Genomic DNA, 72,089 nt, shown 5'->3' with positions numbered 1-72,089 from the left:
AGGATTTGTGAATGTGAGTTCAGGTGCTCTGTGATGGCCCCATCTTTCCTTGTGCCTTTTTCCATCGTCTAAAGCCACTCTTTACAAATGCATCGTCTACATTGCCATAAGAAGGTGATGCTAAGTGCCTACAAGCAAAACAGAACATTGCATCACGTTCTTGAGAGTACTCAGCCCAATTTTGTGTGACTAGTTACTGACTATTGTTATATTCAATAATGATTAATTTTATATATCATATTTCATTAAAAAAGTGGGGGCCAAACCAGGGGCATGGCCAAAATCTGGGAGGGCAGCTGCCCCCCAGCCACCCCCCTAGAATCGCCACTGTTTGTGAATGTTTGTATGTGTTAAATTTTATCTTTTTTCCAGTTAGTTTATATTAGAAATATTACAATTAGCTTTAAAACTATCAAAGAGGCCATCATTACAACTTCTAAGACCTAACATAGTACCAACATTTCATTTAGAATCACTTTACAAGAGATTAGAAAATATAATGTTTTGCTATAGATGTTGCCACGTTCTGAAGTTGAACTATAAAGTGTTGAATTAAAGATAGCTTTAACTTCAGTCTTATAAATGACGCTATAGGAACCTGAGGTGTATCACGTGATGAGAACCACTACTAACTTTTGGTGTCTCCGGAACTGCTGCTAGGGCGTTGCAAGGACATGTGACAACTTCAATATATTAAAAAACAAAAAATCGTGTTCTTTTTTGTTATTCGTCTATATAAAAACAGGAACCACTTGGAGTACCGTCTTTGAAAAAGGGTAGAATTACCAAAATAGGCCTAAGCTGGTCTGGTTAAAAGTAGATTCCAGGAACCTTGATGTCGGATGTGGCTCCGAACGCCGGGTTGATAATCCATTTATCACAATTTATCTGATAACTTGTTTGTTTACTTCCTGGAGTAGTTGGGCCACTATATGTCTAAAATCATTAGTTAGTGACCAAATAAGTTTTTAAAAATGTTACAGGAACTTCAAGTGGAACATTTAAACAATTGTACGTCTAAGAACATGAGTTAGTGACCAAAGTTTACAGAACTTCTTGTGGAACATTTGAAACTATTTAAAATAAACCTTATCTCCACTTGGAACATGTTCCATTCATGTTTTATGGCTATGGTGCCATATTTCTCCATTTTATTTCATCCGTTTTGCTCTCATTTGCTCACATACTTGTTTCATAGACGAATAATCACAGTTTAGTTCAATACTTTACCCCATACAAGTCAGTTTGTAGCTTTCGTTCCATACTCGTTCTGAACACGACCGTTTCTAGACTCATTTTTGTATGAATTTATTCGAGCACAAATCAACGCACCTTGAATAACCAGCATTGCAAAAATGGACAAAAAAAGTCGAGGACATTTTGTTGACATTTAAACCATGCAAAAATGATTTGCAATCGTGTCTAAGTTTAAGAAACTGACTTGTACAGCATGTTCCAAGCATAAAATATGGAGGCGCCTTGCGCAAGATTTCTAAACAAGACTAGAAAATTATTCTGCCAGTTGTCTGCAGCAAAGATAAAACGAGGAACTATGTGAATGAGAGAGAGAGAGAGAGAGAGAGAGAGAGAGAGAGAGAGAGAGAGAGAGAGAGAGAGAGAGAGGGCAAACGATCTTGATAGCAACACAGGAAGTAATGACTGCACCAACGGGAATAGATTTCAAGTTATCAAGACCTGAATCGGTCATTTTTGGAGCAATTTGTACTATCAGGGTACAAACAGGAACACGGAGATAAGTAGGTGAGGAAGACGAAATGAACGAAATATGTAAATCTTGCGTGACAAGAAAAACAAAAGCATCGCTCTTCCTTTAGACCCATAAGTGAAGAAGGGCTTGATTATGTATTTTATAGCAGAATTCCTCCACTCTACCTGCCTGTATAGATCAGCGACTCACATCTCCTATAAATCAGGTCAGCAGTAATCATCACAGGGAGTGTAAAGATGGCGACAAGGATTTGTCTTGTTATGTGCAAGGACTGGGAAGTGACCAATCTATTTAGAGACAGTATATCATTTACTCAAGATAGGAAACTGATTCCCTCCTTCAGAAAGACATATGAAGAGAGAGAGAGAGAGAGAGAAAGAGAGAGAGAGAGAGAGAGAGAGAGAGAGAGAGAGAGAGAGAGAAGACAATGTCTTCTAGGCAAAGAAAAGGACAGGGCGAGACAGAGAAGGTGTTTGGTCGTACTTTTAATAAATATGAGAGATATACTTAGTCTTTGAGATGACCCAGTATATCGGACCTTTTTTAGACACGGCTAAATATTTTTAAAATGTTAAAATCAACCTCAGCATTGTCAGAGATAGCCAGTAACATTTTTTAATATTTCCTTCACAGAAACCTAAGGCATAAACGAATATAAAAAATTAAAATATACAAACCTGAAAATTTGTCATGCGATTAATACCAAAATATGCAAATGACTTCATGATTCCTTTGTGACACATTCATGATTAGATAAAAGGAAACAGACTATTTCATTTTCCGCTCGAATGACTCATTTCTCTTGGAAGCAAGGGAGGAAATGACGTCATCAACCCATAATCTCCTTAATGAGCTAATTATGAATGACCTCACTTAGGTGTTTTTATGTGGAAAGATTAATGAGAGTTTAGTATACTAATACTTTTCTTAATTTTGTTATGATGTTAGCATGAGTCTCCCTCACATATGTGACCTCAGGAAGAGGTCACAGTGACCATAGGTCAAGTATGCACGAGGCTCTTGGATTCCTTGACCTCAGGTCACATTCTGGATCGGTGACCCTCCTCCGGTGTCATGACCCCAGAGAACTTTTTAAAGTTAATCAGTCGACCTCGTTGACACGATGCCCAGATATGCTTTACCTTGGTCAAGGGGGATCATGATACCAGGTCATTCTCTAAGATTGGTATTTCTGTAAATGATTGGTGTAAGTGATTGGCATCATTATCATAATGATCTATCATTATTGCTCGTCATGAGAACAGGTTTTTCTTAACATTGTCTGTAATTGGTCTGCTTTGGAAAGTTCGTTACGTCCTAGATCCTTTTATTTTCGCAAAAATTCCTCTCCTTCGTCTTCCATCCTTTGTCCAAAAGGATTTTTAGAATCCTGAATAGGACTGTGTAACGAAGATCAATTATCTGGAGGTATGTAAAAACTCTTTGTCTTATTGACTTAAAGTATGTGGAAACTGTTCTCAATTCTTAGATACATGTATGAAACCCGTTTTCATACATGTATATCTACAAGTATTCAGCATCTTTTCGTTCATGATATCATCAAGAAATATTTAGAAGTCGTTAGTTAAGAATATCTGTAGGCATTTAATATTTGGTCACATTATCCTGAAGTATCTGGCAACTTTTGGTCAATGCTTCCCAGAGATATCCAGTAACTTATAAATTACCTGTAGACATCATTCAACTTTTTATTCATATGATCTAGAGAGGCACTTGATAGCCATCTAATTATATCATGAGATCACTAGGCACCTAAATGATTCTTGGGGTATCAAGTCACTTATAATCATTATGTCTTGAGGCGTCTTGCAACTTTTTATTCTATCTGGAGGTGCCATTCGCGATTAAAACGGGTTAGTGTGTGAGATAGTGACGTCATTAGATTATTATTCATTTGTATGTGCTGCTGTTATTATTGCTGTTGTTGTTTATGTTATTGTGGTTCTTTTGTTAAAGTTTAGAATAATCGTGATGTTTTTCATAACAAAGTTATAATCACAGTATCATCATTTTTGCTCAGTGCTTCTGATTCTACCTATAACAATATAATAGTAATAATTCTTATTATCACAAACAAATAAAACTAGTAATCACATCCTTGCAAAACCATTTCCTCTCCCCATCCTTAACTTCTCACAAACCTTGGCTTATCTCCTGCCAATTTTTCTTGTTTGACTTTTTTTTGTGACCTCTTTGTTCCCACACCAAGGAAATATAATCAGTGTGGTCCTGTCAAGGTTATAATTTCCTCTCACAGGATTTAGAATGTTTAATGCAGCAGATTCACGATATCGAGCCCCTGGGTAGGTGGGTTGCTCATTTTTGGGAAATGTTTCGTACCACTGTTGGCTTAAGCCGTCAGATGTACCTGGAAGTTAGTGGAACGTTGTGGGGTTTTGTCACTCTAGAGCGTATCAAAGCAACTGTTTATTGACCAAAGGAGCTAATTATGTACCTGGTGTCTAGTCAACTGTGGTAGGATACTTTCAGGGTAGAGGAGGGTATGGGACGAGCACCTTCATCCCAAAATGCATGTGACAACCGTATAGGTACTTAATCAGTGATTAAGTACCTGACGTACATGGTAGTAAGTCAAGTGAGGTGGTCGCAGCAAGTGATAAAATAGGGTATGGGGCTAACAACTGCATCCCATAGACTTTGAGAGAGCTTTCTGGTATTACAGTGCTAAAGGAAAAAGTCAAGTGGTATTATATATATAGTTTGAGAGAGAGAGAGAGAGAGAGAGAATTAAAGGAAGTGAATAATGCCTTAAGAAGGTCATTTAGTTTTACCTGAATTTGCCTCTCTCTCTCTCTCTCTCTCTCTCTCTCTCTCTCTCTCTCTCTCTCTCTCTCTCTCTCATCACCAAAGAACGAAGGTAACTCAAGGAAGGAAAAAAATATTCCAAAAATAAATTTCAGAAAACTTAGTGTAATCTGTTTTCATCTTTTATTGCAAAAGCATGAGACTAAAAAAATAAAAATACACACACAAAGAAAAGGAGAATTGAAGAAGTGGGAGAAAAAATAACGGGGGAACGAGATAAAGTGGAAAATATTTGCCATAACAAACACGCCTTCGCGTAAATCTTCTAAGGATTTCTCGTTGCAAACATGCAATGGCTACATTACCCCATGAAATATGACGTATTTTTTCTCTCTCTGCGTTCGATAAAAGGTATTATTTTTTTTTCAACTCTCAGGGGAAACTTGCGTATTTTATTTTTGGAAATCGGTAGAGGGTTATTTTAAAATTTATTTATCGTAAAGGGAGTTTATTTTTCATATTTATTTACCATAAAGTTAGCTTACTTTTCCTTGCGTTTTGCTCGAAACGAATTTTCAACCTGTTTCTCAAAACTGCCAAGTTCAAAGTTCGTCTTTTTTTTTATTTCAGTCATTGCAAAATTCGCAGGAAAAAAAACTAAGATACGATGTACAAAATATCTTCATTTATAAACCTATCTGAACACCCTGTTTCCCGATTGTATTTTACTATGTTCTTATCAGTTTCATAATGGTTTTCTTATATGAAATTTAGTAGAATATAATTTTTGAAGGTAACTCACAAATTACCTCCAACATCCATTCTCGGATATACCTCCATAATAATATTAATATTCTAATGTCTTCCTGTCATCTGCCAACGGCCCCACTGGGTTTCTAACGCATGAATGTTCTCACATCTTGAATAATTTAAAAAGAAAAAAAAGCAGAAACATTACAGTTTTTGCACAAGAAGGCTCAACTACACGGTGACGGCTTCACGCTTCGTTTAGCAGTGTTAGAGAGCTGAAAAAGTTGTTAACATTAACAATGAGAAGGAGTTCTTCAAAGCATAAAATCTCGAACGTTTGATTGCACAGTCGTAGCGTGGGATTGCGTGTGTTGTGTGAGAGTGCGCTTGCGAAAAACATACGCAACGAATGTGTGTGTGTGTGTGTGTGTAAAAAGAGAGAAACCCAAGGTTCATGGCATATGGCTGATAATATGATTTATCTGTGGGCCTTTTATATATATATATGTATCAACAAGTAAGTCATTTTCTGAATTAAGCTGTAAAAAAATAATCCTGGTTCTTATTCAAAGAGACTAGTTTTAGTTTATTATTATTATTTACGCTCTCAGAAGCTTCCCTCTCCATTCATCATCACCATCTTCTTCTTCTTCTTCTTCTTCTACTCAAATGGTATAAGTCGGAGCCTTCTGCGGAGAGAGAAGGAAGGAGACGGAGGAAGAACATCTCCCAACCCATCCTGAAAGTCATCCCAGCCGAGTCTTCAACTCTGACCTATAGCAGTGGCCTTCTGCTGCTTCCCGTTGGCAATGGTTTTCTTCTTTTTCTGAAGCATCTGGGTGCGGGGAAGGACGGGAGATGGAGGGAGGGAAGACTCTGGGGCGGGGTTGGGGTGGAGGGGAGGGTAGGAATTGGAAGTCCCCGATTTAGCAAGACAATACTGATTATTACAACCGACCGAAGGATGAGTGTTTTTGTGGTGCGTTCTCTACGACTAGAATTTACTACAGCAGCTAACTGCAGCTTCTTTTTTTTTTGTTTTCTGGGCGCGTTCCTTCTGACTAGAAACGACGACGACAGTCCTTCGTTTCGACATCGACGACGGGACCGTTTCTTTCGTCCGAGCGTCGACTAAGCATCACAGGAATGCGTCCACTTTCACTGGGAGTCCTTCCACTTGCTGCTTTTCGCTCCTGGATATCCTGCAGTCCTAGAATAGTTGGTTCCTTGAAGGAAGTGTGCTGCTACCAGATGGCTACTATCAAGGTCTCTAAAAATCCTGGCTACTATATAATAGCCAAGTAGAAGTTGCCGAAAAGGTTCCCTAAGCCTAGGCCTCGAACTCCTATTCAAATTCAGAGATCGTAAACTGCTGGAAAGGACCTCTGCAACCGCCCAGAGGGCTTCTATAGTACCTCGGGACCCACCGAAGAAGGCGCTGAAGGAACTTCTCTTCCTTCAGATGGCTAATGTTACCATGAAGAAGTTGCCGAAAAGGTTCCCTGAGCCTAGGCCTAGAACTCCTTTTCAAATTCAGAGATCGTAAACCCCTGGAAAGGACCTCTGCAACAGCCCCTCAGGACCCGCCGAAGAAGGCGCTGAAGGAACTTCTCCTCCTTCAGATGGTTAATGTTACCAAGAAGTAGTTGCTGAAAAGATCTCCTGGGTATAGGCCTATGACTATCCACTGCGGTTTCTGGAGAGCAGCTATACCCCTCAGGACCTCTGGAGAGCTGGTATAGCCCTCAGGACCCACCGAAGAAGACGCTGCTGAAGATGCAGCGGGTCGTGGACTTTTAGGAAAAGGTTTGACGAATGTCAAGGGTAAAGATGTTCCTCCGCTAAAGATCAAACGACTACAGACGAAAGAAGGAAAAAAATGAGATGAATTTAATGTCAGCTTGGGGACGTGCAAAAGGTTTTAGGGCAAAGGATGTTAACCTCTCTCTCTCTCTCTCTCTCTCTCTCTCTCTCTCTCTCTCTCTCTCTCTCTCTCTCTCAACCTTTACCCTATCCCCTGGTTCCAACCGACCTAAGACATTAAAAGACGATCATCATTTTTTTTTTTTTTTTTTTTTTCATAAAAAATGTTTCATCTTTAGGCAACGAACATCTTCAACCTTGACGTGCATACTCGACCTTTTTACCTTTAAATATTCGTTAAGGCTATTCTCATTAGTTTTGTTATGTTTATTTGTTGTTTTTTGTTTGTTTTATTTGTTAGAATGTTACGTCCCAGTGGAAAGTTTTTTTACAGATATTTTATAAATGTTCCGTAAAACCTGTCATGGTCCAACCGCAAACGTCTTATCATGGTACCCCGTGCCTCTCTCTTCTCTCTCTCTCTCTCTCTCTCTCTCTCTCTCTCTCTCTCTCGTTATAGTATCACCATGAAAAAAAGTTTATTGATGCTTGTAGATATGGTCTAACATGCAAATATGATATCAGTTTTCACAATAATGCCTGAGTCTCTCTCTCTCTCTCTCTCTCTCTCTCTCTCTCTCTCTCTCTCTCTCTCTCTCTCTCTCTCTCTTTCTTGATTCTTGTGGGACACTGCCAAGCATCAGTGTTTTTCAGAAGTTTTTATCAGTAACAATAAATGTTTATTCCTACAATGCTACACCCCTAACAATAGATATTTTTTCACAATTTTGTACCAATAACAAAAGAATTTTACTATTTTGTGTCCCTGAGAAAAGGTATTCCTTTTGTTTTGTAATTTCATGCCTTTTTGTACTTTGTACCTTTAACAAGAGTTATATGCCTTTATGATTGTAACTCTAACAACAGCTTTATTCCTATATTTTGTAATTCTAATAAAAGATGTTATTAATATATTTTGTAACCAACAAAAGCTATATTCCTTTATATTGTAAACAACAAAATCGCATTTCTCTGCAATATTTCACCTCTTACAAAAAACAACTGTTCCATTCCTAAAGGATTTTGACCAGTCAAAAGTTCCCTTTTTTTTTATTTTATGGAACTGGTCATTCAAGAAAATCCTTGTGAAGATTTCACAAGGAACACTGAGGATAAATTACTCATTAACCTAACAATTTACTTTGCAATTTTGTAGCCATTCTGACCCTTATTAATCTTGATCTACAGCCAAATCTTAAATCATTTCCCGCAAGTCTTTTCGTCATCGTTGCTTCAAATACTTCCACTTTCTCTCCTTCTTCTTCTTCTCCTTCTTCTTCTTCTTCTTCTTCATGACTCGATACTGTCCCGAGGTCCTGCTCAACCGGTTCCACTTCAATGGAGTCGAAATTCGATAATGATAGTAGTTTACTCCACTTGTCCTGACAGGAGAGCCGATATGGCCTCAAGAATACGTGGGTACTGCATCGATAAAGCCACCTTCTTTGTCTTTAAAACGCCCTATATGATAAAGGAAGGCGGTTTTAGAGCCTTATTCAATGGCAGTATCTGTTGCGTTAGTGAGAATCTTGTATTATACACTTGTTGGCCGAGTCGATAAAGTCACTGAAGTCGTGATTTCTCCTCTGTCCGCTGGGCGCTTGTTCGAACCCAAGGGAGGACGAAGTTACCGACTAACAAATTTTCATTCGGTTAACATATGAAAATATATTAATTCCGAGGCAGAGCGAATTGGATATTAAACTACATTTGTAGCTTAATGCATGTATATGAATTACGGACATGTGATTAAAATTCATACATAAAATAATGTATGTATATATATGTATGTATTTAAATGTATATGTATGTATGTTATGTAAAACCTATATGTGTATATATATATATATATATATATATATATATATATATATATAATATATATATATATATATATATCGTCAACCTCATATAATTCCTGTTTGGTTCAAGGCAGAAGGATAGAATAAAACCCGTGTCATTCTCTACCTGCTTCTATTTTCCATTACTTATAACCTTACTTCAGCACTGTCTTATAAAGATATTTGGCTGTGTTTGTAGAAATCAGTATTGAAGTATTTATCAATATTTATCTAAATTAGATTTTTTTGTGAAAAATAATCATAATAATTATAAAAGGCTGCGATATTTTATAAACATTTGAGTGCTGTCAAAATTGTAGCTAATTTACACAAATACTCTGCAATAGCATAGAAATTATACCAGAGGTCAACCACTCCAGTGATTTGTTCACAGAAATCTAACACTGGTCTCACCCGTCTAGTCCCTACTCATATCTATGATAATGCAAAACAAATTTCCTGCTACAAGTGTCCACACCTTCCTGGCAATGTTTTAATGTCAATGTTAATGTATTAATTCGATTCGACAGTTAAATGTCAGGCACAGGAAGTGTGTTTTTTCATGTGTTTTTTATACAGTTGTTTAACATTATAACTTGCGTGACAAGAATGCTAAATGTATTGGAGTTCAGATATCTCACTCGTCTGTATCTTCGAGGCCGTTCACCTAGATTTCTCCAGCGGAGCTGAGCAGGTATTCAGAAGTTCGGTTTGAGTTAATCTGCTGGATTGCTTCGAAAGAGAAAGGCTTTTAGATGTGTCAGTACCTTACTCCGAAAAAAAAGTTATTAGTTAAGGTAACTTCTGTCAGAAACCAATCAGCATAAACTTGGAACAAATTCCTCGGACCAAATTCCAATTGCCATACGCAGCAACTGAGGCAGAACTAATGTTCCCAGACATTCTCAATTAAGGCTCTAGAAAGGAAAATTCCTCCTCCGGCACCGCCCCCCTCCCCCGGCAAAGGTTAACTACATTCTGTCATCTGGTAATCCTTTAGGGCGAAACAATGACTGACTATGTATCTAGGTGCTTTTTCCGGAGAGGAAACACGGCTATTATCTCAAGGTTGATCCAGAGAGCCCGTGCCTCTGAAAGTCGCTGGATTTCGATTGAGGTTCCCAGTCACTGGAGTTCTTGACGTTTTCCAGTTTCCAGTTGCTGGATCTTGGATGATAAAGTGTTTAGTCACTGGATCCAGAAGCTTCCAGTCACTGGAGCTGATTACTAGATCCAGAAGTTTCCAGTCACTGGATTATGGCTGAATAAGTGTCTGGTCACTAGATCCAGAAATCAGTTTCCAGTTGCTGGATCTGAGATGATAAAGTGTCTAGTCACTGGATCCAGAAGCTTCCAGTCACTGGAACTGGTTACTAGATCCAGAAGCAGTCACTGCGGTTCTTGACGTTTTCCAGTTTCCAGTTGCTGGATCTTGGATGCTAAAGTGTCTAGTCACTGGATCCAGAAGCTTCCAGTCACCGGAAGTGGTTACTGGATCCAGAAGTTTCCAGTATCTGGGATTGGTTACTAGATCCAGAAGTTTCCAGTCACTGGATTATGGCTGAATAAGTATCTGGTTACTGAAGACTTTTCCAGTCACTGGATTTTGACTGAAACTTCCAGTTACTGGGTCTTGACCTCCAGTTTCAGTTTTATTCTATGAAACTTCTAGTTACTTTATCCTTGCTAGAAAATGTTTCCAGTCACTGGGTCCAGTCAGCTTCCAGTTGCTGGAGCATGAAAGAGGTCCCTGGAACTTGTTAATGCTATGACCTAAACCAAATATTTTCCAAAATTACCTGTGAAGGGAACTCATCTTTTTAAGTAATTATCATTGAGCAAGTTTTTAAAATAAATCAGAATTATTCTTTTTGACTGATTATTCTTTTTTCGAATAATTAAGTTTCCCAAAAGAAACAACCTAAAATTGATTATTTCAAAATAATAATTCTTCAAAAACAATATCTTTTAACACTAAAAATTCAAATTTGTTAAACAATTTTCTTCAAAACAATTTTCACAAAAATAACCCAAAAATGACCTTTGTAACAAGAAAAAGCAAGAAGAGATTTTTTCATAGAATATATTTATATGTCTGTATGTATGTATAGTATATCTCTATATATATATATATATAAAATATATATCTATCTATATTATGATTATATATATTATATTATAATAAATTATATATATATTATATCTATCTATATATAATATATGCCATTATATATCATTATATATTCTAAATACTAATTTATATTATATTTAATTATAATGTATATATATATATTATATATATATATATATATATATATATATATATATATATATATATATATATATATATATATATATATATATATATATACACACTTACCAATGAGAGGAATCTCACAAGGAAGTTGACTCATTTAGGACATAATTGAAAATCTTGTTAGAACTCTCGACCCCGTGCCAAGGAATCTAAGCCACTTTTTTTGTACCCTTTTGTACAAATTCAGAAGAGTTAGTTTAGTTCCAAGTTTCGGCAATTTCAAGTTTATTGGGGATTTTTGCAGTTATGATAATAATAATAATAATAATAAGTGAGCTGTGTAGATTTGACTTTAAATTCAACAGGGAAAGTCAATTGCACTTTTAAATGAAAACTTTTATTGCTAATTCTCTATTATGTGTGTGGGTGTAGGAAGAATCTCTCACGCCCTCATAAATCAAGAGTGAAACCTTATCGACAAACGAAGGCTTAAAGATATCACAAGCAAAAAAATATAATGGTCTTGGATCCTACCTTAATAACATGTTTAGTATAACGGATGATACAAAAGGCCACTTGTACATTACCACACGAGGTACCAGGGTGTACCAGACGGTACCTGGTGGTACCCAGGTGGTAGCAGCCTCAATAGGGCGTCAATTATCCACGTTATAGAGAAGCTCTAGCAAGAAACTAGACCAATAACGAAAAGGCCAACCAGTTCCGTCGTTCGAGACTGAAGGCCGAAGTTTACGGAGTCAAGTGTGAGTGTGTGTCATCCTCTTACTGAAAGCACAAAGGGACCATTTGCTGCAGTTTCTCTTTCTTCTTCTTCTGATTCTGGTATTCGTTTTCTTCAGTTATTTTTTATTTGTTATTATCATTATTTTAGGAGTTTCTCTTTCTGTGGCTTTTTCTTCTTCTTCTTCTTTTGCTTCTGGTATTCGTTTTCTTCGGGTTTTTTATTATTATTATTATTATTGGAGTTTCTCTTTCTTCTTCTTCTTCTTCTTCTTCTGCTTTTGGTATTCGTTTTCTTCAGTTTTTTATCATTATTATTATTATTGGAGTTTCTCTTTCTGCTCCTCCTCCTCCTCCTCCTCCTCCTCCTCCTCCTTCTTCTTCTTCTACTTCTTCTTCTTCTTCTGATTTTTCTGCTTCTGGTATTCGTTTTCTTCAGTTTATTTTTATTATTACTATTATTATTATTATTGGAGTTTCTCTCAGTTTTTTCATCATTATTATTATTTTTGGAGTTTCTCTTTCTTTTACTTCTCCTTCTTCTTCTTCTGCTTTTTCTGCTTCTTCTTCTTCTTCTTCTTCTTCTGCTTTTTCTGCTTCTTCTTCTTCTGCTTTTTCTGCTTCTGTTATTCGTTTTCTTCAGTTTTTTTTATCATCATTTTTCGCGTTTTTAGTTTTTTGAGAATTTTTTGGTGGGTTTTTTATTTTTGGGTTTTTAGGATATTTTTAGCTTTATTTTTTTAGTTTTTCCAACTATTAGTGATTTTTGTGTGTTTTTTTTACTGTTTTGAATGTTTCTCATTTTTTTTTTAAAGTTATCGCTTTTTTGTGAATTTTTGTCTTTGAGTTTTTTTTTTCTTTTTTTTATTTACAGTTTGTCGCCTATTTAGTGAATTTTTTCAGTCCAAAACCACAAATTTAAATCTCAGTTATCACTTGAAATAAGAATTACTGATTAATAAACTTTAAAAACTAATATATATACTATACATATAATATATATATACTAAGAAGGTCCCTTTATCATACTAATACTTCCCCAAAATCAAGCCATCTGCTGGCAACAACGAGGGACCTCCGGGTCAAAATTTCGTCCAGAATGCTAAAATCCTTCCGAATAAAACAAACAAAAAAACGGGAAAAGGCAAGAACTTAAGAATATGTAAGAATGTATATAAATGAGCAGGAACAAATGGATAGCTTGCCAGCACGTACCAAGCGCATAATTTGACACGCCTTGTGACGACGTGCCTGCATGCGCCCGCGCGCAAGCAAGCAAGCAATGCTGGTTGAAATGTGGATATCTTGTTGCCTGTCTCAGTTACGTTGTGGGGTTTGGTTGGCGTGTGTGTGTCTTGAGGGAGAGAAAGAGAAAGAGAGAGAGAGAGGATGAGGGAAGGGAAAGGAAATTATATAAAATTATAAAATGAGAGAGAGAGAGGAAGAGAGAGAGGTGATACTGATGAAAACGAACAATGAAAGAGAGAGAGAGAAAAAGAGACAGACAGAGAGAGAGAGAGAGAGAGATCCAGAAAGGGACAGTAACGCGCTGCTCTTAACAGCGGCAAACGACAGCCAGTTGATGACAGAGGAAAGAATGAAGCAAGCAAGCAAGCAAGCAAAACAGTCAAAGGGAGAGAGAGAGAGAGACAGACAGAGAGAAGTAAGCAAGCAAGCAAGCAAGCAAAACAGTCAGAGAGAGAGAGAGAGAGAGAGAGAAATACCTCAGCGTTTTTGTCGCGCTGAACGGGTCTAGCCGAGGTCACCCGGCTATGTACAAGAGTGATCGGGCGTTGGGCAAGATCACCCCAGCGGAAACGACGCTTTCCTGCCCATCTTTGTGGGCATCGGAAGCCCGGCCCAGCGTCGTGCCCTGGTCAGTCTCTGCTATTTTGTGTCCGTCTAACGTGTTTGTTTAGTCGTTTATATTTTAATTCTTCATTATCTTTGCTCTAGACGGTTTCCCCAAGACGTGTTAGTGGGCGTAAGTGGGATTTACTGATGTCATCAACATATGTGGATTTAAATCCGGTAAATCTGGCCAGATTTTAGTATGGTAAGTCTAGCCAGATTTTGGGATAAATCTGGATTTAAATCCGGTAAATCTGGCCAGATTTTAGTATGGTAAATCTGGATTTAAATCCGGTAAATCTGGCCAGATTTTAGTATGGTAAATCTGGCCAGATTTTAGTATGGTAAATCTGGCCAGATTTTGGGATAAATCTGGATTTAAATCCGGTAAATATGGCCAGATTTTGGGATAAATCTGAATCTAAATTTGATAAATTTGTATTTAAATCCGGTAAATCTGGCCAGGTTTTGGGATAAATCTGAATCTAAATCCTGAAATCTGACCAGATTTTTTATAAATCTGGATTTAAATCCGGTAAATCTGTTCAGATTTTGGGATAAATCTGGATGTAAAGTCGTCAAATCTGCTCAGATTTTGGGTTAAATCTGGATTTAAATCCGGTAAATCTGTTCAGTTTTTTTTATAAATCTAAATCCAGAAAATCTGGCCAGATTTTTTTTATAAATCTGGATTTAAAGTCGTCAAATCTAGCCAGATTTTGGAATAAATCTGAATCTAAATCCGGGAAATCTGGCCAGATTTTGGGATAAATCTGAATCTAAATCCGGAAAATCTGGCCAGATTTTTGGATAAATATAAATCTAAATCCAGAAAATCTGGCCATATTTTGGGATAAACCTGGATTTACGAGTAAATTCATCAAATCTGGCCAGATTTTTTATAAATCTGGATTTAAATCCGGTAAATCTGGTTAGATTTCTTTTTATAAATCTGGACTTAAATCCGGTAAATCTGGCCAGATTTTGGGATAAATCTAAATCCAGAAAATCTGGCCAGATTTCGGGATAAATCTAAGTCCAGAAAATCTGTCCAGATTTTTTTTATAAATCTGGACTTAAATCCGGTTGATCTGGTCAGATATTTTTATAAATCTGGGCTTAAATTCGGTTAATCTGGCCAGATTTTTGGATAGATCTGGTTTTAAATCTGTAAGATATCACCCGTTTTTTTATAAATCTGGATTTAAATCCGGAAAATATGGTCAGATTATAGGATAAATCCAGTGCCCTGATCAGGTAAGTCCTACTTACCTGGATTTAAGCCATGTATGTTTAGTGACAAAATCCAGGCACTTCAATAAGTCCTACTTACCTGGATTTAAGCCATGTATATTTAGTGACAATTCCAGGAATTTTAATAAGTCCTATTTACCTGGATCTATATCGTATATTTAGTGACAAAATCCAGGTCTTGCATTATTTCAGCCTAGGAAATAATATTATGTTGAAATTCGCATGGATTGGTAGAAAAAAAAATCGATTTTGGTATTGGTGGACGAACTGGTTTAACTTAACTCATTACTTATTGTATTGTTTCTCGTGACTGAGGAACAAGTATTTATTTGTACTATTTCTGTGGATCTAATAAGTTCAATCTTTCATTAGAATGAGATGGTTTTAAATTTAACGTTCATTATCCTACGATATCGTGAAAAATAAAACTGAAGCAAAGTTCAACTTTTGAACTCAAACTGAACTTTAAACTACATTATTTACTCTTTAGAACATCATGGAAGTTGCTTACATGAAAACAATTACCTTTCTGACATCATGGAAGTTGCTTACATGAAAACAATTACCTTTCTGAGACAATATTAAAAATCGCCGAGGAATATCGTGAACATTAATTCAGTCTAAAAAAAAATTAACAGAATTATTTTGTGAAATAATATTGATTAGCGTCAAAAATTTAGCGTCCAACATTAACGACAACGCTTTGGAGACGTCGCGTAAATTAAAATCGGCAAAAAATATACACACATATATATATTAAATTTTGTAAATATATAGATTTTAGAGCGTAAATTATCCTCTCCACTTATGGCCATTGAAGGCTATCGCCAAAATAAAATCCAGTAAAAGATAAAATATTAATATTCTCAGTCCATTATTGAAGGCCCATTATCGCCTTCCTCCGTTGTCAGACAAGGCTAGAGAGGGTGGGGCGGGTTGGGGGGGTGGTAGGGAGGCCGTCCGAGGGGGTGGACGATGACCCCTCCCTCCCCTTACCACACGCCCTTTTAGCTCGGAACCTCCGGAAAGGATTGCCGCTAATTTGCAACACTGCTGTTGCAATGGATTAGGATGATTCAGCGTTAAGCAGCAAGGTATAGGATTGCTGCGTATCCTACGATAGGATTGGGTGGTGATGCTGCGTATATTTGCGTCGCAAGGATACTCATTTATTGAAGTGTGTGAATATAGTATAGAGAGACAGACAGAGATAATAATATATACATAAACACAAATAATTCGTTACTTTGCTCTGAACAAATGAATATACGAGTTATAAATAGCAATATGCTTTATTAAAACCAATTTTTAGAGATCTTACTTAAGACTTGTTTCAAAAACATACATTAAAATCATTGAAAGCCCCAAAAAACTATTCGTGCTCAAAAACAAAGGACATAGGATTATTAATTCTACTAATTCCTTATAAATCTCGGAGTCTGGTTAAAGAAAATAAAGCTATTTCATTTCCTCCGTCGTGTCTGAGACTCTTGAGTGTCTGATTTGACAATAAAACCGCAGATTTCGGCGTCGGACGAAAAACAAAAACTAATCGCGGGGGCGAGTTCGTGATCCAGCAGTTTAAGCCCCGCTCGTTAAAATGACACGGTCAGTTCTATAATTGGGGAGCGTTCCGTCCAGTTTTACCGTCTCGCTCTCTCTTTCTCTCACTCTGTTTCTCCGAAACGAGAGAGAAATCCTCTCTCTTTTTCTCTTTTTAATCACGATTTTAACAGCTGCATTTCTTTCCATTTACAAGTGACGGCGCCTAACAGGGAAATAAGAATTTAATCGAGAACTTTCTAGAGCGAACAAGCCCACAAAAACAAAAAGAGGAGGTTCACCTTCGTCCGCCGATGTCGTATGATCTGTTATTGCGCCTTCCCCGATGACGGTCTTAGAAATCGTTTATGCGAATTTGAAGTTTTCCAGTGACTATTCCATTCTATATTGGAGTTGCTTACTAGTTTAGTGATGGATCTTCCAGTTCCAGGTTTGGGAATCTAAATACAGCTCGTTTTTTTTTTCCTTTCTAAAAGCTTCAAAACCATTGGCCAATGTCGAAGAAACGGAAATGTACAATGATTTCATTCTTGGCACTTTTACCCTTCCCGTTGAGGATTGAGTTCTCAAATGACCAATTCAGAAATGAAATCTCTTCTAAGATGACGTTTTCGATAATGGCGAGACGTGAAAGACCACAGGCCTTAACCTCCTCTTCCCCCCCAAAAAAGAAGTAGAAATCACACGATTTAATCAAACAATTTAATGATGGAATCTCGAACGACGTGTTACCCGCGTCAACGCCTGACTTCATACCTTCGAGGGTATAAATTATCGTTCATAAAATGAAAAAAGATAATGAGTTTCGGACTTCAAGGGTAATTGCCTCGCTCAAAAATGGAAACTTGTATCGTAATGTAATGTTCGTTTTCTCCGTGACCCGTACCATTCTCGTCCAGAACTGGAATTTCTGATTTAAGAGCAAAATTCGTCCATTTTCGTGAGTTATTGGTCAACTTCAACTGGGCTGGGTGTGGCGTTGTTAACATATAAGTCTAGTTGTCCTGCGAGGTGGAACCGTGAATGAAATTATTTCGAGTCTCTCTCTCTCTCTCTCTCTCTCTCTCTCTCTCTCTCTCTCTCATAGCAGAAGGCCAGGTATCTCGTGAAAAGTTCAGAAAAATCAGAAAATACAGTTCATGGAATGCGGAATACGTCTAAAGATTTGACGAATGGTTCTGACAACATTAAAAAGATCAAAAGTCTTTAAAGAAGTCCACAGGTATTAAATTAGACTTAGAAATCATTGAAAAAAAAAAAGTCTAGTGATTTTATTTAGTGGTCAGGCAGTTGGGAAGTCCAAAGAAATAAAAACAGAAACGTAACGGAAATTTAGAATTAGTCACATTCTTGTCATACTCAACAAAAAGATGGAAAACCAGACCGAATCAACTTCATAATCTCCTTACTGAATGTCGTAACGTTACCAAAAGCGCCCAGAAATCCTCGCAGGATACAGACACTGCAGCAATGCCATGCCAGTCACAGGATGGAACGCACCCTGGGGCAAAACAGCTCCCTGGGATATTTTAGTAGACTCAATTCTAATCCCTCTGATCGAGCGACCTTGAGCGTAACCTTATGTCACCTGGTGTGGGATGCCCACCCTGGGTTGGGAGGCTTCCCCCTGGGGTGGTAGACTTCACCCTACCCTTGATGGACCTCCCAAAGGGGCGCCCACCCACCCACATCCCCCCCCCCCCCCAAAAAAAACTTAATTCGTACTAAAAAAAGAAAAAATTAAAAAAAAACTACATCCTCTTATACTCTTCGCTTCTTAGATGTATCTCTTTGGGAAACTCAGCGTTAGAATCGGTACATTTAAGAAAAAAGTATGAAAATGGCCCATTGTGATTTTTTTCTAATTCAAAAATAAAAAATATAAAAAAAAAGGCCAGGATCAAAAAGCAAAAGTGAAACGTTAAACTTCCAAAAACTGAAACTGAATTTGGTGATCTGAAGGTCGCTAAGATTTCCTTGAAGTTAGTGAAGTTAAATTTTTTCAAATAATTTTAAAAATAATGTTACAAACTTTCTGGTACAAGGGATTAGACCTTTTGTTGCAGACTCTGGCTACATATAAAGTAGATTCTAAAGGAATTTCATGATTTTGTTTACATATTTTGGGATCATTTCTACCAATAATTTTTGGAAGCAGTCAGATTCTCAGTTTCCACAATAAGCAGGTTTAAGAAGCACAGACATCTCTTGTCCATATTTGGCAATATCCTGCCCAGTCATTCAATAAAATATGAAAATATATGCTGTATATACATTCACCCTACACCTACACGTTCTCACACCCACACACAATACACACTTGCTTATTCTGTCTGTCAGAAAACAGGCATACTTGTTCATTTTTCATCCCACTCCCAAAGGCTCCCATTTGCTAATCAGGTTCAAAGGAACAGGATTCGTTTAAGCTAATCAGACGTTTCAGAGAAAACTGGTCCAAGACAAAGCAGGTCATCCTCGACTTGTCTCTGGGCGTTGCCTTCCCTCCCTCTCGCTCTGTCTCTCTTTCTCTCTCTCTCTCTCTCAAGGTCGACCTTGAAATGCCAAGTCAGTATCCTTCCTGAGAGTAATATTGCTAACGGCGCATGCATATTACACTTTTGCTGTCTTGACGCTGGTTCGGTGTCTATTTTAGGAAATACAGTTTTCGTTAAGAAATGTAGGTTTTGTTAAGAAATGCACGTTCTTGGGAAATGCGCTTTTTGTTAAGCAATGCACTTTTTTGTTAAGAAACCACTCTATTTGCTGAGATTTGCATATTATGGTAAAAATGCACATTAATTAAGAGATGAAATTTTCGTTAAGAAATGCGTTTTTTTTAAGAAATGTACTTTTTGTTAAGAAATGCACTTTTTGTTAACACTTTTTTTGCAAATTCACTTTTTACTAACAATGGTATTTTGGTTAAGAAATGCATTTTTTGTTAAGAAATGTACATTCTTGAGAATTTGCACTTTTTAAGAAAGAAACTTTTCAAGGATTCTTTCTTAGAAATGAAATATCTGACTTTTTATCTACTTATTAATTTATTTAATTATTCCTATACAAGAAATATGAAACCTAAAGAATTTAATAACTAATTCCCTCATTTCTTTGCTCACAAACATTCAGTTATTCATCTCACGTTTTTAAGGTCCGCGGTTCGCTCTCTGCCTACCGCCCACCAGTTTGCCCGCCAATGAATGAGCCCCAAGGTCTGTTGGGGTTGATTAAAAAGGGCATGGAGATAGCGACCTCATCCCTGAATATTTAATGAGAAATTTGAACGACTTAGTGACACTCAAAGAGCCTTAAAGTAAGGGTGATGATTAAAATAAAAATTATGATTATAACAATATTAAATTCAATTATGTATTAAAGCAGGATGATATAATTCAGGAATAAAAAGAGATGTATAAAAATATAATTTATTAATTTATCAATTTATTAACTAAAATAGATAATGAAAATGAAACAATTTCATAAAAATGGATTTATGCTTCTATTAATAGATAGTTGATAGGTAGATAAATAGATAGATTGAAAGACATATCAATAAATGGATAAACCCATGACAATTCGATGACAACAATGGACAAAGGGACACAGATTGACTTTGATATCTCCCATTTCTTCCAGACGAATTATATAACAGTTACAGTTCACCAAGATTTTTTTGGGGGGGCAATAATCCCCAAAAGTAGTTTGAGACCCTCAGGGCAGTTCTTATCACAAAAACAGACAAGCAAACAAACGCTTATATCTCCCGTTTCTTCCAGACGAATCATATAGCCGTTACAGTTCGCCCAGAGAAAAAATTTGCAAAAATCCCCAAAAATAGTTTGATACCCCAGGGCAGAAGAATACCCACCAGACAGCGCTACTCCTAGACTGTTGCCACCCAGGGATTCTTCTAGAAAAACCGGTTTGGTTTATTAAGTCTCTCGCTACTTGTTTTTGGCAAAAAGCAGTGATAAAATAAAATAAATAATAAGTTAAGAATATAATAGAATAAAGGCAGAATAAGAATAAATAGAATGTATGTCGAAAGACTGAGTCTTTGGTGTTTGGGGAGATTCACTCTCTGGAAATCGTCTGATTACTGCTTTTTTAAACCAGCAATTTTTGGCCTCTTTGTCGCCCACTGCTGCTTCACTAGACACCTAAGGTCTGTAGAGAGAAAGGGGAATTCGTCCCTTAATATATCCTCACTTCCAGACGCCCTCAGTGAACCCCTGTAAACTGATTATCCCTTAATAGACGATGAGTTGGTCCGCCCTCCATCAACTTAACCAGGCCATATGGGTTGCAAGGCTCTGTAATTCATAAGGAAAAAAACTTGACAGCAAGGCCTTAGAATTCTTTAAAACACTAAAAACAATGAGCATATGAGCACGGCTCTGCAATTCTTCAAAAACTAAAAAAAAATGAATAAAGAAATAAATAACAGCAAGGCTCTGGAATTCATTTTAAAAATAACAGTAACGCTCTGGAATTCTTCAAAAAAAAAACTAACTAACAGCAAGGCTCTGGAATTCAAAAAACTAAAAAGAAAAGAAAATAAAAAAAGCTAAACATAAACAAAACAAAAAAAGCAAGGACAGCATTATCATCTCATCAAAGCCCCCAGAGATGAACTGCACTAGAATTGAGAAGTGGGATATCTACTACACTTATGCAAGAGAAGATTCACTCATTCGTCTAGTCAACATGCTGACAGGTGAACGCTATTCCTTGATTGGAAGTTATCACAAAAAAGCTGCTGCTGTTGTAGTTCAGCCCAGCTGAGCCCACAACCACCTTTTATCTATAGTTGAGATCTGGGAATCTCTAAAGTGAAGTACATCTATTTAGAACTCAAAATAATCTTGTTTTCTTTTTTAATTCCTTGTCACTGGGTGAAACTGGATCATATTTCCCCAGCAAATGTTGAAGAACATTCGATGTAAACTTAGAAATTAGGAAACGGAACGGAAGTGGATTTAGTGCCAGTTAGTTTTAGAGCAGATTAAAAACCTGTCACGAAGTGAATTCTATTCACTTCAATACGGTTGAATTCTATATGAATTCTCTTCAATACGATAATATTCTGGGTAATCTCTCTTAAATTATTGAATTCTGGCTGAATTCAATAATTCTGAATTCTGGATGGTCTCTCTTTTAAATTGTTGAATTCTGGTTGAAATCCCATCAATATAGCTGAATTCTGGGTGAATTTCTATCAATACAGTTGAGTTCTGGGTGGATTCTCTTTAATACTGCTGAATTCTGGATGGATTCTATTCAATACTGTAGAATTCTGTGAATTCTCTTCAATATAGCTGAATTCTGGGTGAATTCTCTTCAATACAGTTGAATTCTGGGTGGATTCTCTTCAATACAGTTGAATTCTGGGTGAATTCTCTTCAATACAGTAACTGTTGAATTATGGGTGAATTCTCTTCAATATAGCTGAATTCTGGGTGAATTCTTTTCAACGTGGTTGAATTCTGAGTAAATTCTCTTTAATACAGTCGAATTCTGTGTGAATTCTCTTCAATACAGTTGAGTTGAATTCTGTGTGAATTCTCTTCAATACTGTTGAATTCTGATTGATTCTTTTCAATACAGTTGAATTCTGGGTGAATTCTCTATAATACAGTTGCATTCTGGGTGGATTCTCTTCAGTACAGTTGAATTCTGGGTGAATTCTCTTCAATACTGTTGAATTCTGGGTGAATTCTCTTCAATATAGTTGACTTCTGGGTGAATTCTCTTCAATATAGCTGAATTATGGGTGAATTCTCTTTCATACAGTTGAATTCTGCGTGGATTCTCTTCAATACTGTTGAATTCTGGGTGGATTCTCTTCAATACAGTTGACTTCTGGGTAAATTCTCTTCAATACAGTTGACTTCTGGGTGAATTCTCTTCAATACAGTTGAATTCTGGTTGGATTGGATTATTATCTTCAATACGTTGAATTTGATTCTGTGTATTCTCTTCAATACAGTGAATTCTGGGTGGATTGTATCTCTTCAATACAGTTAAAGAATTCTAGGTGAATTCTCTTCAATACGTTGAATTCTAGTTGAATTCTTCTCAAACAGTTGATTTTGTGCGGATTCTCTTCAATGCAGGTGAATTCTGGGTGGATTCTCTTCAATGCAGTTGAATTCTGAGTAAATTCTCTTCAATACTTTTGAATTCTGGGTGAATTCTCTTCAATACAGTTGAATTCTGTTTGGATTATCTTCAATAATGTTGAATTATTGGAGAATTCTCTTCAATACAATTGAATTCTGGGTGAATTCTCTTCAATGCAGTTGAATTCTGAGTAAACTCTCTTCAATACTTTTGAATTCTGGGTGAATTCTCTTCAATACAGTTGAATTCTAGGTGGATTATCTTCAATAATGTTGAATTATGGGTGAATTCTCTTCAATACAATTGAATTCTGGGTGAATTCTCTTCAATGCAGTTGAATTCTGGGTGAATTCTCTTCAATACAGTTGAGTTCTGGGTGGATTCTCTTCAATAATGTTGAATTATGGGTGAATTCCCTTCAATAAAATTGAATTCTCCAGTTGAATTTCTATTTCAATTAACAAGTTGAATTATGGGTTGAATTCTTCCTTCAATAAGTTGAATTCTGTTTGGATTATCTTCAATAATGTTGAATTATGGGTGAATTCTCTTCGATACAATTGAATTCTGGGTGAATTCTCTTCAATACAGTTGAATTCTGGGTGGATTATCTTCAATACAGTGGAATGCTGGGTGAATTCTCTTCAATACAGTTGAATTCTGGTTGAATTCTCTTCCAGTACAGTTGAATTCTGGATGGATTATCTTCAATACAGTTGAATTCTGGGTGAATTCTCTTCAATACTGTTGAATTCTGGGTGAATTCTCTTCAATACTGTTGAATTCTGGGTGGATTATCTTCAATACAGTTGAATTCTGGGTGAATTCTCTTCATTACAGTTGACTTCTGGGTGAATTCTCTTCAATACAGTTGAATTCTGGTTGAATTCTTTTCAATACAGTTGAATTCTGGTTGAATTCTCTTCAATACAGTTGAATTCTGGGTGAATTCTCTTTAATACAGTTGAATTCTGGGTGAATTTTCTTCAATACAGTTGAATTCTGGGTGAATTCTCTTCAATACAGTTGAATTCTGGGTGAATTCTCTTCAATACAGTTTAATTCTGAGTAAATTTTCTTCAATACAGTTGAATTCTGGGTGGATTCTCTTCAATGCAGTTGCAATTCTGGGTGGATTCTCTTCAATACAGTTGAATTATGGTTGAATTCTCTTCAATACAGTTGAATTCTGTGGGAATTCTCTTCAATACGATAATATTCTGGGTAATCTCTCTTAAATTATTGAATTCTGGCTGAATTCTCTTCAATACAGTTGAATTCTGGGTGGATTCTCTTCAATACAGTTGAATTCTGGGTGGATTCTCTTCAATACAGTTAAATTCTGGGTGGATTCGCTTCAATACAGTTGAATTCTTGGTGGATTCTCTTCAATACAGTTGAATTCTGGGTGGATTCTCTTCAATACTGTTTAATTCTGGGTGAATTCTCTTCAATATAGCTGAATTCTGGGTGAATTCTCTTCAATACAGTTGAATTCGGGTGGATTCTCTTCAATACAGTAGAATTCTGGGTGAATTCTCTTCAATACAGTAACTGTTGAATTATGGGTGAATTTTCTTCAATATAGCTGAATTCTGGGTGAATTCTCTTCAATGTGGTTGAATTCTGAGTAAATTCTCTTTAATACAGTCGAATTCTGTGTGAATTCTCTTCAATACAGTTGAGTTGAATTCTGTGTGAATTCTCTTCAATACAGTTGAGTTGAATTCTGTGTGAATTCTCTTCAATACTGTTGAATTCTGGGTGATTCTTTTCAATACAGTTAAATTCTGGGTGAATTCTCTATAATACAGTTGCATTCTGGGTGGACTCTCTTCAGTACAGTTGAATTCTGGGTAAATTCTCTTCAATACTGTTGACTTCTGGGTGAATTCTCTTCAATATAGCTGAATTATGGGTGAATTCTCTTTAATACAGTTGAATTCAGCGTTGATTCTCTTCAATACTGTTGAATTCTGTGTAGATTCTCTTCAATACAGTTGAATTCTGGGTAAATTCTCTTCAATACAGTTGAATTCTGGGTGAATTCTCTTCAATACAGTTGAATTCTGGGTGAATTTTCTTTAATACAGTTGAATTCTGGGTGGATTACCTTCAATACAGTTGAATTCTGGGTGAATTCTCTTCAATAAAATTGAATTATGGGTGAATTCTCTTCAATACATTTGAATTCTGGGTAAATATTCTTCAATACAGTTGAATTATGGGTGAATTCTCTTCAATACAGTTGACTTCTGGGTGAATTCTCTTCAATACAGTTGAATTCTGGCTGAATTCTCTTCAATGCAATTGAATTCTGGGTGGATTCTCATGAATACAGTTGACTTCTGCTTGAATTGTCTTCAATACAGTTGAATTCTGGGTGAATTCTCTTCAATACAGTTGATTTCTGGATGGATTATCTTCAATACAGTTGAATTCTAGGTGAATTCTCTTCAATACAGTTGAATTCTGGTGAATTCTCTTCAATACAGTTGACTTCTGGGTGGATTATCTTCAATACAGTTGAATTCTCGGTGAATTCTCTTCAATACAGTTTAATCCTGGGTGGAGTATCTTCAATACGGTTGAATTCTGGGTGAATTCTCTTCAATACAGTTGAATTCTGGGTGAATTCTCTTCAATACAGTTAAGTTGAATTCTGGGTGAATTCTCTTCAATACAGTTAAGTTGAATTCTGGGTGAATTCTCTTCAATGCAGGTGAATTCTGGGTGAATTCCCATCTATGCAGTTGAATTCTGGGTGAATTCTCTTAAATACAGTTGAATTCTGGGTGAATTCTCTTCAATACAGTTGAATTCTGGGTGAATTCTTTTTAATACAGTTGAATTCTGGGTGAATTCTCTTCAATACAGTTGAATTCTGGGTGGATTATCTTCAATGCAGGTGAATTCTGGGTGAATTCTCATCAATGCAGTTGAATTCTGGGTGAATTCTCTTCAATGCAGTTGAATTCTGAGTAAATTCTCTTCAATAGTTTTGATTTCTTGGTGAATTCTCTTCAATACAGTTGAATTCTGGCTGAATTCTCTTCAATACAGTTGAATTATGGGTGAATTCTCTTCAATACAGCTGAATTCTGGGTGAATTCTCTTCAATACTGTTGAATTCTTTGTAAATTTTCTTCAATACAGTTGAATTATGGGTGGATTCTCTTCAATACAGTTGAATTCTGGGTGAATTCTCTTCAATACAGTTGAATTCTGGGTGGATTATCTTCAATACTGTTGAATTCTGGGTGGATTCTCTTCAGTACAGCTGAAATTTGGGTGAATACTCTTCAATACCTTTGAATTCTGGGTGAATTCTCTTTAATACATGAATTCTGGGTGAATTCTCTTCAATATAGCTGAATTCTGGGTGAATTCTTATCAATACAGTTGAGTTCTGGGTGGATTCTCTTCAATACAGTTGCATTCTGGGTGAATTCTCTTCAATACAGTTGAATTCTGGGTAAATTCTCTTCAATGCGGTTGAATTCTGAGTAAATTCTCTCTAATACAGTTGAATTCTGTGTGTATTCTCTTCAATACAGCTGAATTCTGGGTGAATTCTCTTCAGTACAGTTAAGTTGAATTCTGGGTGAATTCTCTTCAATACTGTTGAATTCTGGGTGATTCTTTTCAATACAGTAGAATTCTGTGTGAATTATCTATAATACAGTTGACTTCTGGGTGAATTCTCTTCAATACAGTTGAATTGTGGGTGGATCCTCTTCAATACAGTTGAATTCTGGGTGGAGTCTCTTCAGTACAGTTGAATTCTGGGTGAATTCTCTTTAATACAGTTGACTTCTGGATGAATCCTCTTCAATACAGTTGAGTTCTGGGTGAATTCTCTTCAATACAGTTGACTTCTGGGGTGAATTCTCTTAATACAGTTTAATTCTTGGTGGATTATCTTCAACACTGTTGAATTATAGGTGAATTCTCTTCAATACAGTTGACATCAGTGTGGATTCTCTTCAATACAGTTGACTTCTGGGTGAATTCTCTTCAATACAGTTGACTTCTGGGTGAATTCTCTTTAATACAGTTTAATTCTTGGTGGATTATCTTCAACACTGTTGAATTATAGGTGAATTCTCTTCAATACTTTTGAATTCTGGGTGGATTCTCTTCAATACTTTTGAATTCTGGGTGAATTCTCTTCAATACTGTTGAATTCTGGGTGGATTCTCTTCAATACTGCTGAATTCTGGGTGAATTCTCTTCAATACTGTTGAATTTTTTGTAAATTTTCTTCAATACAGTTGAATTATGGGTAGATTCTCTTCAATACAGTTGAATTCTGGGTGAATTCTCTTCAATACAGTTGAATTCTGGGTGGATTATCTTCAATACTGTTGAATTCTGGGTGGATTCTCTTCAGTACAGCTGAAATTTGGGTGAATACTCTTCAATACCTTTGAATTCTGGGTGAATTCTCTTTAATACATGAATTCTGGGTGAATTCTCTTCAATATAGCTGAATTCTGGGTGAATTCTTATCAATACAGTTGAGTTCTGGGTGGATTCTCTTCAATACAGTTGCATTCTGGGTGAATTCTCTTCAATACAGTTGAATTCTGGGTAAATTCTCTTCAATGCGGTTGAATTCTGAGTAAATTCTCTCTAATACAGTTGAATTCTGGGTGTATTCTCTTCAATACAGCTGAATTCTGGGTGAATTCTCTTCAGTACAGTTAAGTTGAATTCTGGGTGAATTCTCTTCAATACTGTTGAATTCTGGGTGATTCTTTTCAATACAGTTGAATTCTGGGTGAATTCTCTATAATACAGTTGAATTCTGGGTGAATTCTCTTCAATACAGTTGAATTGTGGGTGGATTCTCTTCAATACAGTTGAATTCTGGGTGGAGTCTCTTCAGTACAGTTGAATTCTGGGTGAATTCTCTTTAATACAGTTGACTTCTGGGTGAATCTTCTTCAATACAGTTGAGTTCTGGGTGAATTCTCTTCAATACAGTTGACTTCTGGGTGAATTCTCTTTAATACAGTTTAATTCTTGGTTGATTATCTTCAACACTGTTGAATTATAGGTGAATTCTCTTCAATACAGTTGACATCTGTGTGGATTCTCTTCAATACAGTTGACTTCTGGGTGAATTCTCTTCAATACAGTTGAATTCTGGGTGAATTCTCTTTAATACAGTTTAATTCTTGGTGGATTATCTTCAACACTGTTGAATTATAGGTGAATTCTCTTCAATACTTTTGAATTCTGGGTGGATTCTCTTCAATACTTTTGAATTCTGGGTGAATTCTCTTCAATACTGTTGAATTCTAGGTGAATTATTTTCAATATAGCTGAATTCTGGGTTAATTCCCTTCAATACAGTTGAATTCTGAGTGAATTCTCTTCAATACAGTTGAATTCTGCGTGAATTCTCTTCAATACTGCTGAATTCTGGGTGAATTCTCTTTAATACAGTTGAATTCTGGGTGGATTCTCTTCAATACTGTTGAATTCTAAGTGAATTGATCTTCAATATAGCTGAATTCTGGGTGAATTCCCTTCAATACAGTTGAATTATGGGTGAATTCTCTTCAATACAGTTGAATTCTGGGTGAATTCTCTTCAATACAGTAGAATTCTGGGTGAATTCTCTTCAATACACTTGAATTCTGTGTGAATTCTCTTCAATACTGTTGAATTCTGGGTGAATTTTCTTCAATACAGTAGAATTCTGGGTGAATTCTCTTCAATACTGTTGAATTCTGGATGAATTCTCTTTAAACTGTTTAACTACTGGGGTATCTTCAATACTGTTGAATTCTGGGTGAATACTCTTCAATGCAGTTCAATTCTGGGTGAGTTTTCTTTAATTCAATCGAATATCTGTTGCACAAAAAATAACAGAAATTTAGTGTCCTGTCCCTGAGTGGAAAATAACATTAAAATTCTTTGTTTCTCAAAATAGAATGTTCAGTCTACCACGAATCATTGCAATGTACAGTGAGTGTTGTCTGGTATGCATAACTTAAAATATATTGAAGTTTCTTCGGTACAATCGAGTTTCCTGTATAGCGTATAATGATGTATGAGCTACGGTCCACGAGATTTTCAGCCACTCCCCGTTGATGGTCTACAGCGTTTCCAGACGTTGGATCATGGCTAACTTTAACTTTAACTAAGATAAAAACTACTGAGGCTAGAGGGCTGCAATTTGGTATGTTTGATGTCTGAAGGGTGGATGATCAACATACCAACTTGCAACCCTCCAGCCTCTGTAGGTTTTAAGATCTAAGGCCGGACAGAAAAAGTGCTGATGGACAGACAGAACATCTCAATAGCTTTATTCTACAGAAGACTAAAAAGTATATATTTTCTGCCGCTGCAAGACAAGAAATTGAAATATATAGTGTGTCTTTTAAAATGAATGTTCAAATTCTAGCTTTTTAGAAAATTATGTTGCTTTAAAATGAATCTGATGTGTAGTACATTTGGTAAGTCAATGTAAGTGTAGACGCAATACTTAACTTGTAATATAAGCGAATTTAACAGGATGTCTTGTGAGGTGCATTTGTGAAGTATATATACAAAAAAATCATTACACAATTTTTGTAAGAGATCCTTCATATAACAGAACTGCTACAAGCCCAGTTAGTGATCCTCAACTCTCCTTTAAACAAGGTAACAAAAACAGGTTTGTATCTACTCCTAAGTATTCGTAAATCCACCAATTTAAAAAAGAAATATCATCGTTTAACCCTAGACTCCTTACAAAGCACTCTAGACAAAAAAGACTTCTTGCTCTATAATCCTTTCAAGAAGAACATGAAGAAGAATAATCTGTTGTTGAGACTCCTTCTTCTTCTTCAGGCAATTAAGGACAACGGGACATCTCCTTATCTCTGCTGTACTTGTTTACTATTCGTCTCTCCTTCTTCTCTACTTTTTTGGTAGAAGGGCAAACCTGTTCCCCCATTTTATGCAAAAAAATATGAAGAGGTTTGGGACAGAATCCCAAAAGTAGATCACAGACGAAGATGGACTGCACTGTAGCCTTGAATTCTGGGCAGACGATCGTGTTTCTTCTTCTTCTGATTCTTCACAGGGGGCACGAAATTATCTAGCATTCAATTGTTGTAATTTATCGATACAGGACGCGTAAATCTTTGCAGGTTAAACACCTGAAGGCGACTACGTGTTCCGGAGATTGGTTTTTTGGATAAAGAACGAGTCTGGGTTAAGCGTTCGTTGTATCTTTTTGAGAATTTCCTATAATTCCAATCATTTTTTAGGTTATTTGACGTCAGTTTCAAATACACGAGGGCGTGGGTTACGACAAGCTAAATTATCACTGCCAAAGAATAATCGTCTGAACCTTATCATAATTATTCTGATACATAAACTAGCTTATTTTTCGTCACCAAAATAGGACCACGATAAAACAATTGATATATGTGAGTATATATAAAAAATATTCATGTCAAATATACGACATACCATCGTCCAGCCCTCGATATACATATTTTGATATATAAACTGGCTTATGATTCAGCCATAAAATAATTTTATCAACGAGATGAGGATCCCAGTAAGACTGATGACAAATACTCTGGAAATCGTACAACCTTTAACAGTCTTTCCCGTAGTGGATCACTGTCGTCAGTGCACCTCACGGGGTGCACAGTAGGCATTACTAAAGGTTCTTTGCAGCGTTCCTTCGGCCCCTAGCTGCAACCCCCTTTCGTTCCTTTTGACTGTACCTCCGTTCATATTCTCTTTCTCCCATCTTCCTATCAACAGCGAGGTTTATTTCCTGTTACACCTCTCCGACTGCCAATTTCCTTTCCAGCGCTGAATGACCTCATAGGTCCCAGGAGGATGAGATGGATTCGACGGTAAGACAGATCCAGTGAGGTCATTCCCGATCATAAACTGGCAGTGGGCGGAGCTTCGAAGGATCGTGGGATACTGTAAGCGTACTTCAAGGTAGGATATCCTTAAGGTATTTAGATAAAGGAGAGAGAATGAAAAAAGATATTAATAGCAAAAGAGTAAGATATCAGCGTCAACAAACTCAGATACACACATACACACACACACACACACAAACACTTACATACACACACAAGCTAGGACATATATAAGTGTATTTAATACTGATAAGGCCTTCGTTGAATTACAGCGTTATTGAAGAATAAAATTATCTATTAACAAAGAGTATTACTGAAGAATAAAATTACTTTTTAAAGTTTTATTGAAGAATAAGATTATTTTTTAAAGTTTTGTTTTATTGAAGAATAAAATTATTTTTTAAAGAGTTTTATTGAAGAATAAAATTACCTTTTATAAAATAAACATAATTCCTAAAACTCTAAGATTTTTCAACACAAACCAAAAATTTGAAAGATTTTTTCAATATTCAGATAAATATATATATATATATATATATATATATATATATATATATATATATATAAATTCTTTGTCTTTTGCAGATAAAATTTAGGAATACAATATTAATTATTTTAGCCTTAGTCACGAACTTAAATAAACAAGAAAAAATATGATAGATAAAATATAAAGGAACACAGAAGACAAAGGGAAGTGCCAAAGTCTGACGAAGGAGGAAAATAAGCAATGACCTTCACTATCTGGAGCTTATGAGATAAAGCGGACTATAGTAGATTCACACAAACTGTACATCTAATGTCTAGGCCAGTCCTTACGACACTCCTGACTGGCTGTTGATAAGCCAATCAGGAGCGTCGTAAGGGACTGGCCTAGACATCAGATGCACAGTTGATGTGAATCTACTAAAGCGGGTGATACAGGGTAACCACAGAGTATGAAATAGTGACTGGAGACAGAATACATACAAAAATTTATCAATTAAAAATATATTGATCAATTAAGATAAATGACATAGAAGAGGAGCTAAATAAACACATAGAATAATTTAAACACGAAAAGAAAAATAATATATTAGATAATAATGAAAATAAGATTTGGAAAATACGAAAGAGTAATTTTGAGTTTTTGTCAAAGAAAATATAATTAGTATGAACTGGAATTCACAGATATAATAGAAATCTTATAGACTGTATAAAAAGTGTTTATAGGAATGTGAAGAATATAAAGAATATTAGATATAAAACATATAAACTATAAAATTTAAGATTAAATTGAAATTTGAAGACTGCAAAGTGAAAAATTAAGATAAAATATATTAAAACTCAATCCATTAAAATTTGTGAAACTTCAAAAATGTATTTAGAAACATTAACAAAAATAGGTAAAGTATTTAACAAGAGTTTGGCCTTCAAATTTTTTGAATAACAAAGAACAAAAGACAATCGAGATATCTTTCAAAAATAAGATAATAGATAAAGTGAATTATTTTTAAATACCAAACAAATGACAATTAAGATATCTCTTTTTTTTTATTTAAATAGGTAAAGTGTTTAACAAAAATTTAGCCTTATAATTGTCTCAAATAAAAATAAAACAAAATACAATCTAGATATTACAAAATTAAGAAATTGCTTAAGTATTTAACTAAAGTTTAGCCTTACAATTTTATCAAGTAACAAAAAAACAAGTCTGCCAAGATATTAATAAAAATCACAAAAAAAAGACCAAGAAACTTTTAAAAATAACAAAAAATAGCTCAAGTATTTCAACAAACGTTAAGCCTTACAATTTTAAACAAAAGTTTGCCAAGATGTTAATAAAATATCACGAAAATAACAAGAAATTAATTAAGACGATCAAGAAATTTTTAAAAAATAACAAAAAATAGCTCAATTATGTAACAAAAGTTTAGCTTTATATATTTTTTTCAAATAACAAAAAAATTCAATAGACGACCGAAGGAATATTTTATTTAAACATAATAACAACAGTAGAAACCGGCTCGGATTGCAACCCCACCTACGCGCTAGGTGAACAGCTACACCTAAATTAAGGGTTACACACAACGAGGACCTTTTGCCTGGCCTTGAAATACCGGGTATTCAGCCCGAGGCCACGTTCAAGCGACCATGAACTCGTGACGCAAAAACGCTCTGGCTCTGGGTCGTCCTTTAACAACCCGTAGAATCTTCGGATTGATTATGTTTTTAGTGTGATTCTCTCTCTCTCTCTCTCTCTCTCTCTCTCTCTCTCTCTCTCTCTCTGTTCATTGTATCTAAACTGAATGGTCTGCATCTCTCTCTCTCTCTCTCTCTCTCTCTCTCTCTCTCTCTCTCTGTTCATTGTATCTAAAATAAATGGTCTGCAACCTCTCTCTCTCTCTCTCTCTCTCTCTCTCTCTCTCTCTCTCTCTCTCTATGAGGATGATTGCAGAGATCTACATCCAAAAATATGCAAAAACCTAAAAGAAGGAAAAGGATGCAAGTTCGACAAAATATGTAAATATATGCACCCTGTAGCCATAAATCAAAATCAAATAAATAATCAATCAAATAATAAAATCCAAAATTAGAAAGAAACAAATAAAGAGAGGAAAAAAGAATATGTGAAGAAAAAAAGCAAGCCATCACCGCAATATCGAGTGTCAGCTAAAAATTTCCAAGCATCAGCTCCAAGATACAGCTCAAGAGATAAGAACTGTATTTATGATGCAAGAGGATATTGCAGATACGGAGAAAATTGCAGATTCAGACACAAAATGAATAATCATGATGAAGGAAGATCAAATATTACGGAAAAGTTGGATTTTTTAATGTCAGAATTTCTGGAAATGAAGAAAAGAACAACATACCAGAACAGGAAAGAGACGTGGGAAAATCCTTATTATTACCCATATTAAATGAAGGAGAAAACATTCAAGCCATCATAGTGATGAATGCGCAGGGTTTAGTTACGAGTAACTCAAAAAGAAAAATAGAGTACTTAGCAGAAATAACTCAAATTGAAAAGAAAATAGATATAATGAATATAAGTGAACCTGGTATGCCCAAGAGACTGGGAACGATGGTCAAATAAAGGGTTCCAAACTTATAGATCAGATAGAAAAAATAGGAATTAAGGGGGAACCGCGATATATGGGAAAGACAAAAAACAAGGAAAAATAAATGAGAAATATAGTAACTCAGAATGTGAACTAATAGCAGTAGAATTTGAATCTGAAAAATTAATGAACATAGTAATATATAGACCCCCTAATACTAAAGAGTTTGACACAATAATAGAAAAATTGAATAATATGTAGAAATCACAAGGACTGGACTATTCTCCTATCCGGAGACCTTAACTTTCCTTTCGTAGATTGGAAAGAACGAATTGGAGATTGTGGTTGTATTTATACATATAAAAAAGAGAGTAATAGTAGTGCAGAAGATAAGAAGCAATTCGAAAAGTTATTAGATATGCTACTAGAATACAACATTCAACAAATAGATCACCTGCCAACAAGAAAGGAAAATACTTTAGACCTAGTATTTGTGAATGAAGTGAATTATGTTAAAAAAATAATAGTTTATAATGCAAGTATTTCAGACCATAATGTCATAGAATTAACGGTCCATTCCAAAGCAAGTGAAAACAGAGATAAGCAAGAAATGAAAAAGTGGGAAGGATATGGAAAATACAACTTCTACAGTAAAAAATATAAAATGGTCGAAATAAAAAAATGAAGAATTAAACAAAGATTGGGATAACATTTTCGTAAGTGATGATATAAAGGTAAATACGGAGATATTATATAAAATATTAAAGAAAATAATGGATAAATATATACCGAAGAAGAAAAGTAAACATCAGTCATGCATACCAAGAGACAGAAGGATCTTGTTCCAGAAAATCAGAAAGTGGAAAAAAGGTCTTGCAAAAGAAAAAAATGCATGAAAAGTGATGGAACTAAAAAGTAAGATAGAAAATGCAGAAACAAAAGATTATACAATCAAAAGAAATGAAAAAATGGAATTGGAAGGAAAAACCCTATTAAATATCAAGCAAAACCCCAAACTATTATACTCGTATGCAAATAAGATGAATAAAAGAAGAATAGAAATAGGCCCTCTAAGAATTGAAGGGAGATTAACGAATGAAAAAAAGGAAATATGCAACATATTGGCAGAACGATATAAGAGAGACTTTACCCATAAAATTGATAATGAAGATAATGATATAGAAGTAAGGGATGAAAATAGTGAATATTTAGCAGACATAGATATTAATGAAAGCGATATTGTGTAGGCTATTAATGAAATTAAAATGGAGCGCACCAGGGCTGGGGTGTGTCCCTGCTATTTTGTTAAAGAAAGTAGTTCATTCTATCGCAAAGCCACTTGCAATATTATTAAGACAAAGTGTAGATACAGGCAAGATTTATGATGAGCACAAATTAGCATATATTACTCCTACTTTCAAAAGTGGGTCAAGACTAGAGGCAAGTAATTATAGGCCTGTGAGTCTAACATCACATATCATGAAAGTGTATGAAAGGGTAATGAAGAAAAATATTATGAAACCTTTAATAAAAAATAATTTGTTTAATATAGGACAACATGGTTTCGTACCCAGAAAAAGTACACAAACCCAACTGTTAGTCCACTGTGAGAACATATACAAAAATATGAAAAGCAGAAATGAAACAAATGTGGTTTATCTAGACTTTACAAAAGGTTTTACAAGGTAGATCATAATATATTAGCGAAGAAAATTAGAAAACTTAATATAGTGGATAAAGTAGGAAGATGGTTCAAAGAATTTTCACACAACAGAAAACAGATAGTTATAGCAAACGATGAGAAATCGGATGAAGCCAAGGTAATATCCGGTGCGCCACAAGGTACGGTGATAGCTGCATTACTGTTTGTTATTATGATTGCAGACATAGACAGTAATATTAAGGACTCGGTAGTGAGTAGTTTCGCCTATGACACAAGAATAAGTAGAGAAATTACTTGTGATGAAGATAGGAACGCTCTACAAAGAGACCTTAACAAAGTATATGATTGGGCAGAGGTAAATAGGATGTTATTTAACTCTGATAAATTTTAATCAATAAATTACGGAGACAGAGAAGGAAAGCTATATGCATATATGCATATAGGGGACCTAATAACGAGACAATCACAAATAAGGAAGCAGTTAATGACCTTGGTGTGATGATGAATAGGAACATGTTATGCAATGATCAAATAGCAATTCTACTGGCAAAATGTAAAGCAAAAATGCGAATGTTGTTACGGCACTTCAAAACAAGAAAAGCTGAACACATGAATATGCTTTATAAAACATATGTTCGTAGTCCACTTGAATATTGCAATATGATATGGTACCCACACTATCAAAAGGATATTGCACAAATAGAGAGTGTACAAAGGTCCTTTACAGCTAGAATAGAAGAAGTTAAGGATCTTGACTACTGGGAAAGACTACAAACCTTGTAATTATATAGTATAGAAAGGAGAATAGAACGCTACATGATAATTCAGGCATGGAAACAGATAGAAGGAATAGCCGAAAACATCATGGAGCTAAAAATATCAGAAAGAGCAAGCAGAGGTACATTAATAGTGCCCAAAACTATACCAGGAAAACTAAGGAAAGCACACAGAACATTAATCCACTACGCAGCAGCATCGACAATGCAGTGTCTATTCAATGCGTTGCCAGCTCATCTGAGAAATATATCAGGAGTGAGCGTAGATGTGTTTAAGAATAAGCTCGACAAATATCTAAACTGCATCCCAGACCATCCAAGATTGGAAGATGCAAAATATACCGGAAGATGCACAGGCAACTCTCTGGTAGACATTAGAGGTGCCTCACACTGAAGGACCTGGGGCAACCCGAACAAGATGTAAGGTCTGAAAGGTAAGGTCTCCGTTTTCTTTACTTGCTTTCGTCAAAGCTCAATAAGGGCATTTAGGCCACCCAAACCATGAGTGCTATACTATGAAATAACTGCAGTTATTGGCGAAAGCAACCCCTGAATTCAATGCATTAAAAAATATATATTACTCTTTTAACCTTTATTTTCATCCAAACTTGAGACTGACTTGAAAATTGTGTCTACAATCTCCTACAGCAGGTCGTGGCTTATCTAGAAATCACATTTATATTCTACATAAATGACATGAACACTAATGGCTGATTAATCTGATAAACGTGACTTATCTAGAACCAGTAGGCCTAATATGTTCGAACATCAAACTCTGGTATGACTGATACGGTGCGATTCAAATGTTTATTTGTCATCACTGTACACGACTATAGCCAATTATTATCACTTTACCTACAATACAGTACTGTACAATAAGCTATCATTTCATCTAGGTGTGTATGACAAATGATTATTTGTAAACAGGGAGGAGATGAAAACATTCATTTGATCCTTAATATAATCATTAACAACAGTTTCTCACTGAAATCGCTTCTATAGGTTCCGTTGGATTCAGGTCAAGTTTAGTTTAAGAATTTTGCTGTCAATTAAGCGCAAAATATTGCAATCATCTAAGCTCTATTTAATGAAAAATGGGATAAAACAACAAGAATCCATTTATAAACAACACTAGTCTATTATTTAAACCCAAACTCGACCAAACGCACCAAAATAATACGCAAAAAACATCACCTAAACACTTTGTAAACAAAAACACTTCAGTTGTGAACTTTTCTAACCTCAGTTCATACAAAAATCCAATAAAAACCCAACAAAAATATGCTTAAACAGCAACTTAAATCTTCGAAAGTAATTCTACAGCTTCCGTTTATACAAAAACTCAACAAAACATACCGAAAACACACGAAGAACACGCAAAAACACTTGAAACACGCAAAGCACCACAGGAAGCTGACGTCTCAACAAAACTATCAAACGGTGGAATATCCGAATAAAAATGAATAAAGGGAAAAACCTTAGTTTTACAAACACATAGTGTTCAATAGAGCAATCTTCTCTCCTCTATTCATGCAAAATCTCGACAAAACACACTATAAAAACACATCGCTTTCGTTTAAATTAGGTTAAGTTAGGTTTTTTGTTTGACTGTGAAATGTCTAAACGAAACCACTAAACTGGACCTGATCTCACTTAACATCACAAATCTATGCGCATACATACACGAATTAATCATAATTAAAAAAGGGAATTCCCAAGTTTAAGAAGTCAGTAATTCAGCAAAATAATAAACTGGCGTCTATTAACACCCAAACCCAACCAAAACACTCCCAAAACATAAACACCTCAAAACGTTTTCAAAAACAAAAGAAACTACCCCAGAAAGCTAACGTCTCGACATTATGCACTTTTCCAACCCGATTATCAGTGAAATAAAATATTCCCCTGTTTCAGAAACAACTTTTAGATCGAACACTAACCGATTGCGCTCTAATTACACCAAAAAAACAGCAAAACACACGTAAAAACACAGCAAAACACTTTTTAAAACACGTGAAACGACACAGAAAGCTGTCTCAACAGTATGCACGTTACCTAATAAATCCAAATCATCCCCAGTTTTAAAAACAATTTGTAATCGAATATAAAAACCAATTAACCCCTATTAACGCCAAAAATCAGCAAAACAGACCAAACACACTCGTAAAAACACCACAAAACGGTTTTCAAACCACGCGAAACACCACAGAAAGTTGAGGTCTCAACAACAATTAACTTTCCAACCTAGTTATAGTAAAACAAAAGCATTCCCAGTTTTGAAAACAATCTGTAATCGAATAATAAAACCAAATTACCTCTAATTATACCCAAACTCAATAAAATACAAAATAAACACCTGTAAAAACAGCGGAAAACACTTTTAAGACCACGTGAAACACCACAGAAAGGCGAGGTCTCAACAATATGTACATTTCCAACCTAGTATTAGTTAAGCAAAATCCTCCCTAGTTTTAAAAACAATCTGTAATCGAATAATATTATACAAATAACCTCTATTAACACCCAAACTCAACAAATCCCACCCAAAACACGCGTAAAAACACCGCAAAACGCTTTTAAAACCAAGTGAAACACCACAGAAAGGTGGTCGCAACAACAATTACCTTTCCAACCTAGTTATGATAAAACAAAATCATCCCCAGTTTTGAAAACTATCTGTAATCGAATAATAAAACCAAATAACCTCTATTAACGCCAAAACTCAACAAAACACACCCAAAACACGCGTAAAAACACCGCAAAACGCTTTTAAAACCATGTGAGACACCACAGAAAGGTGAGGTGTGCGGTCGCCAACGCCCTGAAGATAATCCCGTATCCCCCTCGAGTTTGTTGTGACAGGAGAAGCAGACGACGGCTCAGACACGCAAAGAACACCCATTTACCCACATTTCAGCCCTATTTTCCCCACGTTCCGCCCACATTTAGGCCAACACGCCCACCGACATGAATTCCGCGTGACTTTAGCCCGTTCATAGAGACGCGGATGGTGATATATGAGTGGAAATAGGTAAGTAAATGAGAGAAATAAGTCGGGTCTCGAGAGAGCGAGAGAACCAGTCGTCATCTTACCGTATGAGTCATACCCACAAGCTATAGGCCCGATTTCGGTCGTGGATTTTCAGTCGTTATTAACGTCTGATGTCGTAGATTGATGTTATTTTAACCATATTTTAATTTATTCTTATTATTAAGTCCTAAAATAAGACCGTATTTAATTGCTATTCAATTCTTTTCAATGATGCCAGCATGTCCGGTCAGAACGTTGTTGGCCCTTTGCAAATTACCAGGTCGTATTGGAGGAGGCCAATTGACATCGGCCCGTATCGTTATTATTTTAATTTTACACAAATATTAACACATATTTATCAAAATCAAGGTAAATTTAACGTTTAGGTAAATCACAGTCTTCGGCCAGTCCTAGGCTACAGTGGGCGGGCCCTGTTTATAATTCCTAGCCTAGCCTATCGCAAATAAGCAACTTATGTTACACTAACCTATTTATCAAAATCAAGGTAAATTTAACGTTTAGGTAAATCACAGTCTTCGGCCAGTCCTAGGCTACAGTGGGCGGGCCCTGTTTATAATTCCTAGCCTAGCCTATCGCAAATAAGCAACTTATGTTAAACTAACCTTACAATTTTAATCAAAATTCATAATTTATTTTGATCAAATTGTCAATCTTGATTTGTTTGCATCATTTCGGACTACAAATGATAATACCGTTAATTTCCCCATACATAATGATCAAATGTGATAGCCTAGTCTAGCTCACGGAAGCTAATAGCTTCAGCGGTTTTACAAAGTGTGAGATTGAGGTTTTTGTAGTGCAAAATGAGCTATGTAGACTTGAAATGGACCTATATTTATATTAAGTAAAATTAAATCAAACAAATGCAAAGTTTAGGATGTGCCTACTTATTTAGACTAAAGTACAGAAGGTAGTCAAATGAATTGTACTTTCAAAGTGTCTTCTACCTAGCAATGTCAGCGTAAGAAGCATCCGACATTTCACTTATGATATTTAAAATCGTATTTAACGCTACTGTCAGTATAATTTTATTTTTAAAGATACTTTAGCAATGGTAATTGGAGGATTATATACTTTGTACAAACCTGACCTAACCTAATGTGCCATATTAACAAGGTAAATAAAAGTTATATAGGCTTATCAAATATAATATGTATGTTTCCTCCTTTAATGTGAAGGACTAATCCATTTTTCTCAGACCCTTATTTACATTGTATTTAATATGTGTTTCACTCCATTTTGCCAATTTTTTCCTATTTTGGGGTTTTAATTCTTAATTATATTGTCAACAACTGTTAGAGAGCTTTAGAATTTAAGAATGATTTTGTTTTCTTATTTATTTTGTGTTCTTTGGATGATTCTTATGTATTATAACTTACTTGGACTCCGAGTAATATTGCAATATGTTTCATGTTGATTTGGTGTGAAGTTTTTGAGACTGTGAACCATTACATTGAGCAGTTTTGTTACACCAGTTAACAAATTTCCTGGAAGACTTGAGTAATTCAGAGAATAGTACTCCAGAGATGTTAAAATGGGAGGTTTGCAACATGTATGTTTTTACCACCGTGTCAGTAGACGCAAAAAACCCTCACTTGAAATATACCTAGTGTTTTAGTAGCAAATGACAAAATTTTTTTAAGTCTTGCAAAGTAAGAAAGCTTCCTTTTGAAAGTAAGGATTTGTCAAATAATAAGAATTATATAGTAGAGTGCTGCCTGTGCTCAGATATGGGATGTTAGCATGTTATGAAATCAGTAAATCGACAGTCATAGTTTGTGAAATTCGACTTCATATCTCATTATCTTTACCTCTTATCCATCAATTCTAAATCTTTATGAAGGCTAACAGAAGCATCTTATGAATGAATGATTTTTTCTCTTGAAAGATATTTTTGCTACAATCACCCCCAATGTCTTCCAGCTTCATCGTCGCCAATTGAGTGACATCCATGCAAGAGACTTCAAGATGAGCCATGGCCATGGGAACGAGGGTGAAGATACCATTAAAAATGGACTGGATAAATGCTCGAATGCCTCGGGAGAAAACTCGCCCAAAATAGGAAGCTCAGATGATAGTGAAAGCATCAGCTGCAAAGCAGGCGCAGTTGCAATAGCCAATGGTGGCCCAGATGTTTATCCTCTTCACTGGCTCGTTTGGCATAATGACTTTCGGAGGCTTGAGGAGGAACTCAGCAAGGGGAAGGTGGGCCTGATTGTGGGAAACTTCACAATTTTTTTTTTTTTTTTTTTTTTTTTTCCTTACAAAAAGATGCTTTATGTGGCTGTAAACCCAGTATTTATTGTATTGATTTCTATCCCTTTTCAGCCATTGTTTCTCTGGAATACGTTGTGGCGCTTACTGACAGTAGAATGTCTGAATCAATATGAGAAGCTCTTCAAGTAATGTATTGTTTGTTCATGAAACTTACTTGGCAGATATATATATAGCTGTATTCTCCGAAGTCCGACAGAATTTCAAAACTCGCGGCACACGCAGTGGGCGGCCAGTGGTAGTACCCATTCCCGCCGCTGGGAGGCGGATATCAGGAACCATTCCCATTTTCTATTCATATTTTTTCTGTCGCCGGTCGGTAAACACCTGTTTACAGACCTTTGCCCAGGATTTTTGGATTTTGACTCGTTATAAGTATCTGGATTGACTTTTGGTTTTGACTCTGGATTGTTGGATTGGCATACGCGATAGTGGACTGTTTTTGGATTTTGGATTGGCTTTTCTATGAACGTGATGTCGGGATCAAGTTCAGTGAGCTTCAGAGTGTGTGTGAGGAGTGATTGCAAGGTGAGGCTACCGAAATCATCGGTAGACCCCCACACAGTATGTATGGGGTGTAGGGGGCATGTTTGTTTGCTGGTTGATCGTTGCATTGAATGCAAAAGTTTGACTGAGGATGAATGGAAGGTGTATGAATCCTATCGGCGTAAGTTGGAGCGCGATAGGATCAGGAGGTCTTCCTCTAAGAGCGGTTCTACGAAAGGTAAGGGAAGTAACATTTCGCCTATTTTAACACCAGTAGAATTTGCTTCACCTAATCCTGTGTTGTTGCCTGAGGGCCCTAGTTCTGTGTCTGGAGAAGGTAATGCCCTTTCTCTGATTCTAGAGTCATTACGCACTCTAGAGTCCAAAGTGTTGGCCCTTGAAAACGGCTCGAGTAAAGTGTGTGATCGTGCCCCTAGTGTTGTGGAGGGGGCGTCAGATCGGCCCCATAATGCCTCTAGGTCTAGACCTCTGTCGGACTCCCAGACCTCAGGGAGTGGGCATGTCGAAAGCCGCAAGTGGGTTACCGGGGGCTCCCCACCGATCTGGCGTCCCTTCGGCAGGACCTGTTGCTGCTTCCCAGGCTGCCAAGGAGCGTGCTCAGGCTCGCATCCTTAAGGACTGTTTTTCGTCCTCCGAGGCGCCCTCCCCGCGCAAGGGGTGGAGCGCTCGGAGTGACTCGCGTCCGTTTGAAAAAAGGACTTTTCCTAGGGAGGACGCTTTAAACGTCCCCTCTCTCCGCTCTCGTTGCGGTCTTCGCCTGCGTCGTATGACGCGTTTCCTCCACAGAAGAGAGGTAGGACGTCGTCCGAGGACGACGCTGAGAAGCGCTTCTCTCGCGCCTCGGAGAGGCAGGTTGCTGTTCCTTTGAGAAGGAAGGAGGCGTCCCCCCGCCCCTCGTCTTCTCGCAGGCGCAGCCCTTCACCTCCTCTCGGTTCTTCACCTACGAAGAGTATTCTTGCGTCGCTTCAAGACCAATTGTCGACCTTAATGGCTCGGAAGACTCGCCCAGCAGCAGTTGAGCCTAAGCGAAGGAAGGACGCTAGACTGCCTGTCAAGAGGACGAGGCAGTCTCCTTCTCTGTCTCCTCGTTCGTCTCTGTCTCCGCCCGCACGTCAGGACGCCTTTGAGGACGCTCGACAGGACGCTTTTGAAGACGCTCGGCAGGACGCTTTTGAAGACGCTCGTCGGGATGCTTTGCTTGACGCTTTGCCTGTGGAGAAGGCTTTCGAGAGCGCTCAGAAGGACGCTTTGAAAGCGAAAGCTGGACGCTTGAGCGTCAAACGTTAAGGACGCTCCTCTGAGAGAGACTAAGAGTATCCTTCTCTTGACGCGCAGCGCGGTCAGGACGCTATTCGTGGTTCGAGCTCTAAAGATCGACAGAAGGTCGGTCGCTTTGAAGAGGCTGATGTTAGTCTTCCTCGAAAGCCTTTGTTGAAGGCTAGACCCGTTGGGCGCACGCCCTCTCCAGAGGTTCAATCTCCTTTGCCTCTTCGGGAGGAAGGAGAACATAGTAGTCCGGCGGACTCAGTGGAGGAAGAACAGCCGTCAGTTTCGTCGGTTTCCGACTACAAGGTGCTGGTTCGTCTTTTACGTTCTTTGTTTGGTGAGAAGTTCCAGCCTGCAGCTCCTAAGTCTCCTCCCTCTCAGTTTTCGTCTTCGAAGTCGGGCAAGGTTTCGGAAGTGGTGGAGATGAAGACTTCCTTGTCCACTAAGAGAGCATTCAAGAAATTGCAGGACTGGATGGAACGTCGGAAGGATCAGGGCAAGTCGACTTTCGCCCTTCCTCCTTCAAGACTCAGTGGGAAAGGCGGCATTTGGTATGAGACCAAATCTGAAGTAGGAGTTAAGATCCCGTCTTCTTCCCAAGGGGACTTTGCTAGTCTGGTAGACGCCCAGAAGAGATCCCTTTTTTTTATCGTCCGCTAAGATTTCATGGACACCAACGGAGATCGACCATCACATGAAAGGTCTGTTAAAGACTCTGGAAGTCTTTAACTTCCTGGATCTTCAATCTAGGAGTCCTGATTCTTTGAGTCTGGGGGAGCTGTCCAATGTGTTGTCATGCATGGACAAGGCCGTCAGGGATGGTTCGGAAGAGTTAGTGTCTCATTTCGGCACTGCTTTCCTCAAGAAGAGAGCGCTCTTATGCAATTTACAGCGAGGTCTGTTTCTGCATCGCAGAAAGCAGAGCTTCTCTTTGCACCTCTTTCGAGCCATCTCTTCCCCCAGGCTATGGTAAGGGACCTGGCAGTGAGCCTACAAGAGAAGGCTACCCAGGATCTCTTGGCCCAGTCTTCTAGACGTCCCGCAGTCCCTATCCCGTCGTCGTCTGGACGACCTCCTAGGAAGGTTAAACCCTTTCGTAGCGCTCCTCCCTCGAGAGCTGCTCCTCGAGGGAGAGGACTTGCAAGAGGTAGAGGTTCCTTCAAACCTAAATCCTCTAAGTGAGAAGAAAGTCCTTCAGATGCCTGTCGGAGCCAGGCTAAAGTTCTTTGCGGGTGCGTGGAGAGAGAGAGATACAGATGCGTGGTCCCTCAAGATAGTGGAACAGGGGTACAAGATCCCCTTTGTGGACCCTCCTCCTCTTTCTACGACTCCCAGAGATCTTTCCCCGTCGTATCAAGGGGAGAAACAACAGGTTCTTTTAGATCTTTTGGATCAAATGATCATGAAAAGAGCGGTGGAGCAGGTCTTAGACCTGGGGTCACCAGGATACTACAACAGACTTTTCCTGGTACCAAAGCAGTCGTCGGGGTGGCGTCCAGTCTTGGACGTAAGCAGCCTGAATCTTTTCGTAGAAAAGAAAAAATTCAAGATGGAAACACCTCAGTCGGTTCTAGGAGCCTTAAGACCGGGCGACTGGATGGTGTCCTTGGACCTACAGGACGCATACTTTCACGTGCCTATCACCTCTTTCAAGAAAGTTTCTGAGGTTTATGCTAAGGGACAAAGTTTGGCAATTCCGAGCCCTTTGTTTCGGTTTAAGCACGCTCCGATGGTATTTACCATGTCTCATGAAAAACGTAGCGAGATGGTTACATTCTGCAGGAATAAGAGTGTCCCTGTATCTCGACGATTGGCTTATCAGAGCATCGTCAGAAGAAAGGTGTCTGAAGGACCTTCACTTCACGTTGGCCTTGGCAAAGTCCCTGGGACTTCTGGTCAACCTCGAAAAGTCGCATCTGGACCCCAACACAGTCCATCGTGTATCTGGGGATTCAGATGGATTCAGTGGCTTTTCGAGCGTTTCCGTCCCAGGAACGACAGCTGCAAGGCTTAGAGAGAGTTTCGGCCTTCCTGGGGAAGGAAGCTTGCTCGGCGAGGGAATGGATGAGTCTGCTGGGAACCATTTCCTCGCTGGAAAAGTTTGTTTCCCTGGGAAGACTACACCTCAGACCTCTCCAGTTTTTCTTAGCAGACGAATGGAGAGTCAGAGAGGATCTGAATGCGACCCTTTTCATCACCAAATCAGTGAAGAACCATCTAAGATGGTGGTTAGATCCTCGGAAGTTTCGAGAGGGGTTGTCCCTAAAGCTTCTGAGCCCAGACCTAGTGTTGTTTTCCGACGCCTCGGTGTCGGGATGGGGAGCAACACTGGGAGGGGAGGAAGTGTCAGGCACCTGGAGGGGGGAACAGGTGTCCTGGCACATCAATGTAAAGGAACTAGCGGCGGTGTTTTTCTGGCGCTACAGTTCTTCCAACAAAAGGTTGCAGAGAAAGTAGTCCAAGTCAACTCGGACAACACCACAGCCCTGGCGTACCTAAAGAAGCAGGGAGGTACACACTCCCGTCCTCTGTTTTATTTAGCGAGGGAGATTCTGCTGTGGGCAGATGCGAGACGGATAAGGATCCTGACGAGATTTATCGCAGGTGTCCAGAACGTCAGAGCAGACCTTCTCAGCCGACAAGATCAGATCCTGCCGACGGAATGGACGTTGCACCAGGACGTCTGTCGAGAGCTATGGAGACTGTGGGGGTGTCAGTTAGTCGACCTATTTGCGACGTCGAGAACAAAGAGGTTGCCTCTTTATTGCTCCCCCTGTGCTGGATCCGGGAGCAGTCGCGATAGACGCTCTGCTCTGGGACTGGACGAACCTAGACTTGTATGCCTTCCGCCATTCAAGATCATGGGGGAAGTAGTAAGGAAGTTCGCGGCATCGGAGGGGACGAGGTTGACCCTGATCGCCCCGATGTGGCCCGCGAAAGAATGGTTCACGGACAGGTAATGTCATTCATCATAGACTTTCCGAGGACCTTGCCTGGAGGAAAGATCTACTCAGACAGCCCCACTTCGCAGAATAATCCACCGAAACCCTCTCCGCTCTGGGTCTGACCTGCGTTTCAGACTATCGAAAAGAACTGGCCAGAGCGAGAGGTTTTTCTAGAGCAGCTGCAAAGGCGATCGCCAACGCTAGGAGAACGTCCTCGAGAGCTGTTTACCAGTCGAAGTGGGCTTCCTTCAGGGCATGGTGTAGAAAGGAGGGAATTTCCTCTTCCACTACCTCTGTGAGCCAGATAGCCGATTTCCTGCTATTTTTAAGAAATGTACAGAAGCTGGCTGTCCCGACCATCAAGGGATATAGGAGTATGCTGTCGGCAGTCTTCCGACACAGAGGACTTGACCTGTCTGATAACAGGGATCTTCACGATCTCCTGAGATCATTTGAGACATCCAAGATACCTCAGGCGAGGCCTCCTTCTTGGAACTTGGATTTAGTCCTTAGACTTTTAATGTCGAGTCCTTTCGAACCTCTACATGAAGCGTCTCTTAGGAACTTGACTAAGAAGGCTCTTTTCCTAACTGCTCTGGCGACGGCGAAGAGAGTTAGCGAAATTCAGGCCATTTGTAAGAGAGTGGGCTTCAAAGGGGACAATGCTGTCTGCTCTTTGGAGTCCCACTTTCTTAGCAAAGAATGAAAACCCGTCGAACCCTTGGCCAAAGAGCTTTGAAATCAAGGGTATGACAAGCCTTGTGGGCCAAGAACCTGAGAGAGTCCTGTGCCCTGTCAGGGCTCTAAAGTTTTATGTCCACAAGACTAAAGAAGTACGAGGTCCCTCAGATAATCTCTGGTGTTCGGTCAAACGACCCGATATACCATTATCCAAGAACGCTTTGGCGTTCTTTCTGAGGGACGTCATTAAAGAGGCTCATTCGTCTTCCACACAGATCGATTTGAGCCTCTTGCGAGTGAAAGCTCACGAGGTCAGAGCTGTCGCAACCTCGCTTGCCTTCCAAAGGAACATGTCGATCAAGGACATCCTTGACGCCACCTTTTGGAGGAGCAATTCAGTATTCGCCTCACACTACTTGAGAGATGTGAGAACGATATACGAGGACTGTTGTTCTCTTGGGCCATACGTTTCTGCAGACACAGTCTTGGGGGCTGAAGGTAGCTCTCTCACTATCCTTTAGTTAGGTTTAGGTTTAGGTTTAGTTGTTGTGTTTTTTGTGTGGTGTGGTGAGGCTTTGGTGAAGACCTCCCATCTCTTAGCTTAGTGTTCAGGGGGTCTTGGATAGTTGGTCAGGTGGTGGTCAGTTGCTTCGTTGCCCTCATTTGTATGGCTCTATGCTCTTGTCACATTGAGGTCACGTCCCCGTTGACAGAGCATCCAGAGCGCACCAGCACTACAGGTCTCCACCTGGCTGGCAACTCTGATTAAGCACAAGCAGGCTGAAGTGACAGTAATCACAGAGTCTACTTTGCTAACAGGTGAGGAAACCAAGGTGTATATCATCTACTTAATTTAAGTTTCCTACAAATCCTATTCTGTCTCTTCCCACCATCCGAAGGTGGGATTCAGCTATATATATATCTGCCAAGTAAGTTTCATGAACAAAATGTTATTGTTATAATACAATTAAGTTTGTTCATACTTACCTGGCAGATATATATAATTAAGTGCCCACCCACCTCCCCTCAGGAGACAGTGGCACTGATAAAATATGAATAGAAAATGGGAATGGTTCCTGATATCCGCCTCCCAGCGGCGGGAATGGGTACTACCACCTGGCCGCCCACTGCGTGTGCCGCGAGTTTTGAAATTCTGTCGGACTTCGGAGAATACAGCAATATATATCTGCCAGGTAAGTATGAACAAACTTAATTGTATTATAACAATAACATAGTGTGTGATAATAGCTCTCTTCATCACATTAATTTCCATTTGTTTTTTATTTTCTTAAGTTCTTTTTGTTAATGATGTTTGTGTTTTTCAGCATGATCGCGAGTTGAGAGATCCAAGAGGCCGAACTCCTCTCATGTTAGCGGTCACCCTAGGACATTTGGAGTCCACACGGACTCTTTTGCGGCATAACTGTAATGTGACTGTCGAAAACAATGAAGGATGGACAGGTAAATCTGGCATTTTCTTTATCTTTTTTCATATTCATCATCTCTCCACATCCAAAATTCCTTCCTTCATATCTTTACATTGTTTATGATTCCACAAATCTCCATTTCTCTCTAGACCTATCCCAGCTCCGTTCTCATCCAAGTAGGCCTGGACCCTTCCAAAACTTCTGGTTCCCAGAAGAACTCTTCCAATGCTGTCACATCCGAATCTCCCCCAGAATGGTGTGAAGGACTCTTCACCAGATCTTTCCAGTATCATTATTTTCTTTACAGATGAAACTGCCTTCATTTTCAGAATTTCTTAGCTTTGTATGGTTTTAATGAGCATTTTTTTCTAGCTGAAGTGGAAAGGGGTCAATTAGAGTTTACTGAAGAAGGGCATTACAGTACTGTGGTAAATTATAACTCAGATCGTTGCTAATGCTGAAGAGGTTCACATAGTAAGTGCCCCCTCACAAAGGTCTTGTCAATACTGTGCTGTTCTTTTAAAACTGGTTTAGTGTAATAACCCATAAAATATGCAATTAACCTGAAAGAACAGCTAGAGTTTTTCTCAGGGCATTATTTTAGGTTAAGTACTGTTCCCCCCAAAACTTAATTATTTTCATTGATGTAAGCATAGTTTTGTTTCTTGGAAAACTGTACAAACTGCTGTTTAGTAATTCCCACGATCTGTACTTTTTCACTCTTTGCTTCATGAGCTTTTCTCTTTCAAATCTGATTATCCTTCCAAATCTGGATATAGATTATGAAATTTATCAGGACCATTTTCAATCCGCAGTTGTACAAGAGGCCACAGCCACAGGCGATCCAGAGTTGCTGGGCGCTGTGGTGGAAGGAAGGGACATGGAGCGTTACTCCTCCCGTGTGGCCGGGATTCCTACTCTATTATGCAAATTAAAAGAGGTAAATAAATAGAGGATTCACCTTTATGTTAGGTGCTATGTAACTTTGTCAGCGGATACCTGTCGAAGTGAGAATATTTCCCTTCAAGATTTGTATTTGCAGCCTTCAGTATGTACCAACAACTTTAGCCAAAATGGTTTTTGTTCAGCCTTGAAGTCCCATGTGGGATAAGTGATGAATGATACCAATTGCCCTGTGTAGGCCACAGAAGATTGTTTGTTTCTTCAATTGCCCAAAATTTCTCTCAAATAATTCATAATCATACCAGAGTATCCTTGCCCCTCATTGAAGTGGAAATCTCTCACAGAGAAATATTTGATCAGTACCGGATGAATTTGCTATGGATTTTGAATGGTCTCACAAAATGGTTTGTTAATCCAGCCAAAGAAATTGTTTATAAAGTTATCACAGGTTTTTCCTCTTCCAAAAGATTTGCCTTTCAATATATGGAGTCTTGCTTATCTATTTTAATGTGATTTGGTTTGCTAATCTTAAATGATAATGGTAATGGTCAATACAATAACTATCCATGTTACTTTCAACTTATTTTCCTGTTCACAGGCACCTGATTTTTATGTGGAGATGAAGTGGGAATTTACCAGTTGGGGTAAGTTTAGATCTTGTTGTTGTTGCTGCGATCGTTATAATTAATGTTGTTGTCTGATGAAGTTGATTATCTCAAGTCTTGGGACAATTTCAAAACTAAATAAATGTGAACAAGATAGAAATATTTATATATTGATTGGGCCATTGAAGCTTTCAGATGAAAAATTATAAGGTTTGTTAGGGTTGGAAGTTTCATGTGCCCTTGCTCTGTAGGCTGATTGTGTTTGTGTCAAACAGAGAAGATGGTAGACTTGTAATTATTTGACATCTGTAATAGTCCCACACTCTAAATTGAAGTTTAAGGCTGCCTGAGAAATGGTTTGTATGTACAAAGTATAAAACTGATTTTAGAAAATCACATTTGGTCTATACTTTAGATTCTGTCCTGTAGTCTTGTCACTTACGTTTAGTGACGTGATAACCTTTGCATTCTAGTCTCATGAGAGGAATCATGAACTCAGCATACTGAAAGGTATGTGGTCTACACACTTAAGAGCTGATATCCTGAGTTGCTTTCTTGGTTTCGCACATTAGTAGAGCTTCACTTGACCGAATAGCTTCCAGTGTGAACATTAAAATCTCTCTCCAAATAACAGCACGTGCAGTCTTCCGTATAATTTTTTGCCGACGTCTTTTCCGTTCCAGTGCCTCTCGTTTCACGAATGTGTCCCAGCGACACCTACAGAGTGTACAAAAGTGGTTCAAATGTTCGTATTGACACAACGCTTCTAGGGTTTGACCAGACAAGCTGGCAGCGAGGGAATAGGAGTTATATATTCAAAGGCCAAGGTGAGTTTCAGGACAGAGATACTAGATTTTTTTTGATAATCCTTGCTACTGATTAATAATGCCATTGCTAGTGAGTTCAAAATTAGCTGTTGTACATAGCACTTCCAGGTTTTAACCTGGTATGGTACCTATGTAAAACTAGGATTTTTTTTCAAAGTAAATCCTGTTAAATGATGATAACATTTTTCAAAACATATACGTATTTGTATGGCACGAGCCTTAAAGGCCGTAAGTTTACTGGGTAAACTTCTGTAAAAGAGAATTTCATTGTGAAAGAACAAAGCTTTGATAGACTTGAATTGTATGTGTTAGGAATATGAATTTATGAGTCATTTCAGCTCATTTAATATTTTCCAGTTGATGGAGCCACCATGATGGAGGTCGATCATGAAACTGGACAGGTTAGTTTGAAAAACTTTTCTAGCAGATTTTCATCTCCTTATTTTCATTTTCTCTTAAACTTCATCAAATACGCATCATCATCCTCAATTTGGTGTTAAGAGTTCATCCCTCTCTTCTGTCATGCGTACTATGCATAAGTTTCCATGTTTAGTTTTGCAGTTACGTACTACATCCTTTTTTATTATTTTGTGTCACTACCTCCAGCAGAGTACTACTTCCTTGATCCAACTGGTTCCCTCCCCTTCTTATTGCCTACCTAAAAGTAATCTTAATCTTTGAAATTTGAGATCTCTGTTATTCAGCCTTTGGACACAACTCAACAATATCTATGCTTGAAATTGGAAATTAGCTGTTGGCTCTGACTTTAGATCTTGGCATCTGTTTTTGATAATTTTTTTATGCTCCATGTCTGCAGTGTAGTACCAAGGGTAAGAGGAACAGTACAGTGGATTGAAATGCCAAATAATTATAATTAAATAAATAAGTAAATAATGTGCACAGGAAAAGGAAAGTCTTCCCCTTGTAATGATTGTATTTGGGTATCATTAATCTTCATATCTTTAAATGTACCTTTTGAAATTAACTTTCTAATTAAAAAATAAGTTAATAAAATTTAACACCTTAGCAAAGGTGTTTCGGGTAGAATTATAATCTTTAACTATTCCTGCAGGTGTATATGGAGAGTATGAAAACGTTAACGCCTGACCAGGTTCAGTCGTACATGCGGCCCCATCCGGGTATGGTCTCTCATCGTTTAACTACGCCCATAGCCACCACTTATGTTGATACAGAAAAAATCAGTTTTGAAAGGTAAGGGAATTGCATCTTACTGCTTTTGTTTTTTGTTATATTTTTGCTGTCAACAGATTTTTGCATTGTTAGTTACAAAATAAGCTTAAAAAATTGAGTAAAATGTCAACTAAACTTACCTCCAGTTTAGAAAGAAAGAGGGAAGCTGAACATCCCTAATCACAGTAAACATTTTTGCTGATCTCTATATATTCTGAAAACAAGAGATGACTATGATTACAGGCAGTCCCCCAGTTTACGGCAGGGGTTCCATTCTTGACGGCATGCCGTAACTCAGAAAACGCCGTAAATGGGGACATCATAATAATGAGTGCTTACAGAGCCTGAAAACTGGGTTATGGCATCGTAAACGCGGATACAATGCTTTAAAATCAGGTTAATGGCGCCGTGATCCAAACTCCAGCAATAGTTTTCCCCAAAACATTCTGTTACATTACCATAATCTTGTACAGCTAACCCAGACTTTTTTTGTAATTGAGGGGTGAAAGTTAGAGAGAAGGATGGTTAAAGAAGCTGCACAGCTCATTGCAGAGACCAGAAATAACAAAGAAAAAATAGAGAAGGTTAGAAATTTAAAGCCGCTGAAACTGGAAGGATGGTGCTTATTAGTAGTCTAAGCACTTTTGTGGAATTTTCACTTAGTGTTTTATTATGTTGGTACAACAAAAGTTTGGAATGACTCTGCCCTTTTTCAGAGACAAAGCTGGTATATGGGGTTGGCGTAGCGATCGCAGCGAAATGGTTAATGGTCATGATTGTAAGGTAAGACTCTAGTTTACATTATTCATCATAGTACAATCCTTTGATAACATATGTCCCCTTTTCAGACAGTTTTTTTAAGTAGGCATTTCCGGGGACTAGAAAAATCAGTTAGCATAGTTTAGGGTCACAGTAGCTCATCAAAATAGTTTTGGTATAACTCAGTCTTTACTCCCTACTCCCAAAGCTTTTGCTATAAGGTCCATATGACACAAGGGATTATTATCTGCCTGTAGGGGCCTTTGAAGCCCAGATACCCAGGTCAAGGGTGGATTCTTCTTTTAGAGCACTTATGGAAGGGAAGCTGACTGACATTAAAGCTATAATTAAGCGATGGATTTTGGGACAAAATAAATAAATGCATGTGCACAGTAGACACAGATGTTCTGTCATGAAATAAATATGATAAAGATACTCGGAAAGAATTCTTCTCTCTCACTCATGCACATTAATATGAAATATTTCCATCTGCTCTCCTGAGTCATGCTCTGCTAAACAGCACTAGGTCGTTGTGTTAGAACTCTGACTCTTTCAATATAATTTTTCTTTCTTGGTATGATTGGAAAGAGGATTTTAACACTGCTGTTGTATAGAGTGAGAGATTCCCCTCCTGCCACCTTTCAAAAGTGGTGATAAGACACCCCACAATGTTCAGACTCTATATTATTTTCTTTTCTAAATGTTTGTTCTTTCCTCTGCCTTGCGAGTTTGGGGTTATGGTTCATTGTATTGCTTCCTGCCTTTTATTTGTTCCGACACGGCATACAAACCTTCGGTCCTTTTACAATAGGAAGGTACTAGCGGCAGCTGGATAGGTCGTAAGCTTTCGAACAAGGGTTCGGTAGTTAACTGCTTGTCCGACAGGCGCGCGCGCGCGACTGGGAGGTAAACAAATCACTTTTGCTTTCGGCCTGCTGGCGTGTGGACGTGTATCATCGCTCTCTGCCCGCTTCATCGTCGTTGCTTTCGCATGGTTGTGTTTTTCTTTTTCTATTTATCTAGTGAAACTGAATTGTAAGTACAATCATTTCATATTTATTTCCATTGAATTCAATTGTGAATTAAAGGATCTTGGTTTCACCACGCCCTCCGATTACCCGAGTGCCGGGACTGAAGGGCGTAAGTGCGGGAATTCATTTTCCCAGAAATGATCCTCGTATTGTGTATGCTCGGTGCCGAGGGCGGGAGAGCGCTCGCTCCGAGCGTATATTTTGGTTGGAAATGTGTAGATGAAAATCGTAAGTAAGTGCTCTTTTCATTTATATATTTTTTTGACCTGTATGCTCGTTGCCGAGCGAATGCGCTCGGCACGAAAACTTATTCTGTATGGAAGTGGAAGTCGCAAAGTACAGTATTCTTTTTCATTTTCATATATATTAATTTTGATTGTAAGCAACTACTCATTTTTGGATCAGTTTCCGAGCTTACCCGGAAATTGATCCTTTACCCTTTTTATTTGAATGAAGTGAAATCGCAAGTGCAGTTCTTTTTCATTTTCATATTTTTTGAGATTGCATTGTTTACTTGGATCAATGTTTCCGCTATTTCCCGGGAATTGATCCTTCCCCATTTTATTTGTATGAAGTGAAATCGCAAGCGCAGTATTCTTTTTCATTTTCATATATATTTTGATTGCATCAATTCATTATGGATCAAGGTTTCCATTCATAATCGGGAATGGATCTTTTAAACCCTTGCGCTCGGTACCGAGGGCGCAAATGCGCTCGATCCGAGCCCTTATTATTCATTGTGAAGTGAATCGTAATGCAAGATTCTTTTTCATTTTATTCCTTTTATTATTGATTGCATCAATATTTATTTGGTTCAAGTTCCGCTCAGTCAGGGAATTGATCCTTATGCCCTTGCATTCGGGCCGAGGGCACGATTGCTCTCGGGCTCTTATTATTATTGTTGGGTACATGGGTGCTGTGCGGGGGTGGGGAACGAGAACCCCCCCCCCCGCTCTGCTCCCACAGATGGCCCTTCCCCTTGGGGGGGGAGGTTATCTGCGTTCTTCTCCGCGCCCGATCCGTCGAGCGCGGGGGAGGGCGCTCGGTGCCCGATGTACAATTGTATTCGGGGTCTTCCACTCGTTCGGAGAGGGCTCCCCCCCGCGCGAGGGGACTTCCCCCCACTAATCGCTACTACTGTTATTTCCGCAGGTGCTACTGCCACGAGGGGGGTGGACCTTGGTGAGGTATGGGCGTCCTTCCATTTGCAGGGCGTGCTAGTGTCCAGGGGCTGCGGTTCTATGTCTGGGCCTACTGCGGTCACCCATGGAGTGGTGACCACGCTCCAGGTGACGACGTCCCTCCTCACCTGGTGTACTCGCCTCACGTGGTAACAGTCTTGCCTACAGCCGCTGTGAAGTGCCGTTCGCCGTACCGAGAGGGGGGCGTGCCGCCGCCGCTCGTGGTTGCCGCGCTGCCGCGACCACACTTCCGCTGCCCTAGAGCTCGCCCCTGGACCTGCCGCCGGTACCAGGATGTTGCTGGCTGCTGCTCCACTTCCTGTGTTTCCGGTGCTGCCTGCCGTACCTGCCGATTCTGGGCTGACTGTCCATGCAGTTGCTGCGCTGGCTGTCCCTGCCGTTGCTGCGCTGGCTGTCCCTGCCGTTGCTGCGCTGGCTGTCCCTACCAATGCTGTGCTGGCTGTGCCTGCTGTTCCTGAGATGCCCATACCTGCTGACGTCGTCCCTGTTCGTGGTGGTACTACCCCAGACTTTGGTCTGTCTGTACAGGTGCGTCCGGGCCCTGTGGCTTCGGCTACAGCAGCCCCGGTCTCCGCCCTGGATAGCAGATCTTACGTCTGTCCTGAGGAAGCTGACGAAGAAGAGGAGGAAGGTGTCATCGTCGTCGTCTTCATCTTCTTCATCGTCGTCGGCTGCCGCCTCTTCCCCTTCGACTTCTAAGGCTTCACAGCCGAGGAAGAAGAAGGTTGCCTCCTCCCTCCTAAGAAGTCTCCCTCGGGAGCTTCTCGGGACCCGTCTCACCTCGGTGGGACGGGAGGGTTCCTTCCGCTGGTCCTCCTGCTCCTTCGGGAGCGGGTCCCGTCTCTTCTTCCGCAAGGAAGAAGACTACGGGGACCAGAGGGGTACCGGCTAACACCGGTACTTCCTCGCCTGGTGTCAGTGGTTCTGCCACTGCATCAGGGTCCGTCTCAGCCTCTCGTTCGCGGGAGGTACCGAGTGTACGGTCGCCTACCAGCGACCGTGCAGCCAGGAACCAGACCTCTGAGTCCGCTCAGCGTCAGGTTCACGGCACGGGGCGGAAGACTGGTGACAGCCGCTCACGCGACTCTCACCAGACCAGCTCTCGCTCTCGCGGCGACCAGCTGGCTACCCTGGGGACGTGACGGTCCACGACCGGCCACGGGCTGAGGCTGGGAAGAGGTCCTCCCGTTCGCCGGTGCCAGCCACGGCTGGAACCAGCGACGTGACGTGCCGTGAGGACAAGCACCGGTCTCACTGTGACAGTGCAGCCTGCAGGTCGCCTGACCGTCGCTCTCACAGAGAGCGATCGGGTACGGCAACCAGCACCAGCTCTTCTGACACTCGAGATCGGGGCCGCTGTGCTCAGTCCAGCTGTTCTCCACAGCGAGACGGTTCGACCAGGCCTGCAGCTCGATCGCCACCGCGGGTTGACGATCGCCTGCAGCCCTCCAAGCCTGCTGGTTCTGCCAGCGAGCGAGGAGGGAGCGTCAGGTCTGCCTCTCCCCTACCTTCAACCTCCTCGGGTTACACCGGGAGGAGCGAGGTATTGAGGAGTGATCGTGAGGGGTGCGCCCCTCATGATCCCACCACGACGCCCTACGTGCCAGGCACGGTTCTTGGACCGGCGAGGACGTATGCGCAAGTGGATGGAGAAGACCGAGAGGGCTGTTGCTGTTCCCCCTTCTTAGGAGGAAGGTTCTCGGAATATGCTCTTGTTCGAAGGGCTTAACGGTCCTACTCTGCAAGATGCTGTGACTTCCGAGATCCAGAGGAACTTTGCCGAGGTTATGGCGCTGATTCGTCAGCACAACGACCTCGGGGAAGGATCGCCGCTCCCACCAGCAGAGCCACGTCTCGGCTCGAGTCGTTTTGGGGCCTGAGAGGGAACCCAAATCGACGGTGGGTCTGCCGCGATCGGAGCTTGCCGACTGTGTTGAACCAGGTAGTCTCTCGTCTCCGGACAAGAAGGCGCTCTCAGTTCTGGCCGGTCGAACAAGCTACTTCACCTCCTCTACTGCGACAGAGGCGTTTCTACGTGTCTTCGGACACCGTATTTGAATACCCCTTAGGTCCTCCTGAGGTTTCGACCTCGACGAGGACTGGAATGAGTCGGAGGACGGTATCGGCTCTCTCCTGTCAGGTGTCGATCAGCCCCACCCAGACGACGTTCACAGTGGTGGGCGGCAGACCCTTACCTACAGTATGAGTTCGTAACCCTCCTCGGGGAAAACGTTTTCTCCTGACGATACGTTTTCCCAGGCTCTGAGAGGCCATCGCCGTAAGGCGATGGCTGCTCCTTTTCTTCTCCAACTGCTAGTTTCGCTGGGAAGGCGAGCCAGTATCCAATTCCTCCCCCATTCCCTCTCTCCTTACGGCTACGAGGGAAAGGGGAGGGATCCTACAGATATTTCTCTGTAAGATCCCACGTTAGGGCTGCGCTACCGGGGGGACCTTCGGGTCCTACCTGACGTAAGCCCCGGTCGTTGAGGAGGGATCCTGCCCCTTTCTCGATTTCTACGGGAATCGGGAGGACCACCAGCCGATATCGTTTGACGAATTCGGTGGGGGTTTCGCAGAGTGCTTAGAATTCTACGGAATTTCTAGCGCACTCAGAGTGTTCGAGTTTTTTACGATCTCCAAACACTTAGGCGAGACCACGGTCCAAAGTGAGCGAAGAATCCCCGATAATTGTTACACGATAATCGGGAAACCTCGCTTATGCTCGAATTCCTGTAATTTCTAGCATTTGGAAGAAGATGCTGCTGAAAAAAAAGAGTATCTCACAGTAGGCGATTAACCTGGAATAGAGAAGAACGGACGGGAACTTCCAGTTTGGCTTGAACTATCGTCTTCGGTATTCTGTTCACCATTGAAGCTTTCCTTTGGGAAAGACTTCTCCTTCACTCTCTTGACTAGAGAACGAAGGCGGTCGATCTCCAATCCTTATTCTCATTCCTCGAGAGGAAAAGAATTTAGGATGGAGGTCGTGGTACAGAACCTACAAATATACTACGTATATTACCCTCGCGACATGATTCTTTTAACAGTTGAATTGTCCGGGGGGTAGGCGCATACCGTAGTTAACTCTACGGTTTGTGACCGAGACGAATTGTATCTTAATTGAACTGCAACTCGGGGTTGCTTGCAACCTCCCAGCAGTTAATTCCAGTTTCGATTTTAGATACTTGGTATTGTCATGACAACACCAAATCAGCTTTTGTATTTACCGAAATCCGTTTCGTTTAAATATAATTGCTCGCGTATTCTTTATGCTCGATGGTTCTAGCCGAACGCATTCCTTCGTGGAATAATGGATTACCTGGCAACTCAGGATGACGAGTCACCGAGAGCTACTGCGTATTGAACTGCCTGATAGCGGTACTCAGTATCAGATAGGTCTCGGAGATGCACGGTCGGTTACGTCTCTCTCTCCCCTGGTTTGATTGACTACCGAACCGTATCTCTGCCCAACAATCATGGACTTAGGTCTCTGATTAACGGGGATTCTCGCAATAATGAAGGACCATCTACTGCTGTGACGCTCGATTTCATCGCCTTCGACATTGCGAGAATTTTTAACAGAGATATCTCTTGGACTCTTTCATCTTTCTGTTTACCGCACGGTAACAGAAGTCTGTACTAGTCTCCCGCTGCATCGCACCGCGATAATGCGAATGATTTTTGCAGACATCTGAGTTTGTCTTCAAAATATCTCGTATTCGTAGGTGTGCAATTATTCATTGCTCGCCCCGAATTAACAGATATGTCAGAAGACATCGCCTACTCTCCGACCTGACAGCTCTACTTCCAAATGTTCAGCCCATGAGAAGCAGTTCTTCAGGCAAGTATTTCCCTGTCTTCATTACTGAAAAGCGCTCCGCTTTTATTGGCAACTACGATCCTCACCGGACAGCAATGAATAGCGGTTAGCGTTCTCAGTCTTTGTAGCACAGGTTCAGAATCTTGGAGAATCCTTCTCTCGGTTCAGCTGTGAAGACGTAGGTTGCATTTTCTGTACACCTTCGTCTTCAACGACACATAGTGTTGTTTCTCCTTAGCCGAGAATCAACTATACTATGAGATATCTTGCCATCAGGGACCTCGGTCTCTAGAAGGCAATTGACTTTCGCCTGTTGGGCACATGCCTTAAGAGAGTCATCACCTTGCCTTCTGGCATCGGTGACGAACAAATTATTTGTTTAATCTCTTGGCATAACCCTTTTAAGGCGAAGGTCACGTGACTTGCTCGGGTGCTTGGACAACTTGCCTCCTACCGAACGCAGTCAGTCGGCAGCTGTCAGAGCGCCCAAGTCTGTTACGAACTTCGCTGTGGACTTAGTTCGGTTTGTTCCATAACAGTCTTTTCTTCGTCCTAACGGCTTGTCACAGTACCCATACCATCGACACCCACCATTGAGTGTCGGTGTCCTATCCACTACCGAGAAGAACAACTTCGCTGCAGACGGATAGACCAGTATGGGTACAGGACATCACCGATGTCGAGAAGAGGGATAGGTCATACGACCATTCCCTTCTTTTCCTCTGATGGTAATTGCACTGACTTTTCCTGCGAAGTCAAGCATCCAGGGGATGGGGATTCGTGACGCTCGATTTCGTACCGAATTCGTAGCGAAGACTCTGAACCCTTCGGTTCCTGACGATCGGTTAGAGTCCTTCACAATCCCCTCCCTAATGGACTTCACCGCCTTCGATGCGAAGGAGATGCTGCTTTGTCCTGTGAAAGCGCGACCGCGCTTTCTGAAGAAACTCGACATCCCAGGCTGAGTGTTGAAGACTCTTCGTCAGCACCAAGATGACCTAGAAGTACACTCCCTCGAGTTACACAAGAACTTCTCCGTGGCGCAGGTACTGAAGGCAGGGGTCTGGTACAACCAGACCACTGGCACTTCCTTCTACCTTTTGGATATTGCCCACAGGTCCTTGGATCGTTTTCCTTGGGACCCGTGGTGGCTGCTCAACACGTTGTGTAGCTAACCCAGACCCTAGCAGGCTGAACAGCATCGAGTCCTGGTGTGACTGTAAGAATAGATATGTGAATGAGAGAGTGACTGGCTTCTCTTCATATCTTTTTTCTCCCCTCTACCTGTGGGTAGAGGGATTACGGTCATCACCTTGCTGGATAAGGACGAGATGCCGGTGAGCTACTCGACAGAGCCCCATCCTATCCCTTTCACTAGGGATGGGAGCGAATATCCACACTTCCTCCTACAAGGGGGGGGAAGTGGATGCCAACAAGAGACAAACCATAACTTTATGTTGCCTCTTGCAAATAGGAACTTGTTCTTGTTTGCTGGTACGAAGATACGCTTGCCTCTCTCTTAGTACTCGGTACAGAGGTCTGACCATTGATCCTGCGGTGCACACCCCGATCAATCGGACAGAGGCTTGGATCCCTCCCTCGCTCTTACGACCAGGGAGGCATTCCAAGGTTGGGCGAACACCAGTCTGTTCACAAAAGACTCAGATTCCTCCCACCAAGAAGTGAGTCTTCCTATTGTAAAAGGAGGACCGAAGGTTTGTATGCCGTGTCGGAACAAATGACAATTTGTCCAAAATTGCATTTTTCCTAACTATACAAACCTGAGGTCCTTTTCCACACTAGTCCCAACTCATGCCACCCCTCACTCTGCAGTTTTTGCTTGGGCCAAAAGCAAAAGTGATTTGTTTACCTCCCAGTCGCCGCGCGCGCGCCTGTCGGACAAGAGTTAACTACGAACCCCTTGTTCGAAAGCTTACGACCTATCCAGCTGTCGCTAGTACCTTCCTATTGTAAAAGGACCTCAGGTTTGTATAGTTAGGAAAAATGCAATTTTGGACAAATTGTCATTTTTGTCGTGTGTACCCTTTTGTCTCGTCCTCTCTGACTGTCCAACTTCTTGAAGATTTATTTAACACGCTTATGCTGTGGTGCATTTTTGAGTGAGCCTGTAAACTTATCCCTTTACTTTTAGGCCATGCTAAACAGTCTGCTCCATTTCAAACATTCTGGCCTTTGTTCTTCATGAGCTCTCTTCCAACTCAACTTTCCAACTTCTTTACTTTGCTCCATGTTTAGTTTTCATTTTAAGAATTCTTTGGCCAGGTCATGTGTGAGCATAGACTCTGATATTAAGGTAATATATCTAGTGATTATCAGTTAGCACTTCTTTTCATTACGTATCTTGAGGTTCCCCCTGTCTTGTTTGACATCTAGTTGAGTGTGGTGATGTCGACGTGGAAACAAAGCAAAACTCGTGTCAGATGGATGAGGAATCAGATTTTCATTTTATATTTATTCTCAGTCAGCCTGGCCCTCAAAGTATAGGAGTTATTAGAGTTACCTAAAGCAGTAATGTGTTTGATGTTCTTTTTTACAAAAAAAAAAAAAAAAAAGTGGTTCTTGATCACTGTACTGTTTGTATTGATAAATAGCTCAGTTTTTTTTTTAAATATTTGTTATCCAAAGGTTTGATTTTATGTTTAAGAAATAGTTATTATTGACCAATGTAGCATGCCTGCTCCATAGATACCATATCTAAAAAACATTTATAAAGAATGTACATTCTGTATTTACTAACATGTCTTATAATAAAGTTTTTAGGACCATTCAGACTAATACTTTCCCTTTCAGGTTTTTTCTGCTACAAACGTCGAGTTGGTAACTAAAACCCGAACAGAACATCTGACAGATGCTGATAAGGAAAAGTCTTCCCCTCGTAGTCCTATTCAGTCATTTTTGAATATAGCCGAAACTGAGGAAAAGCAAAACTCGCCATCTTCCTCTGAAGGGGTAACTGTCAAAGTGATTTGTGTGTAGTATTACAGAGGCATTAAATTTCATGTTGTGGATAAAATATAGCTCACACTGTATGCTAGCACACAGATTAGTAGAAGTACTGTCATCTTTTGATCATCAAAGTAATTTCACAGTTTTTAAAATGTCATACATCTTTTCTTTGCATGACCAGATTTACAGTTTTGTACCTGATATGTTCTATCAAATATTTAATGTCAGTTTCTTTTAAGAATGCAGTTCAGGTTTTAATGTGCCTTTCCTTTTATGCAATATTTGTAATCTTATATTTTGGAGTTTTGGTTTACAATTATAAAACAGCTTCTGAGCCTGAAGTCATTTCTTAGACTTTCAGAGTTTTCCCAAAGAACTGTATGTTTTTTGTGCAGTATTTATGTATGGAAATTACTGTTGACAGAGTGAGACCTACTGCCTCAATAATCCCAGCAACATCACTGCCGAAGAGTATTTCAATCCAAATGTAGATTTACAAGGTCGTGACATAGGGCGACCTAGAGAAATAGTCAAGAAAGTACAAAACTTTAAGGTTTGTAAACTCTACTTTTTGTATTTGAAATTACAGATGTGTTCCGTTGTACTGGTATGCTCAGTTAGTTTTTTTTAGTATTAGTAATTGATATAATTATTACTGTAATGAGCTGGTTTAGGACAATTTTAAGCTAGTGAGGTCCAGAGGAAATATGTGATCATTCAGGTCACACTTATTATCATTTAGACTAGTTCCTTAGTCAGATGATTCTCATTAAGCCAAAGTATTTAGACGGAAATTCACATAAATCTGGGTGCATGAGTACGATGTAAAAAAATGTCAAGGGTAAATGCCTCCCAGTGCATCATACACCATGGTCTCGTGCTACTATCAGCGTCAGTAACCTAGGTGTTTTGACGCCAGTTTCGATAGCGCAAATCAATTACTTGTCTAACTATACCTGGTTGAGAGAAAAGAAACTGCCATGAGAGCTTTTTCAAGAGTGAAAATCATGCTAGGTATCTTTGTACCTTACAGTAAATTATCTACATAATGAAAGATTTCACAAAATCATAAGAGGTGGGGGATGATTTAATGCAGATCTTATTTTTAGTTTTATGTAAAAGAAAACTATTGAGATGGCTTTGTCTGTCCGTCCACACTTTTTCTGTCCACCCTTAGATCTTAAAAACTACTAAGGAAGGAGGGCTGCAATTTGGTGTGTTGATCATCCATCTTCCACTTATCAAACATATCAAATTGGAGCCATCTAGCCTCAGTAGTTTTTATTTTATTTAAGGTTAAAGTTAGCAATAACCATACATCCAGCACCTATAGCACAGGCCACCACTGGGCCGAAGTTTCATGGGCCACGGCTGAGAGTTTCATACAGCATTACTATATGCTGTATAGAAAACTCAGTTGCATTGTAGAAACTTCATCCCATTTTTTACATGTTACATTTGGGCCAGTTATAGTTGACATGATGTATCCTTAAAGTATAGTCGACCCATTCATAAAGGTTCTGATTTTGTAGTATTATTTACTGTGAAGTACTTTAACTTGACTACTACTTCTAATCTCCAGATGAACTCATTTATAAAAAAAATGGGAAAAATTAAAACAAAAAAAGCTGTGATGAGTCAGACAACTAGGTGGAAAAAGAAGAGAGAGAATGGACGAATAGCATAGAATTATATATCCTCTCTTATTCTTTCAGGCTCATCTGTGGTTAGCAGAGGAGTATCCACTAAAACTTCAGGAACAAGTTATGCCTATCGTAGATCTAATGGCCATTAGCTCTTCCCATTTTGCTAAACTTAAGCACTTCATTCAGATGCAACTTCCCAGTGGATTTCCTGTCAAGATTGGTTAGTCTCTCTCTCTCTCTCTCTCCTCTCTCTCTCTCTCTCTCTCTCTCTCTCTCTCGCTTTCAACCACGCTACTACGTCACAATTTTTTGTCTCTTAATATTAGAACTATGCTCTGGTATAGTTGGAAATCTTAGCAGTGTTGAGTCGGTTGTCAGTGATGTGGATTTAATTGACCAAAAAGTATCTGATAATATAACAGTTAATTGGAAAAACTTCCATATACCTTACATTCTAGTGATACTATTGCTTAACAACAGACAATTAATTTTTTTAATCTCTTTCAGAAATTCCACTTTTTCATGTGCTAACAGCTAGAATCACATTTGGCAACATATTTGGTCTCGATGAAACCATCGACAAAGTTTGCACCGTCAGTGAAGACGAAAGATTGTCTTGCGTCATAGATGACTCAGTGTTTGAAGCCCCAGCAGGCTACACCATCATTGGTAAGGCGCATGAAAGTAATTTTTTCAAACGTTAAGTCCCACCTGTTAAAATTTGTACATACCCTGTGGATGCCACCTTACTTGCGAACATTCAAGAGATACAAACAAATGGAAACATAAATTAAATTGTGTTAGACTGGAAAGATCAATTTTGTTTCGAATGCCTATTCTATGCATACAGCACTGTACGTAAAGTGTGCTGTATTGTGTATAACCAGCCCGAGAAGAGTCTACTTGAGACTCAGAGGTCTGGAAAAACTAACCCCTATTAATAATAATAATGTGTTTTAGAATGAAGAAAACTTACAGTACTGTTGACATTATATCAAAAAGTACTTAAATAGGCATGAAGAGCACTATAACTAACTTAACCCTTTAACGCCGATTGGACGTATTAAACGTCGATATAAATTGTCTGTTTTGTGCCGATTGGACGTGTGGTACGTCGATATAAAAAAGTTTTTTTTTAATTCGCGGAAAAATAGATATAGGCCTACTAGGCGAAAACTTTTTAATCACGCGCCTTGGGGGATACTGGGAGCTCACGGATCAAGGCGTTGTTTTGTTTACAATCGTTACCCAGGCGCGCACGCGCGAATTTCTTTCTTCTCACACTAAAAAGCATCAGCGACACATCTCAGAAATTATTTCGTCAATTTGACATAATTTTTGCACCATTTATATTAGCCGTTACATGGAGTATTATATATGAAAATGTGCGCAATTTTATGTAGAATACAACAAAAAACAACTCATGGTTGTAGCTTTTATCAGTTTTGAAACATTTTCATATAAATAACGATAAGTGCCAAAATTTCAACCTTCGGTCAACTTTGACTCTACTGAAATGGTCGAAAAACACAATTGTAAGCTAAAACTTATATTCTAGTAATACTCAACCATTTATCTTCATTTTGCAACAAATTGAAAGTCTCTAGCACAATATTTCGATTTATGGGGAATTTATGGAAAAAACTTTTTCCTTATGTCCTCGCGGTAACTCTTCCGAAAAAATCATAATTTTTTTCGTCCGATTGTCGTAATGTTTGCACCATTTTAAATTAGCCGTTACATAATTTTTATATTTGGAAATGTGTTTGCAATTCTTAGAAATACAACAAAAAACAACCCATGGTTGTAGCTTTTATCAGTTTTGAAATATATTCATATAAATAACGATAAGTGCCGAAATTTCAACCTTTGGTCAAATTTGACTCGACCGAAATGGTCAAAATCGCAATTGTAAGCTAAAACGCTTACATTCTAGTAATATGCAATCATTTACCTTTATTTTGCAACAAATTGGAAGTCTATAGCACAATATTTCGATTTATGGTGAATTTACGAAAAAAAAAACAATTTCCTTACGTCCGCGCGGTAACTCTTCCGAAAAAAATCTGAAATTTTTTCGTCCGATGTCGTAATGTTTGCTCCATTTTAAATTAGCCGTTACATAAAGTTTTATATATGAAAATGTACGCAATTTCATGTAGAATACAACAAAAAACAACCCATGGTTGTAGCTTTTATCAGTTTTGAAATATTTTCATATAAATAATGATAAGTGCCAAAATTTCAACCTTCGGTCAAATTTGACTCCACCAAAATGGTCAAAAAACGCAATTGTAAGCTAAAAATATTACATTCTAGTAATATTCAATCATTTACCTTTATTTTGCAACAAATTGAAAGTCTCTAGCACAATATTTCGATTTATGGTGAATTTATTAAATAAACTTTTTCCTTACGTCCGCGCGGTAACTCTTCCGAAAAACTCATAAATTTTTTCGTCCGATTGTCGTAATGTTTGCACCATTTTAAATTAGCCGGTACATAAAGTTTTATATGTGAAAATGTGCGCAATTTCATGTAGAATACAACCAAAAACAACCCATGGTTGTAGCTTTTATCAGTTTTGAAATATTTTCAAATAAATAATAAGTGCCAAAATTTCAACCTTCGGTCAACTTTGACTCCACCGAAATGGTCAAAAAACGCAATTGTAAGCTAAAACTATTACATTCTAGTAATATTCAATCATTTACCTTTATTTTGCAACAAATTGGAAGTCTTTAACACAATATTTCGATTTATGGTGAATTTATTAAATAAACTTTTTCCTTACGTCCGCGCGGTAACTCTTCCGAAAAAATCATAAATTTTTTCGTCTGTTTGTCGTAATGTTTGCACCATTTTAAATTGGCCGTTACATAAAGTTTTATATATGAAAATGTGCACAATTTTATGTAGAATACATCAAAAACAACCCGTGGTTGTAGCTTTTATCAGTTTTGAAATATTTTCATATAAATAACGATAAATAGAAAACATTCGTCCTTTGGTCAACTTTAACTCGACCGAAATGGTCGAAAACTGCAATTGAAGCTACAACACTTATATTCTAGTAATATTCAATCAATTACCTTCATTTTGCAACAAACGGGAAGTCTCTAGCACAATATTTCGATTTATGGTGAATTTTTAAAAACACCTTTTTTTTACATACGCACGTTACGAATTCATGCATCATTTTGTGATAATATTTTCTCTGTGTTGCCTTGATCGTTTTACAATGTGTTATATACCAAAATGATTGCAATTTAGTGTACAATACAACGGGAAAAAATTAACTTCGTTTACGCTTTCAAACCGTTTTGCTTCACAGCCGCCGATTTGTATACAATTATATATGAAATTTTTTTTTTTGCGCTGTCATATATCCCAATATTTATATATGATAATGATATTTTTTTTCATTTCTGATTGTTGCATACTAAACTTCAGGTAATGACAAAAAAGGAGCCAAAAATGATCTCTTAATCTTGAAAACGAAGCTTGCTGTGATTTTTTGAAAAAAACATTTTTCCCGCTACGGCGCTCACTCGCGAACGCCGCCGGCATACGGGAGACGATTTTTAAAATACCGCTTCGGCGTTTAAGGGTTAAAAACAATTCAGCATACAAATGGCTATCCGGAACGCAACTAGTTCGTACCTAGGGTGGTGTCGGCGTTCAATTATTCAAAGATCGTCACAAGTGTACTTAAAGCTTAATGGTCTCTTGCCTCTGAAATAGGACTCAATTTTACTGCTTTTTTAGGACACTCCGATCAACAACACCTGCAGATGAGTATGGATGAGGATGATGCTCTTCTCCAGTATGCCATCCAGCAGTCTTTGGTTGAAGCTGGAACCGAACAAGATCAGGTTGACATTTGGGAGGCATTGCAGGCGGACCACAGACCGGCTGTCAGACCCCAAGGGTAAGAACAACTTTTTGTAAACGTGCTATATAGAACTGTAAATCACAGTATTAGTGGAGGGAACTAAAATAATATGAGGTTGCAGGTGAAAATAACTAATAAATAAGGTGAGAGACTTTAACAAGCAAAAAAATATACCTATATAAATGTTAGTGTCAAGGTGCTTTGAATTAGCATGACAGCCCTCTAAGCTTATTGGGCTTCAGCCCCAGGTCATTTCTAGAAGTAAATTTGCTTATTAAAAGCATTTAGAATGAGTATTTTAGATGAAGATTTAAGCATAAAATGGTTAAGAATTAATATCATTATTTTCCAAAATATCAGACGTACAATTGACAGGAGGATTTGAAACATTCACTTATGAAAGGTTCGTTGTTTACAAGCTTAAACACTCCCTATTGCTAATAAATACAACTGGCATGAAGGAGGTAATTGATGATTGTACAGTGTAATTTATCTGTATTAGGGTGTGGGTGTTACCCTTATATAACAAAAGACAAATATGACAAGTAATACTAGTGTGTTTACTATGAGGTGATATCTCAAAGACTGTGGTGGTTTGGACGTGAAGTAAAAACGAAAGATAGTTGATCGAGAAAGAAATGTCTATGGGAGCAGCAAACAGAGTCCAATAGGAAGACCCAGTAATTTATAGAGAAAGAGACTTGAGCCTGATGGGAAGGGAGGCAGAAAGGATGGATGGTAGATGACTAATTTTATCTGTAACTCCTTTAAAGAAATGAAAATTCTGTGTTGGTAGCTTCACAAACCAAAAGTTCACCTGAGTCAGAGTAGAGAGTGGATTTTGGGAAGGTAAACATTGAGAGACTCAGCTTGTTGCCCTTCAGTATCCATAAAAAGACAAAGATTCCAAAGATCTACTTCGTAAATAGAAAACTGTATTATTACAGGTAGTATTCAGCATAGTAATATCATTGAAACATGGATCTGCTAACCTTGATTCTATTCCGTTGCAGACCAAGTTCAAAACCAGCGTCCAGGCCAAGCACACCATCTCGGTTATCTCTCCAGACGATCGAAGATGCTCAGCTGCAGAGGTGAGTGAGGTATCATTTGCTAGTTCATTTCAAAAGTATTATTCTTGTTAAGTATAGTTTGCATTATGTAGTCTCTCACAGTAGTATACCGCCATTGTGGAGTACATTAGTTTATTTACTTCTGTGAAGTAGTTTATTCTCAGTTTGGAGTTTGGGTAAATTAAAACACAGACTTTTTGGAAAATAGAGAGGAAAGTATTAACTTGTTTATAGTTGATTTTATATGTGTCCTTCCAAGTCTAAATATCTTAGTACAGTATATTGTATAACAGTGTAGTAAAGTATATTGTATAACAGTGTAGTAAAGTATATAGCTATAACAGTGCATAATGTATAGTGAAAGTGTATGGTCATAGTGATAGGTAAAGAATGGTCTTTTTCACCTGATTTTCAGGGCAATAGAAGAATCGTTAGCAATGAGCATGGGAGTGACACTCCCAGAGAAGAAAGCCGAGCTGGGCATCACAAACAGCTCGGAGCAGGACCCAGCTGTCACAGGAGTCCTTGCAGTCACTCCGGGGGGCAGCGTCGTCGATTCCGAAATGGCCATGGCTCTGTCCCTCTCGCAGCGACACCAGGAGGAGGAGGAGACGCGTCGCAGGCAGGAGGAAGAGACTCTGCAGCGCATCTTGGAATTATCACTAACGGAGAAATAATGACGGCTGATTCTTAGTCGTGTTTTTCCAAATTTGCTTAACCTCAAACAAAGACCCTTCGTATCGATGATTTTTTCAATTAGTGTACTGTAACGAATATTGTTGAAAAGATATTTTAGACCGAACACTCACTTTATACTACTTGGACTATCTTTGTGTCAATGGAAAGAACAAGGTTATGAGATGTGAACAGGAGTCACTGTGAATTATCAGCTGAGTCTTTCTATTCAATGTTCTTCTGTCAATCAAAATTGAACATATAAGATTTGGAATCTGCTTTTTATATAGCATTGAATTAGAAAAATTGTATTCATTGGTATGAGTATATACACAGTATATGAATATATATACTATATTTATATGAAAAAGTACATGCACAATATACATATTAAGTACATATATATTAGATATATTTCTATATTATATATCATTATTACTATCAGGATAAACATAAATTATTTGTTCAACCAAGTCAATGAATCAAATTCATCCTTCAACAATAATGTAATCAGGTTCATCCAGTTACCGAAATTACCAAGTAAATTATTCCTTCATACAAAACATCAGCTGAGGTAATGTTGCAGACTTTTATTTTTCTGGAGACATTTGTTGGCACTTTGGCAAGAAAGATAATGAATTTGTCATTTATTAGAGTGTGTGCAGTATACGTATCCTATGGACAGAGATTTGACCCTTTTCAGTCTTCAGTCTTGTCAGGCTAACCTGTGAAAATATTCGGGAGACGATATCAAACAACAGTCTAGTCTGGCTTCTGCAACAATTAGCCAGTATTTGGGACAAAATTAGAGTCCCTGTTTTACTCTTAAATTGATTTCACATATATCTAAGACATTGCAAAATTATTTTATTCCATTAATAACTGTTGGATTGAAAAACCTTGTGGCAAGATGCTGAAAGATTTCCAAAAACCTGCAATTTCAACATAACCCTTACATAGCAGTTCATGGTATTCTAGGTGACCCTTTGTGAAGGATTCGTTGTCATCTATTAAATCACTAGTTCATTATACATTAACTGCTCCTGGGTTTGCATTTTCAAATCTAAAATGTACAAGTTATCGTGCAGTTTAGTAATGTTACGTACTTTTGTGATAATTTTTTACAAAAATGCAGTCAAGTAATGACTGGTACAATACATGTCTGTTACAAGATCCACTAAGATATAAATTTTTTATTCCCTGAATTGGCTTTTATCTACATAATGTTTCATCCCAAATTAATACTGGTTTTAGTATTACATGTTGCATGATTTCAATCTTGTTTATAAGGAACCTCTTGCTAAATAACAGAACAGTTGACCATTGTTTTGCAAGATTAAGATACTGTATGTTCTGGAATTGCTTAGATATTCTGTATTATCAATATCAAGTAGCTTAACCAGTTAACTTGAGTTTGATTGTTCATTTTCATAGGCATGGTAATATCTTAGATATTGAAGATAGAACTACCACAACAAGACTGGGAACTGTGAAGGGTTGGTCAGGTATCATTCAAATTTGAGCTCATGTTAAAGATTTCTATTTATCAAAGGAATATTTAAAATGTTAAAATATCAGGGAGTATCAATTTTTTGCTGCCTTGATAACGTTAAATGGAGTTGAACGCTGTATGTATGCACTGTAACGTTATTTTGTAGAGACAAGTTCTTTAGCATCCAGCGTTAGGGGATCTCCTAGCATTGTCAAATGGAGAAATTACTCTCAAGCAAAAATGAAATTTAGCGTAAATGGTAGCATAGTAGTTTCTTCCTATTGTTTCTGAATGTGACTTCAAGATGGGCTAAAACAAATCAAGGTTTACACTTAGTTAGGATAAAAGATTTGAAAGAGTTGTTCTTTCAGAACACACAATGCTGTGCCCTATAGAACTCGTCACAGGTATGAAACCCAACCATTTTTGTTTTGTGGAGTCAAAGAGTTTATATATTTGTGGGAATTCAAATTTACCAGTATTTGTTTGTGAGAGCAAAAGGTATTTGTTTGTGAAAACTCAAAAAAATAAATAAATAATGCTTATTTGTACGTGATGCTGCCGCTCGTTTGCCCAGCGAGAGGCTCTCTTTATGAAATGCAGTGTTTGTTGGATAGATGATGGTGGCTAATAGTGCCTCTTTATAGCCTCTTTTTATATGGGGTTATTTAGCAAAAATAACCTTTATTTAGCTAGCGATTTTTGCACTGCATTTAAGCTTTTCATTAAGCACAATAGTTTATGAACTAAATCGACTTTGTCACTACACCTGTAGGTCCAGTCCTCGAGATATATTTGTATCAAGCTCCTCTCTCGAGTATTAAGGGTCTTGGGGACGATGCATTTTCTCTGGGACAGAGTTTAAATTGAGCAGTTTCACGGAGGATGCAAGGCTGCCGCCAGAGGAGAGACCGATCTTCCATAGCATTCCTTCTGTATGACCTCACCAGTCTTTCCATATTCTTGTTCTATTCTAGGGTGAGATCATTCTACTCAGGAAAAGGATAATCTCACCTGCGTTAAGATTTGAAGTACGAGATGGTTCTCCTCTCTGGCTGCATCCAAGCGGCTGCGGTGAACGGTTCAACTGTTAACGTCGATCTGTTATGTTTGCTCCTCGGTTTCGTATTTTTTCGAGAAGTTTCCTTCAAGTGGAAGAAGTGATTTGTATCTATGTGAGTAAATGGATTAAATAATGAAATTAAATATGGCCTACTCATTCTGTATCCTCCTAAATATTTGAATAGACACAAACAGCTGTGTTCCAACAATCTATCAGAAAGGAAACGGGGTGTTTTGTATGCACACCCATATTTGTATATTATCCCATATGTTGTACATCGCTCAGAAAATTTTATATTTTAGTCTGTTATCTTACAAGTACAGTATACAGTAGTATATGAGGTTCATTGTCAAATAGCTCTGTTACTTGTTCATATAGTATTTGTCCAGATGATATTTTATAAAAGTTAATGACTAATTCCAGCATAATTTTGTGGAGGTGTGTGTTGTGGACCTTGTAAGAAATAGAAGTTGGATTTTGGAAAGGATCTGAGCTTAGTTATGAAATCTGTGTGTTTTTTCAGTCCTTCAACTGTGATGAAGGGACATGAATGTAGTATTACATAAACATTGTAAATTTAATTATTTTATGAATTCATCTGCG

At 38.6% G+C, this 72,089-nt stretch overlaps 1 protein-coding gene across 1 annotated transcript; it reads left to right on the top strand.

Annotated features, from left to right (window-relative positions):
* The first annotated feature begins 39,022 nt into the window (after positions 1-39,022).
* On the top strand, positions 39,023-71,629 carry LOC135205027 (ankyrin repeat domain-containing protein 13D-like). Its single transcript, XM_064235286.1, has 16 exons — positions 39,023-39,216; positions 41,161-41,442; positions 48,236-48,371; positions 49,153-49,277; positions 49,839-49,884; positions 50,529-50,672; positions 51,030-51,073; positions 51,745-51,884; positions 52,580-52,646; positions 61,487-61,645; positions 62,067-62,195; positions 63,358-63,508; positions 63,796-63,957; positions 67,057-67,219; positions 68,197-68,277; positions 68,672-71,629. Exons 2-16 carry the CDS (start codon positions 41,206-41,208, stop codon positions 68,931-68,933), a joined length of 2,046 nt encoding a protein of 681 aa, XP_064091356.1. The 5' UTR covers positions 39,023-39,216; positions 41,161-41,205; the 3' UTR covers positions 68,934-71,629.
* Positions 71,630-72,089: the final 460 nt, after the last annotated feature.

Source organism: Macrobrachium nipponense, chromosome 48, assembly GCF_015104395.2.
Source record: "Macrobrachium nipponense isolate FS-2020 chromosome 48, ASM1510439v2, whole genome shotgun sequence".
In the NCBI taxonomy this organism is placed as follows: domain Eukaryota; kingdom Metazoa; phylum Arthropoda; class Malacostraca; order Decapoda; family Palaemonidae; genus Macrobrachium; species Macrobrachium nipponense.
This window is presented reverse-complemented; position numbering and strand designations above follow the sequence as displayed.

Coding starts and splice junctions, on each gene's coding strand:
- LOC135205027 (XM_064235286.1), top strand. CDS start 41,206: ATGAGCCATGGCCATGGGAACGAGGGTGAAGATACCATTAAAAATGGA. Junction 52,647..61,486: donor TTAATGGTCATGATTGTAAG/GTAAGACTCTAG, acceptor TTTCCCTTTCAG/GTTTTTTCTGCTACAAACGT. Junction 68,278..68,671: donor GAAGATGCTCAGCTGCAGAG/GTGAGTGAGGTA, acceptor CCTGATTTTCAG/GGCAATAGAAGAATCGTTAG.